Raw genomic sequence first — 72,089 nt, forward strand, 5'->3', positions numbered from 1 at the left:
AACATGAATGACACGTGTCTGTTTCTCGTGTCCTACTTTGACTCATGTAACCCAAATTTCTAAAGCATGAGTATTATCATTCATTAAATGAGAAGTGTTTTCTTTATCGTTTAAAAGCCAACTTGCAATTAATTTTCAAGAGGGTTAAGTTTTTTCTAATCCTAAAGAGTAAGGACTTTACCGGTTACCATAATCTAATTAGTTAGAGCAAAACCTATTTTGAAATTGTTGTCCATTGTGAGTCTTTTTTTTTTTTCTTGAAAGAGTAACAATGAAGCAAAAGAAAACTAGCTAGAAATCAAACGATAGAAATAAAACTCCAATAATCATAACACATGAAAAAATGCTAGAAACATAAGTTCATGCCATTTAAAACTAGGCTTTTGACTAAAGGTCAAATTTCTGAAAGCTACGAAACGTTTTTGCTGTTAAATTGCCTAATTGTTTCGCTAAATATGGCTTTCTTCGCTAATTATCTGATTTTACCGGAAATATTAAGGGGCGGAGCTAGAGCGTTGTGTGCGGGTTTGGCCGAACCCAGTAATTTTGATTCGAACTTTATATTTTTCTTAAAAAATTTATTGATTATTTATAAATTATTAATTTAGAATCAAGTAATTTAAAACGATTAAAATTTCGAACTCATAAGTTTGAAATCTCCTGACTCCACCCCTGGTAATATCCCCATTAGGATTTTATCGGTAACATCCTAATGATCGAAAAATAACGAAACATACGCTTTAGTAAAAAGGATGGTGGTTGCTTTTTTCAAATTTACGATTTCCTTAAAATTATGGAATTTGTTAAGAAGATGCTCTTTTTTTTGGTCGCTTCCTTAATCTTACTCATGTATACTGTAACACTTGTTTTTTAGCTAGCTTTTTGTAGATTGCCACGAAGTATAATATTAAGAAAGGATTGAGAGGAAATAAACCATCTTGGACAACTTCGGTATTATTTTTCCATTTTATCATATTATTCGTTCAGGTACTGAGCACTATTTTGTGGGACCAAAGCAATATAATTCTCTTCACATAATAGATAAATAAAATCGCTAAATTAGATCAGCCTATACTTATTTTTAACTAGTTTAGTAGCGAAACCAGGAATTCATCCTAGGGTGCTCATATTTAAAAGAAATAAAAAAAGTTTATCGACAAAGGGTGTTTAATATATGTTATATTTCTCATTAACCTAATATTTTACCTATATGTATAATATAATTTTTTGATGACGGGTCGTTAATTGACCACCCTTAGTACAACATATCGCTTCCACGAAGAGAACCAGATTACGAATTCAAGTTGTTGAATAAGTCATTGATACTTGCGTTAGGATAAACTGCCTACATCAGTATACCCCATTGGATTATGATACTTTTCTAAAACTAGCGTGAATGTGAGATATTTTATGCGTCAGACTGCTTTCTTTTTTATTTTTAAATGTTTTTTTTTAATTTAGAAACCCAATAACGAAACGGGGGGGGGGGGGGGGGGGAGGGAGGGGGGAACATGGATGAAAATGGTGATTTCCCATGCGACTAATCCTCATATTTTGCTACTAACAGCCAGATTTTGAGTTCATCTCCTAACGGATCAGCTTTCAATTTAACTTTATTGGATCGGAAGATGAACTTATAATCCCATCAAACTTAAATTGTGTTTTTATGTTTCCAACTCATCAACTGGCATAATTAATTATGCATGTCTTAATTACAGGTTTCTTTTCTAACTAATTTTTGACAAAAGCACCGGTATTGATTTCCTTGTGTTTATTGCATGGTTTCGTTGTGATTACTGATTACCATGTATATTTGGATTGCTGCTATAATTGTTCGTGTCTTTTTTTAAAAAAATTTAGGATTTGGATTAAAACTATTCTTAATTTACAAGTATATTTCGTGAAGTAATGCTATTGAAATTGACATTGGTGACACTTGCAATTCAACATTGTACCAGAAAAGGCATACATATATATTTCGTTTCAAATTATACCACCACCTATTATTAGAAAAATATTTGGATGAGTTTATCACACAAGTCAAGAATTTATGTCAGATTGAACGTCTGATAGTCTTGTAAATATGATATATATCAAGCTAATTAGCTATTTCATATAACTGTATAAAATTTTAATAATCTCATGAATCAAACGACTTAGAAATACAAATGAAATAACTTACCATGTGTACGTACGTCTAAAGGTTTTCAATTAATTTCAAAAATTTAAACTAATGATCTTTTCCTTTTCATTATAATCATCTTGCTAGTGTCTAGAAACCACTCATCCGACCAATTCAGATTAATATCGAATATTATTTAAGGAGAAAGCACTTCCTACAATTAGAGACGGACTTATGTATAGACAAGAGGGGTTATCGAACAATATCAACATCAACAAAAATTCTGAATATATATGTATACATATGTTAAAACGATCATGTAACCCTTAACATTAAAAGTCTGATGGATCACCGGTTGAGCAGTCCGCTCACGTAACTCTATCACATTCAAATTCTCGATTCGCCTGTGCATACAAAAGTAAACTCCGGGAATTAACAATTTAAAAATTATAAAGTAAACTTAGTCATGGTTGCCAGTTGGAAGAAAAATAGGTAATATTAGTACTAATTAAATTGGGAGGTAGACAAGGAAGGGCAATCTTGGAAGGGAAACCTACTAATTAACACAAGAATTCATGAATTGAAAATATTGAGGAGAATGGGTGGGAGAAAACGCCGGGAAAGTGCTCGTGTCGCCTCGAAATGGAGCATATATTTTCATGGCTGCAACCCACTGTTTCCTAACATTTTCAATTTAAAAAAAATGTTAAGAATTGTAGGGTTATAGGTCTAGGGTTTTGGTATAATAAGGTTTAGGGTTGTTTTCTTGGGATATATAAGAAGGTTTTTCAACGAAATCTTGTTGTCCTACGAGAATTCCTTGTGGTAGAACATAATGTGATTCCCAGGCTACATTGTGGTGTAAAATGAGCGGCTTGGATTATATTTGGACGGGTTAAAACGAGTCGGTTGATAAATCATTTGGGTTATAACTAGCCCGAAAATTACTTGGTCAAAGATGACAATGAGTCGCAATCCAGTCTGTCCTGGGTTAGAAAGGTAGTTTACGTGGTGTGAGCTCCTTCACATGCGGTGAGGGATCGAATCCCATATATTCTTCCTCACCTCCTACTCGTAATGGTAAAAAAAAGATTTGAAACATCTCATATGTCCAACACATAATTATTTTTATTTATTTGTTTATTCTCTTATAATTTATTTAATTACCAAAATAAACTAATAAAAGGTTTCTCTTTTATTTATTATGACTGTTTCAGACAAATCAAACAAAAGAAAACATGTATTTCTATATTTTAATAAGTTTTAGGGTTTTCTTGGGATGTATAAGAAAGTTTTTCAAGGAAACCAAATAGACAAAGAGGACACACCAAGTTTGTTAAGGCTAAGTGCTAGATGCCATTGACAAATGAATCAAGCTTATTTTACTCATAAATATAACGCGAAAAAATATTTGGTTTTATTGCATAAGATTGTTGTTTACTCTCCACAAAGAATTAGAGAATTCAAGACTTCAACTTGCAAATAAAATCTTGTAGGATTTTCATACGAGAAACAGCCGCAGATAACCATACATAATGATTTCAAAATCAACATATTTATTTAATTTTTTTCTTTATGCATTTGGTATTCGAAATTTACTTGCACGACTTATTTGGGTTTGCGATGCATAGCACCCAGTCTAGGGAAAGCACTCTCTCGGAATTTTTTTCAACTCAACGGGCTCGAACTTATAATTTTTTTGTTAAGGATCGAGAGATTTTATTCATTCTATTACATTTATTAATGGTAAAAATGGACATATTTATATATTGTAAGAGAATAAGAATTCTATATCTCGAGATTCAAACAACAGACGGTAATGGGAATGTGGTCTTGTGTTGTCAACTAAAATGGAAGCGCTCCCCCCCCCCCCCCCCCCCCCACAAAGATTATAGTATTCAAAAGATTATAATTATATCAACTGAAATGATCAATGACGATATTGTATTTGTGTGTGTGTTTTGGAGGGATAATATAGAATGATTCGTAATTATGAACAAGTAGCAAATCATCTGTTGATAACGTTTGTGATCAGATCAATGAAGCAAAATATTTGATCTTCCTCAAATCTAGTTGCACATGTATCGGAGAAATCAATGGAAACAAAATGAAAAAGAACTAGTAATTAAATGATTTAAATAAGTATAATGAAAGTGGGAAAAATAAATGTATATGTTTCAAATAGTTGTAGAATACTTGCAAATCATGTGCATGGCATTGTCTTGTTTTAAGGAATATATTTATCTATAAATTATCTGGTTATCCTTCCCTTTTCTTTTTTTTCTTCTTTTTTTTTGAATTTAACAATGTTTTGTGAGCTTTATTTATAATTGTAGCGATCTGGATCCAAGATTGGAGGTAGGAAAAGATCTATTCCATTTGACATTTTTATTGATTTGACATTGGTTCATATTTGTTCGTCTTGTTCGTTCTTGCACTCTAGCGTTTTGAAAGTTCTTTTAAACTTCATATTGTAAGTGCATTAGGTTTTTCAGATGAGTGAATCTTCATATTTTTATCTTAAAAAAATAGCTAAATTACACCAAGCATGCACAATTTCTATTATGAAATCGAATAGATCACTTGATTTCGGACCAAGTTGACGAAAAAGTAGGCACATAATCACCCGTGATTAAAAGAAAATGACATTGTATAGCAACTTTGAAAATAATAGCCGAAAAAATATATATTTTTATATATATACAAAAAATATACAAATTTTATACACTTTTTCGGCTATTGGATATAACTAGTTTCGGCAACAGGTTAAAAGTAATCTTTTGTCGTGATTAAAAAGTTGTCCCATATAAAAAGGGCAGCAGGGTGTACAAGCGAGCCATCTCATATTCATGCAGGGTCCGTGAAAGGGTCGCACCCATGGGTGTGATATAGACACCCTACCTAATGCAAGTATTAGTAGCTGCTTTCACGACTCGAACCTATGATCTTTAGGTCACACAGAAACAACTTTAGAGTTGCTCCAAGACTCCTTTTCAAAAGCTGGCCTATGTAAAATTCACAAATCACTTTCAACCTGGATGTTGAATGTTGAATGCTGGATTTTTTTAGTTTTTGTTCTACTTTCTGTTTAGTTAGATATTGATTATGAAATGTATTGAATTAGGTGTTGTTTATGAAATGAATTGGAATGCATGTTTAATTTGGTATTTGAATGCTTAATTGTATTTAGTCTTGTATTGTTGGTTGTACTTTCTGTTTGGCAGGTGGTGTAGTTCTAAAAACAGATTTGGCCATGAAAATAATTTTTCGATTTCCCACGGATTTCCCACCGACTCCGTGGGAATTTTGTGCATATTTGTTATTAATATTTCCCACTGCTTCCATGGGTAAAATAAAAAAATATCTAAATTATTTTTAATACTTGCCACAGATTCGGTGGAAAACTTAAGAAATTTAAATTATTATATTTTCTTACTTTTCTCATGACGTTCGTGGAAAAATATACTAGGTGACCCCACCAAATTCTCGTGAAACCCTCAATGGGAAACTCCCTGAGAATTACGCACGAATGTCCTGGGAAACTATTTTCCCATTGAGCGTCTCCCCTGGGAATGTCGTAGAAATATTGAAATTTCACACAGATTTTTCACCGATTCGTCCGTAGAAAAAGTCTGTATTTCTAGTAGTGGTCGTGGAGTTTCACCTTTAGAATTTAAAACTCCATAACATTGGCTATATTTAAAAATTATAGCCAAAAAGTGGCCAATAAATGTTATTTCTACCAACATACCACGATATATTCTACTTGCAGTCATAGGCTAGCCCATTAATTGTTAAGATGCTCTCTAGAAGTCCACTTTATTAAGATGTAGCCCAGTGAGATTAACAACTTGAAAGCATTGGGCTTTGATACGAAAAAGGCCTAGCCCGTGAAGTCATAGATCGTACAAAAGTGATTTTAAAAGATTTTTAGCTATTGATTTATTTTTCCGAAATCAATAGAGTCAAACTTCTCTATAACAATCTCATTTGTTTCGATATTTTTTGACTGTTATAATAAAATTTTGTTATAGAGAATGACTATTACAAAGAGGTTTGATTGTACTTACACTATACGCAAGCATCGATTAAAGATCCGATCTACTTTTCTTAATTTGCCTCACTAGTCCCCCAACACGATGTAAATTGGTTTTGTGGTCCATAAAACCATAATGTTAATATCCCCTTTTTAAGAGACCGGTAAAACATAATCATGGAAATTATTAAATAAAACACATGAAATTTTTATAGTATCATTTTCTTCTTGTCAAATCTATCCAAAGCTAGTCATAGGAGATTATTTCTAGGGATTAACAGTCCTAATTGGGGATTGAATGTTGCACCTTAATAGTCTCAACTTAAGCCATCAAAATGTATTTAGTATCCTTATTTTTTCTTATTGGATTTTCAAGCTCCGGTAAACTTGCAATAAGAACGTGCAAGTAGCTTGACCGCCTTACCCGTTATTGAAACACAAGCTGGAGGGGATAAGCTTCATCGTCGAGAAGGAAACAGCCCAAATCACCAGCTAAGGCTCCTAAATAGCCTCGTAATATATACTCTCTGTAGCTTGATCTGCAGCAGTGTAAATATCAGATAAATGCTACATACATGGATAGCCTTCAGAATCGAACTTTACAAGTATATGTGTGTGCGCACGCGCAACTAGGAAGAGTGATTAGGACATGATTCATGATGTTTTTATCAGTTACGTACTAACTCACGTGATTATAACACTTAATTTTGTACAAAAAATAAATAGTTTTAAAAGCTTAAGGGTGTAAAAAAGAGAAAGAATAGAAGAAGACGAATGATTTGGACTTCTATTACGATGAACAGTGGCGAAGCCATAAGTTTTCGCAAAGGTGTTCAAGTTTGAAAGATGTGAAAAAAAATTCCGACAAAGGGTATATTTAGTATATGTTATGCATTTCTAAAATATAATATTTTATCTATATACACAGTGTAATTTGTCGATGAAGAGTAGTCAATTGACCACCCTTTAAATAATGTGGCTTCGCCCCTGATGATGAACAAATAATAATATCATCTAATTAGTTATTGTAACAACTAAATTTTGTTCCTGAAAAATAATAATCAAGACAAGAAATATAGCGACAAATATTATATTCAATTTCAAGTGATGGGGTTACAATCTCTAGAATATCTCGAATCTAAAGAGATGTAGTCCAATGATTCTTCTTCTGACGAACGATGGTTCAAGAGCTTGATCTTGAACTTGATGGATTTCAGATTTGTGGTGCGTCACGAACAACTTGAAGGTCGTCACGAACCAGAATTTGTTGTTGGGTTATCACGAACGGAAGATTTCAAGCCGCCCGCTTATGATTTGCGTTCGCCTTTGGGATTTGACCACAAACGAAGATTGCAGATGTGGATGGAGACCTTGATGCTATTCTTCAGAGCTTCTTTAGCTTTTCCTTCTGCTTACTTCCTTCTTTTAGCCTTCTCCTTTGATCCCTTTATATAGGTGTGGGGTGGAGTAATCTCCGAGAAAACCCTAGTGGATCATTGGGCTTGAGGTTTATGGGCCGACCCATTTGATAGAAGACCAATTGACAGGCTAGCCCAATAATACATTGGACTTTTATTTAAATCAATTCATTTTAGATTTAAATAATCGACCCGATTATACTAGCCTATAGTATCATTTGGACTAATATATGTATTTAATATATGATAAAATTCAAATTACTTGTGGATTTAAATTTAATAAAATTTTATTTGTCTACAGTTATGTCATTTTACACGACTTCTGAATCAAGTAATACAAATTATAGCTTATTAATTACTTATAAGAATATTTAACTTCTCTTGCACGCACGGATAGTCATTTTTCTTTCTTTCTTTCTTTTTTTAATTTTTTTTTGCAATGATTTGACACACTTATAGTAAGTAATCTAATAATAACAGTAACAACAGAAAGCTGAAGAGGAGCCTATAAAGAAGAAAAAAGTGTGGTTGCCTTTCTTTTTCTTTCCATTAGTGCATTATATTTAGAGGACTGTAGCTATTTTACAGCCTTTTACTTTCTTTTATTCTCTCTTACTTCATAGTATTATATGTATCATTCATTCCGTATAATACTAGTGGAAGTATGCACATAATACAAATAAAATGCCCCCTGCTTCAAGGCTTGTCGGAATGTAGGCTTGCCGAAATAAATGGCGAGACTTGAAATACCGGTGATGACGACAATATTTCCCCCATCATTTTGTAAGATACCGCATTGACAATTGTTTACATGTTCTATTTCGGAAGAGTGACTTGACGTCATCAATGATTGAAATTGGCAACTCTTTTACTTCATTCAAAGTGAGCCAAAAATGACCCCTAATAGCAAGTTTGGCTCTTGTATTCTCCAGTGAGAAAACAAATTTGGTGGCCTTTCTTATGTAGTATAAACTTATTAAAGAATAACTAAGTTCATATTGAACTAAGTCAAACCCATTCACCCAGGACAAATTAAAATTTAAATCGCTAAATTTACGAGATACCTTTGGTTTATTCACTTGAATTCCGGTTCAAAAGATATGCTTTCCTAAGATGCGCTTGGAATATTTACTCATAGAAAACTCTCACAATATAGTGCTCTTCCAATTTAGCTGCTATAATAATATATTTTTCTTACTCGTTGTTTCCTCCTATGAATTGGAGAGACTCCAAATTAGCCAGCCTTAGTAACTTTTCTATGTCAAACATAGAAATTTAAAAAAAAAAAAAAAAGTATTCCCTACTTTCTCGTAAAAATACTTGGGCCAACAATAATTTTTCTTTTCTGCTTTGGTTTCCTAGTTTCAAACCTATTCATGTACAAATCGGACATGATATTTCCTTATTTGCACGTCAGTGGCTTGAATACCAAGAATTTTCTTAATTTCTTTCTTGTGGTTCCTATAAATTGGCCACTTTCTCCTTATATCGGTGCCATAGCAACAGTCCTCCACTTTTGATGAAAGCAGCAGTACCACCTTTTGGTTGGTCTTGGTAGGTACTCTTCAATAGTTGGCATTACGCAATCCCGTCGCTAGATTCTCCTGAGAGCAGTCTAACATTTTTTTTTGCTGCAACTGCTGCCGGGAATTATCAGCTTTGCGCGTCTATCGAAAAATATCATACTTCGTCGTAGGAGCTTCCAAAACTCAATTCGTTTGATCCTCCAAAAAGTAGACACTTAGACGCAAGACATGTTCAAAATTGAGGTTAAATTGGTTCCAAGTTGTGTCGTGTTCGATATTTCAGCTTTGCACGTCTTCACCAAAAAAATTATATCTTGGAGTAGGACCATCGAAATCATGAGCGATTTATGGTTACGAAACTAGACTTATGGAGCTACGACATAGGCAAAAATCATTATCAGAATATCCTGATATCCTCACAAATATTTTCTCAAATTTAGGCAATATATTATGACATGCTGCCCCTTTCAGTTTTGCTGGTTTTCATAGATTATTCCCTATTCTTTTCGCAAACTCTCGGAGCAACACATCGGACTGTGAATTCCATCAGTAAGGATGTATTTTATCGACCACGATATACCATATCCACACCTTGAAATTATTAGTGACAAGCAGAATCCGCGGACCCAAGTTCTCACTTTAAAAGTTCATCCTCCGGTGATAGGTGTTTTCCCGCTCGCTAGAAAGCCGCTTGACGCCTCCCTTGATCTTGCAGAATAGTCGACTAGAGAGACGAAGGATGCATTGGACAGATTTTCGGGCAAAGAAACCAACATGAAGGTCCTACTTTTGAAGTCTTCCACCCATCAGAAGATCGCGTCTGCTAGTCCTCCTCATCTTGATCAAGATGGACGTCTCACCACTTGGAGTGTTCCTCCTTCCGGCTTTGGTGAAGTTTGCTATACGTCCTAATATGGGGAGTAGGTAGAAGATATTCTTGCCCGCAATAAGTTGACTCTGGATGGCATCAAGGTCTATGACGCCATCTTTGCTTCGTTGTTCACATATGACTACAATGAGAATATCCTCCATGCCTTTTGCGAGTTTTAGCATCCATCTACCAACACAATTTCTACCTCTATTGGTGAACTCTCCATCTCTTTGTGGGTCTTGCGAGCAATCGGAGGCCTTCGGTGCATAGGGTCCTTCTACGACGAAGTTATCCCCTCGGCTAAGGAGTTGACACAAGCGGACGATCAAGGAAAACTTTTCCTCCCAAGAAATTGTCTGCACCTGTTCTCGGTATTTTACAAACTCATGAAGGATGATGTCCATGAGGTCTCCATTCGTGATTGGGTGAAGTTTTGGTTTCGAGGTCTGAGTAGGTATGCCAAGCCTCCAAAAAAGTCATCAAGGAATCAGACTACAAGGCCAAAGTTGAATCATAATCCTTTTGGAAATATTGACGTGAGCTTCCTACCACGAACCGACAAAGAGAATGCCCCCTTTGTTGAGCTTGGTGTGGAGGACTCACTTAGAGCTGAGACTTATTTGGCATTTTCCTTGCACGTTGGCTTTGTAAATTTGTGTTCCCCAACAAGAAGATCGACTACATTCGTGCTAGTGTCTTCAAAATTGCGAGTTTGATGGCTCATAGAGAGAAGTTTTCCTTGGCGGTTTCAGTCCCTGCAAGTATCTACCATGGCTTGAAGGAGATCTCCACTTCTCAAGATTTGGGCACCTGCAAATTACTCTTTCCTATTCATTACCTATATGGATGGATAGGACCATATTTTGACACCTACTATCGTGTTATGCGTCTACAACGAGATCCGCAAATGTGCAAGGTTTCTGGCGAGAAGATGGTCAAGCATTTTGACCTTAGTAATGCCCACGAGTTGTTCAAACAAGTTAGTATGCGACAACTTCACCATTTGGCTATGCTACAAGGGAGGGAATTGCATCTTACCGATCGTGACGAACAATCGAATTCTTGGAGTGAATTTTTTATAAGCCTTCGCTCAAGCTTCATCACCCTTAGGCATGACGAGAGTCATAATGTGGAATCTTATAGCCCCCATAGGTTTAGTCATCAATTTGGCTTGTGTCAAGACATTCCTGGCAATCTCATAGAGCGACCTTATGACGGCTCACTGAAAATGCTAGTGCAATTCTGGGACTCATGTGTTCGTCTTGGAGGTTCTTCAAAGGTTATTGTCCCTACGCATCCATCAGAAGAGGGGCCTCTAATGAAGCGTGAGTATACAGATTGGTGGTCAGCTCGTCGAGTGTACTCTTCCCGACAAAGTACTCACATCATTTTGAAAGTTTCAAGGAAAGATGATATTCCTTTATCGTCCAAAGATGATCAACATCAAAAGAACACTCACGAAGGGTCTTTCAAGTCCAAGTTAAGATCGAAAGATCCTTCGCAAAGCATCAAGGCCTTATTCAATTCTACCCCTTTGATGGACGGGGATGCCCGTGTGGACAAAGGAGCTAAACATATTTTGTTGACTTCCAAGACAACTGCTGCCACTGTGGAGGTGACGAACAATCCTTGCAAAAGGAAAGCGCCTCCTACTTCACCAAACAAAGATGTTACTAAGACAACCAATGTCGTGCCAACATACAAGGAAAGGACTCAACCTTTTGCTTTGCCCAATGAGATTGTGAATGTTAGTGCAACTTCCAATTCAAACGAGAGTGATGTTAGTCACGACATACATTGGAATCGTTCAAAGAAGAAAGTTAAGGACACGAGCCATAGTGAGTTTGCTGACTTGGACGCTCTTAGTATCGATACTGAATTTTTCGTAGAGGGTGACCCTAGTTTAACGATGCCGTTGTCTGAACTGGAGAAACGAGTAAATATTATTTCCTTCAAATTTACTCCCTTTTCCCCCTTTTTTGAACACTAAAGTTATTATTTATTTGTTTTTAAAAAAATTGATTCATTGGACTTTTGCAGTTGGGTGTCAATGAGTTGTATGATGATGTGCTTATTGACAACATGGTGGAAGACTGTGTTACAAGTCCAAATTTCCTCGGTGTGGCTGCAAAAAGTCCTCACACTTCATTTGATGGTGTTTAACATCATGCTGGAAACAACGCTCCGTTGATAGATTTGAGTCTACCCAAAGAGTTGCACCTCGTTCTTCTAGAAGATGTTATGCTTTTCAAGCAAGCCATAACAAGTAAGATGGAGGCTGCCGCAAGTCAAGAAAAACGTCAAAAAATCTTCGAGCCTACTTCATGGCCGTTTCATATTGATGCTCCAAACTTCAAACCACAAGAAACTATTTCTCGTATTAAACTTTCTTTTGTTAACATGATGTGGCATACCTTGTGTGAATGGATCGAAGAATTCTCTCTTGATTCTCTAGATAGCTTCACAAAGTTGGAGGAAAGTATCGTTTTGACTCTTGAGTAAATTAAGAAAGAAAATATTATTGATACTTCTACTTTAGAGGCTCTTGTTGAGGCTTTCTTCAAGACGTACGCAGATTACAATGCTTTAAGATCGTCCAAGATGACTAAAGAATTTCACCAAGAGTCACTTTTTGATGTACGACGATGCCTCGATGATGCAAAACAGGAATATGAAAAAGTGAATGAGTCTGTAGAGAAACTTCAAGCCAATCTAGCAGGTGTTGAACAACAGTTAGTTGCCTTGCGCTCTTGGATAAACAACAAGTGAAGTTGGCTAAAAGTCAAGAGAACATTGACATTACCGAAGGGGAGATTTATACCATTGAAGCCAATCATCCATTATCTGATGATGAAGTAGAGAAATTATCCCTCCTGAAAGGGGCAATTGAGATAAGCCGCCAACAAATCCTTAGCTTCAAACCTTTTCCATGATTTTAGAGTTTTTTTATTTTTGCTTAGGATTCTGGACTTATGATTTTTTTTATAACTAATATCATGTAATGGAATACTTATTTCTTAGAGCAATAAAAGTATCTTTATTTTTACTATGTGGTATCTTTCTTTGAGACCTGGATTTCCTCCTTTACTCCCAATTATTTCTTTCTTAAATTTTAGCACGTGTCTTGTGTGTTGGCTTTGTTGCTTCACGCGCTCTTGTTAAATAAAGTCATATCTTGAGCTAGTAGTGTCGGAATTGTAATCCGTCTGCACCGTTAGAAAGAAAACTCAGAAACCTGAAGTACCTATGAATTTCATGGCAGAACTCCTTTCGGGCTATCAACAGAAAATTCATGAGGTCAATTTAACGGCAGTGAACTTTCAGATTTGCATACCTTCAGCGAAAATAATTGTATCTTGAGCTAGGAGTATCGGAATTATAATCTATTTATGGTGTCAGAAAGTAGACTCGGAGATCTAAAGTTATATAAATTTTATAACAGAACTCCTTTTGGACTATCAACAGAAAATTCACGAAGTCGACTCAACTATAGTGAACTTTTAGATTTGCGTACTTTTGGCAAAAATAATTGTATATTGAGCTAGGAGTATCGGAATTATAATTCGTTTGCGGTGTCAGAAAGTAGACTCGGATTTCTAAAACTTATATAAATTTTATGATAGAACTCCTTTCTAACTGTCAACAAAAAATTTCCAAACTCGACCTAACTGCAGTAAACTTTTAGATTCGTGTACTTTCAGTGAAAAAAATTGTATCTTGAGCTTGGAGTGTCGGAATTGCAATCCGTTCATGCTGTTAGAAAGTAGACTCAGAGACCTAAAGTAGCTATGAATTTCATGGCAGAACTCTTTTCGTTCTACTAACAGAAAATTTGCGAAGTCGACCTAACTGCCGTGAACTTTCATATCCGCATGCATATAGAAGTCCTTGCGGCATAAGACCTTCTGGATTAGTCAAAGTTCCGGATCATATATTGCTTGATCCTTCGGAACCCAAATTAGAAATTTCACAGTTAGGCCACATGATGGGGGAACAACTCACATTGGATTCAACTACGCAAAGCTTTGTGGTAGCATCATGTTTTGAAGAAACGAAGCAAACCTGGAAAGGCATTCAAGACAAGATAGCGACAATCTTTCACGTGTCACGCCATATATATATATATATATATATATATATATATATATATATATATATATATATATTGTGGATTATGGGTTAAAGAGTTTTTTCAATTAAAGTGACAAACTTGAGTAGGGATTATTTTATTTAGAGAGTCGCCACTTGGAATTGATTTTTGGGTGTTCCAAGTTGCCTTTTATTTGAATCTCTAATCAAAGGAAGGTTTGACTCCATTATTATTGGTCTGCAAAAACAAAGTCCGAGTAAGGAATTCTGTTGACCAAAAAAAAGGTGTAAGGCATTCTCCGAGTCCCGTGGTTCTAGGACGGTCGCTTTATTGACTACAACTTGGCTTGAATAAATTTTGGATAACCTGTGTTTTATTGGTTCTCATGTTTTAACTATGTCCGCTTTTATTGCTTGATGTGATTTATAAAAGTTATCTTGAAATAAGTCACGCGTACATGTACTCATTTTCTTTGGTGTCAAAAACTATGTCACGCGTACGTGTACACAATTAATAACACTTTATTATTATCAAGATTGTTTGGTCAAAGTCGCGCGAACGCGTGCTTTGATTTATTTTGGAAATCGTAATCATATCACGCGAACGTGTACACAATCACAATAATTGATTTATTACAGCGCGCCTAAAGCACACTAGCGATTTGTGAGTTATTTATTTTCTAAGTCAAGATTATTGTGAGGCTCAAGAGTTATGGAAATATTTTATTTAGTACTGATTACAAATCAAGAGAGGATTATTAAAGGATTGATAAATTTTTTATAAAACATTTAAGACAACGTTAGAAATTAATTCGACCAAATGATAAAACTAATGCTAGGAACTAACTAAACTTGATTAAAATATTTGGATAGAGAAAACAAATTATACAATACCAAACCTTAGGACCAAATGCATTACTGTTACCATCACTTATCCTCATTTTTTCAAGTTTAATTTTTTCTGAAATTTTCCTTTTAGATTCTCACTCAACAATAAAGACCAATAAACTTAACGATAAGAATTAACAACTAAGAAAAATTATGATCCAAACAAGAGGCATATTAACATATATCATCTAAATGGAACAATAAACAGACAAAGCAAACAAGATAAAAATATTGGACCTCTATAGTTGCAAATATTCTCGAATTGTCAAGCAAATGAGAACCTCGAACAGGAAACCAAATGCCTTCTGGAATCTCAAAGAACCTCGACCAAACTGCCTCGAACTCGGCTCGTTTGTAGTGATTGACACAGTAGGAAGGAGTTGCTGGTTTTGGCTGAAGGACGACAGCTTTCGTGGTGGTTTTCAGACTGTTTTAAGATTGCTCTTGGTGATGTTTTGGGCTTCTTTTAGCTGGATTTCAGGACTGATTTTAGCTAAAGTTTTTGGGGTTGTTTTGGGACTGTTTTTGTCTTGTTTTAGGTGCTGATTTTGCTGTGTTTTGAGAGTGATTTCAGCTGCATTTTTGAATGATTTTGGGGCTGTTTTAGGTCAGTTTCGGATTGTGTTAGAGCTGGATTTTGGGGCTGTTCACAGCTGGTCTTTTGCTGTATTTTAGGAGGTTGTTTGAGGCTGTTTTGGAGTCGTTTTTGGACTGAGTAGAGGCCTGGGTATGTTTTGGAGGCTGATTTTTGGACATAACAAAATTGAACCATAATTAGAAAGATATTCATGGTCTCAGCTCATTTGAGCATTTTATCAAACACTAAGTGTGGATTAAGGTTTCAAGATCTTTTTATGGAGGATTCCATCGTCCCACAACCCAATCTTTACCATTTTTAGCTAGTGCTATTCTTTGTAAGTAATTTTTAATGTGCTTTGCATTCTTACATATTCGTGAGTGAAAATTGTGTATGACTTTAATTTGTGCTTCGATTGCCAATCATTTTTCTCCATTTATTGGAAAGAAATCGATTATGTTTAAAGCCTTCATTACTAATAAACTTAAAGTTGTGATTTTCGGAATATTCTACTTGTTGATAATTATGATGATGATCTATGAAGGGGAAGGAATGAAAGTGTGAAATATAAAATACGGCCATTGCGCCATGAATAAAGAATCATATGTATGGCCAAGAGAGCCAATGAAATAATAATGTCGTAAGTGGTTAAAAGTACGGATTAGGTGATATGTAATGTGAAAGGTTATGAGATGTACGTATTTGTACTTTTGTTTCCAATGTGTTATGAAACCCTATGGACGGTCTATGAAACGCATAGGTATATTATGTTATGAAATCCTGTGGACGGTCTATGAACGCATAGGTACATTGTGTTATGAAATCCTGTGGACGGTCTATGAAACGCATAGGTACATTGTGTTATCAAATTCTGTGGACGGTCTATGAACGCATAGATTACCGCAGAACCTGTTTCGGAGCTTCATTTTTGGGTTTTTAAAATCCGACCCTATTTCATTAAATACACTCTTTGGGTTATTTTTTAGGTATAATCTGATAATTGATTCTTCAATTCTTGCTCAAGTTTTGGAAGATTAAGAAGGAAAACTCACTAGGTCTTCATCCTAGAGGTAAGATTCTACACCCTAACCCTCAATTTCGAATTTTGTCTAAAAATGAGTAATAAGCAAGATAATTTCGGGCAAGAGGGTTGTTTATTTTATATACATATGTTATCAAAGGGTGTAGAAAGATTGTTGAGCTAAAAATGGTAAAGATTAGGTTGTGGGATGATGGAATCCTCCATAAAAGGACCTTGAACCTTAATCCACACTTAATGTTTGATAAAATGCTCAAATGAGCTGAGACCATGAATATCTTCCTAATTATGGTTCAATTTTGTTATGTCTCAAATAGATTGGGATTGCTAGAATTTTCGAAATGTTGTAGTAATTTAAGGAAAGCTCAATTGAGGTATGTTGGTTAAATTTTCTCTCTTGGAATTGAATTCCATAATGTTTCTGTGAGTTTCAAAGTATGGGTTGCGTATTAAAATGTGGTGGCTTGAATCGTATTTCAAACGAAAGCTAGTATGTCAAATTGTGTGAGAAAATCTCAATATTCTTAAGACTCTTAATTGTTCATATGTACACCTAAAGTCTTGATTGGGAATGTCTTATTGTTGATAACCTATAAAGATGGTTGGAAGTGAAATCAGTAAATTGGGAATATAAAGTGTGGCCAACGTGCCAATAGTGAAAGTTATACTTGTGACCAATGATGCCACTGAAATGAAATAATGTGAGAAAGATTATGAAATGAGCTTTGACTCAACTATTCCAAAATGGACTTCGACAATATAATTGACTAAAGGTTTATGAACTCAAGTGATGCCCATATGTGGCTGTTTTAGCTAATGCTAAGCTTTGTAAGTAATTTTCAATGTGTTTTGCGTTCTTACATATTCATGAGTGGAAATTGTGTATGATTTTAACTTGTACTTCGATTGTCAATCATCTTACTCCATTTATTGGAAGGAAATCGGTCATGTTTAAAGCCTTCATTACTAATGAATTTAAAGTTGTAATTTCCGAAATATTCTACTTGTTGATAATTATGATAATGATCTATGAAAGGGAAGAAATGAAAGTGTGGAATATGAAATACGGCCATTGCGCCATGAATAAAGAATCATATGTATGGCCAAGAGAGCCAATGAAATAATAATGTTGTAAGTGATTTAAAGTACGGATTAGGTGATATGTGGTGTGAAAGGTTATGAGATGTACGTATTTGTACTTTTGTTTCCAATGTGTTATGAAACCCTATGGACGGTCTATGAAACGCATAGATATATTATTTTATGAAACCCTATGGACGGTCTATGAAACACAGAGGTATATTGTGTTATGAAACCCTATGGACGGTCTATGAAACGCATAGGTATATTGTGTTATGAAACTCTATGGACGGTCTATGAAACGCATAGGTACATTGTGTTATGAAGTACATTGTGTTATGAAATCCTGTGGACAGTCTATGAAACGCATATGTACATTGTGTTATGAAATCTTGTGGACGGTCTATGAACGCATAGGTACATTGCGATATGAAATCCTGTGGACGGTCTATGAACGCATAGGTAAATTGTGTTATGAAACCCATTGTGATATGAAATCCTGTGGACGGTCTATGTAACGCATAGGTGCATTGTGTATAAGAGGTATAGATGTACGGTATGAATAAACACTATGGACGGTCTATGAAACACATAAGTGTATAATATGATATGTGAACACTATGGATGGTCTATGAAACGCATAAGTGTATAATGATATGTGAACACTAAGGACGGTTTAATGAGACACATTATTAATGCAAACAATAGGCGCCCCTTTTGTTGTCCTTGTTTGTACAGGTTGTTTCAATTACATTATATTATGTGTTCCACGTATAGATCATATGTGCATTCTATTTTGAAAGAGGATTTCTAGCTATACATACTAGTGCTATTCGACAGTACTAACGTCCCTTTTTCCGGGGGCACTGCATCTTTAATGGATTCAGGTGGTTCTACAGCATGTGACATTGATCAGTGATAGCAGTACACTCCTTACAGCCAATTTGGTGAGCCCCACTTCATTTCGGGGTCATGTATCTTTTGTTTCTCATGTACTTTGTGGCTGAGGTATAGCCGGGGCCTTGTTGCCGGTATTTTTATATTACTCTTCAGTTGTACTTAGAGGCTCCGTAGACAGGTTGTGGGTGGTATTTGATGTTGGGAATTGGATTAGAACTGTTGGTATTTGGCAACATATTTTTCATTAAATCTATAAACTCGTACTATTTTGGAAATATTGAGTGATGCTGTTAATGAGAATGAAATGAAAGCGGTTAATGAAATCTCTTCAGTATTTGATTAACGGAGTACATCTCCTCTTTATTCACGAATGAATTTGGGTAGAATGAATTCTAACAGGCTTGCTTAGTCGGGTTCACTCGGTTGAGCGCTGGTCGCGCTCCTCGATTTTGGGGCGTGACAGATTTCCAGCTCATTTTTTTTTACTGTTCTGGGTTTGTTTTGGAGGCTGATTTTTGGTATTTTTTGCAGCTAAAAAGCTGTTGGATTTTGCTGAAGTTTAGAGGGGATGTTTGATGGTTATTTCAAGCTCAGTTTAGAGTAATTTTAATGAATATTTGGGGCTGTTTCAGGGTGGATTTTTCAACTGGGTTTCAGGGGTTTGCAAAGCTCATTTTGGGTGAGCTTAGAGGCTGAGAAAGATGAGTGAAGAGGGAGGCACGAGCTGTGTTTTTTTTTTCTCTATCGTTCTTTGTCCTCTTTTTACTATCATTTTTCCGTGTTGTCCTCCTCCCCTTTTTGACGTTCCTCCTCCCTTTTTTTGATTTTCCTCCTCCCCTTTTTGGATTTTTGTTGTATGTGTTTATATTAGTAAGAGAGAGTGGAGTGTGAATTGTTAAAGAGTAAGGGTGGGGGAAGTGGAAAGTTAGGTATTGGTGAGATGAGTGGAAAATAATTCACGCATAGTCAAAAATTAGGTGTTCACAGCATGCCCCTCTTTGCTTCGAAACATGAAGAGTTTTCAGGCAAAGAAAAGATGAGCGATATGACTAATTTTTGGCTACACCATTATTCAAAAGGGAAAAGATAAGAAAAAAGAGTGCAATCGAGTCCTGATTTTGGACAGCCTACATATCCCAAGTTATAAGGGAATCAAGTCACATGTAGTTCAAGGAGAATGATGGACTGATGAGTTTGAGAGTCGAGTGAGGTTCTGTCGAGGCTCCGGTTCGTGGTCCTGTTATTACATCAAAATCAAAAGAAACTAAACAACAAGCCTATCATCTATGAGTTACAAGATTCATATCTATAAGTCTTCTAAAGCTTGATCTTGAGTCTTGAATGGAGAATCATGCAGACTTTTGATTTGAACCTTGATGCTTGCTAGCTGCAGGTGCTAATTCATTCTTCAGCGGCTTCTTCTGATAAAAACGGAAAATGCAATGCTCGTGACTTCAGTCATGTCTTGAGCAGTTCATATCTTTTCATTCACTTCTTCATTTTGATCCACTTCTTTTTCTTTTCTTTTCTTTTCTTTATTCTGGATTGAGATTTTTTCATTTCGTCATCTCGAACCATGTGCTTCGAGGTAAAACCTGCTCAGACACCAAAACAAGCAAACGAACGAAATTTTCTGCCCCAGTTTTTACTAGAAAAATTTCGTGAGTTATTGTAACAAAATTCTAAACTATTTTATTGAAAGCAATAAAAGGTCGAGAATGGTGTACCTTGAAAAGATCATGACGCTTTTTTTTGTTTTTTTTTTGGACGATGTTCCTTTATTGTCAAAAAAAATGTCTCAACAAAAGATTGGTGTACCTTATGTTGGGAAAATGTGGCCAGGGAATGGTATACCCTATATTGGAAATGATATTTGGGAGTGGTGTATCCTGCATTTAAGATCAAATCAACTAGGGAGTAGAGACCCTATGTTGGAAAAGAAAACTAGGGAATGGAGACCATATGTCTAAAATAAAATCAACTAGGGAGTGGAGACCCTATGTTAAAAAATAAGACTAGGGAGATCCTATGTCTAAATTAAAAATCAACTAGGGAGTGTGGACCCTATGTTGGAAAAGGAGACTAGGGAATTGTATACCATATGCTAAAACGAACCAAGAAGGATTTTTGGTGGGTTTTATTTTTTTGAGAAAAATCATTTTTATTTTTTCATTTTTTTAAAGAAAATTATTCTTTTAAACAAATTGCCCCAACACTTATTTTCTGAAGGCATGAACAAATGACCCTTTTTTTCTTCTTTTTTTTAGTTATCCTAGGAGAAAATTTATTAAACTAGATTTTTTATCTTAGGAGAAAGATTCATCAGACTAAGATATCTATCCTAGGAGAAAGTTCATCAGACTATGTTTTTTAATTTATTAATTTAGGAGAAAGATTCAACGGACTAAGATTTCTTATCCTAGGAGAAAATTCATCAGACTATGTTTTATTTATCTTAGGAGAAAAATTCATCAGACTAAGATTTCTTATCATAGTAGAAAATTCATCATACTAGGATTTATTTATCTTAGGAGAAAGATTCATCAGACTAAGATATTTTTTTTTTAATCTTAGGAGAAAGATTCATCAGACTAAGACGTTTATCCTAGGAGAAAGATTCATCAGGCTAGGTTTTTTTTGTTATCTTAGGAGAAAGATTCATCAGACTAAAATTTCTATCGTAGGAAAAAGATTCATCAGACGTTTTTTTTTGTTATCTTAGGAGAAATATTCATCACACTAAGATTTCTATCCTAGGAGAAAATTCATCATACTAGGTTTTTTTATCTTAGGAGAAAAATTCATCAGACTAAGACTTCGATCGTAGGAGAAAGTTCATCAGACTAGGTTTTCTTTTTGTTATATTATGAGAAAGATTCATCAGACTAAGACGTTTATCCTACGAGAAAGATTCATCAGACTAAGATTTTCTCTTGGGAGGAAAATCCATCAGACTAGGATGTATTACCCTATGAGGAAAGAACAAAAGGAAGAGTTGTGTTTTTCAATAACAAGCATTAATGATCATGACATGCATTTTGGACTTAACGGCCTGATCTATCAAACTGATCAAATCTTCCATTTTACTATTCTTATGACCTTTGAAGTCGGGCTTGTTCGTAACAATCATTTTCATTAATTTCACGACTCACTTTCGACTAGTGGTGCCCCGAGGGATTTTTACCAATAAGTCTTTCTCATTTATTTATCTCTACTTATCGTCGCCTTACAGTGCCCATGAGGGTTTTCACCAATAAGACTCTCCCATTTTCATTCATTATCTTGTTTTACTCTTCTTCTTTTTTTTTTTGCGAGCAACTTGACATTATTCTATGTCGTGTGACAATTGTTGCTTATTGTGTGCTTCCCTTGGTATTCTTAAATACTAATTGGGAGGTCTTTATTTGGAAGGCTTTTGGATAGGGTTAGAAAGAAAGGGTCACAATAAGGCTCAAAATAGACTCAAGATGATAGAGTTGTATTCTTATACAACTCTTGGAATAGACTCTTCATAAAAACATAAAAAATAAAATTATAAAAAATTCTGCCCCAGTTTTAGATACCGGGGAATTTTTATTTTTGATTTGGTTAGACTGAACCCTAGTGTAGAGCTGTCTACGTATCCTTTAAAAGAATCAAATCAAACGTAGTTCAAACGTGTGACCCAACTAATTTTTTATATCTCTCTTTCTTTTTCTTTTTCTTTTTCTTTTTTTTTTCTTTTTTTTTTCCCCAGCTTTTATTTTCTGGGGGAATGGATCTGTGACAGTTCTTTTCTTATTCTTTTTTTTTTCACTTGAACTTTCTAAGAGTTGCCCTAGTTTGTACTCTTAGGGCATGGATTTTTCTTTTCATTTTTTTTTGACTTTTGACTCTAAACTTAATTCCAAAAGAGGGTGGTCAAAGAAAATAACATAGGCTCAAAAGGGGTAACGAAGGGTATAAAGTGTTTGGATAGCAGAAAAACGGCCTCCCGGCCTCGAGAACGCCAAACATAGTATCTTTTCGTGATCACAACATTGATGAACATGTCTGTCTTCTTGGTGTGTCGTGGTCAAAAGACATTTTCCATCCATTAAAGTCAAATTTCCACCAAACTTCAATTAATTCTTCCTTAAACCCAATCTTCATAATGATTTGAAAGTAAAGATCGTTAACCCCACGGGTATGACTATTCTAGTTCCACATAAATTTGAACCGAGCTTAATTCCAAAGTGTTTGGACTATGTATTCATCCTCAAAAGTGTCTTGTTCTTAGTTAACAAGTTCAAGACTAAATCATTTTTCTAAGATCTGGCCAAAAATTCTACATGAATGTCATGTCACTAGAACTAGTAGCGAGAAAAAAACTAAGCATAGAATGACACAAAAGGACATATTATACTTCATTGAATAGAGGATGGAAGGTTTTGACGACAAAACAAACAACCTAAAATCCGAGTTACAAACTTGTAATAACCCAGATAATAAAAATAGCAACAGAACAAACAGACAAGACTCACATAAATAAAATAGAGGGATAGAAAGGTTTGACTCAATAAAACAAATAAAATCTGGATCACAACTCTGAAATAAACCAGATAATAGAAAAAACATCAAAACAAGCTACCGAGATTCTTCCCTAGTGATGAGGGAATGACTTTTCAATTGCTAAGCTTGACATTTAACCACAAACTTGCTCATCAGAATCACCAAGGCCTTCCCCAATTTCAATCTCATTAACTTTAGTCAACAAGTTCTTGACCTCTTTGATCAACTCGTCTTCAGCATTACCTGCCCGATCTAGGACTGATGACATATGGCATTTCATAGAAACTAACTTTTCAGAGGTCTCGAGAGGATTCTCATACTCCATGTCACCATGTACCATCCCCACAAAGTGTGCATCATCATGTGCAGGTAAAGGATTATGTATGATATTCGTGGCGTCAATGTCCTGGACCACAATTAGTTTTTCCTGTACCATCCTTTCTATTTCTCTTTTTAAATCCCGACAACTTTCAACAATATGCCCCTGGGCATTGGAATGGTATTCACACCTTTTAGAAGGGTCAAAGTTTCTTGAACATGGATCCACATAATTTGGAGGAATAGATGCAATCATGTCATAATGCTTTAATTTCTCAAACAAGTTTGTATAGGACTCCCCTATTGGTATAAAATTATCGTTTGTCCTCTGCTCCCCTGTGTATTTTTTCCTTGGAAGTGGGTCCTTGGACGCTTGAAAATTTTGTGGAGCCTGATGGGAATTTCGTGATGTCGGTGCTCGCCTTCTAGGGTGTCTTGGTGCCTGGGCATATGACTCTAGATTATGGACGACATGCTGAGGTGGATCAACAGAGTATTGTGGGTTATGAGGTGCAAAGTAGTGCTCGGGGGAATCATATGAAGTCTGATGAGGCTGCCCACATTTTTGAGATATTCCCCTAGGACCTCTTCTCGACTCTGATGTCGTCATGGTCTCTTCATCCTTCTCATCTGTGTCAGTAAAATTACCAGATCCAATCTGGACAGCCTGGGTTGTGGCTTTGAGAACTGCTTGACTTATAATTCTTCCTGTCTTGAGGCCATTCTCAACCATTTCACCAATCTCGATTGCTTCCGAGAAAGGTCTGCCCATTGCGGACATCATGTTTTGAAAATAGTCAGAATCTGAAGGAAGACAGTGATTAACTCATGGTCATCCATAGGTGGCTTAACTCTAGCTGCTTGCTCTCTCCATTTAATAGCATATTCCCTGAAACTTTCAGTTGGTTTCTTCTTCAGGTTTGAAAGGGAATTGCGGTCTGGGGCGATGTCGATGTTGTATTGGAATTGTCTGACAAAGGCCTGGGCTATGTCATCCCAGACATGCCAGCGAGAGGTGTCTTGATCAGTAAGCCATTCAAAGGCTACCCCTGTAAGGCCTTCCCCGAAATAAGCCATTAGTAATTCTTCATTTCCTCCCGCACCTCTTAGCTGATTGCAATACCTTTTTAGGTGAGCTATGGGGTCGCCATGTTCGTCTTACTTTTCAAACTTGGGGGTCTTAACACCAGGTGGCAAACGGACATCGGGAAATATACATAGATCCTTGAAGGCAATACTGTTTTGACCTGCTAACCCTTGTATGTTTTTTATTCGTTGTTCCAAGTTTTTCATTTTTTGGGTTATTTCTTCTTGTGCCATCTTTTGGGCAGGCTTCTTAATCTCCGCAGGAAGATCAAATAGGTATGAGTGGTACTCAGAAGAGTGGTACTGTTCTTGTTGGGTGGCAAATCGTGACCACTGTGGGCTCCGGGATGGTGTAGATAGGCTTAACAAAAGTAGATGCCTAATTGGTTCTCAATGACACACCTTGGGAGCGCACAACAGAAGCACCCGTTGTATCCATGCAGTTGGGATAAAGACTGACCCCAGGTGGATAGAATGGATCAGACAGTGAGACCTGAGTGGTATTAGTCGAAACAGGTGTGAACTCTGGGAACCCAGGAATTGACCAGGGCGGTTCTTGGCTATCAACCCATGCTCGACACATTTCAGCCATTTGTTGTTTCAGTATTCTATTTTCCTCAGCAGCAGTAGACTCTTGTTGAGCCCTCTGACCTTGAGTCCACTAAGCACTCGTAACAGCTTCGATGTCAATTGTCATTGGAATATTTTCCTTGGATCTTGTGTTTCCAGCTTACCACAAACCGACCACCTTAAACTTACTTAAGAATTCAAAACATAATTTCAAGAAGACTCAGAGGGGTGCGTGAGAAGACAGTTTATATGTACAGTTCAACGATATCAAAGCGATAAAAAGCGGACAAGTAGCACATTGGGCACATATAAATCACAATATATATAAAATTAATAAAGCAAAATAAAAGTCAACATGTACAAGCTCGAATTCTGGTTCTCCAGCGGAGTCGCAAGAGCTGTCACCCCTTTTTACCACCAAAAGATATATATGTTATGGATTGTAGGTTAAAGAGTTTTTCCAATTAAAGTGACAAACTTGAGTAGGAATTATTTTATTTACAGAGTCGCCACTTGAAATTGATTTTTGGGTTTTCCAAGTCTCCTTTTATTTAAATCCCTAGTCAAAGGAAGGTTTGACTCCATTATTATTGGTCTGCAAAAACAAAGTCCGGGTAAGGAATTTTGTTGACCGAGGAGAAGGTATAAGGCATTCCCTGAGTCCTGTGGTTCTAGGACGGTCGCTTTATTGACTACAACTTTGCTTGAATTAATTTTGGATAACCTATATTTTATTGGTTCTCATGTTTTAACTATGTCCGCTTTTATTGCTTGATTGGATTTATAAATATTATCTTGAAATAAGTCACGGGTACGTGTACTCATTTTGTTTGGTGTCAAAAACTATATCATGCGTACGTGTACACAATTAATAACATGTTATTATTATCAAGATTGTTTGGTCAAAGTCGCGCGAACGCGTACTTTGATTTATTTTGGAAATTGTAATCATGTCACGCGAATGTGTACACAATCACAATTGATTTATTACAGCGCGCCTAAAGTACACTAGCGATTTGTGAGATATTTATTTCTTAAGTCAAGATTATTGTGAGGCTCAAGAGTTATGGAAGTATTTTATTTAGTACTGATTACAAATCAAGAGAGGATTATTGAAGGATTGATAAAAATTTTATAAAACCGTTAAGACAACGTTAGAAATTAATTCGACCAAATGATAAAACTAGCGCTAGGAACTAACTAAAATTGATTAAAATATTTTGATAAAGAAAACAAATTATACAATACCAAACCTTAGGACTAAATGCAATATTGTTACCATCACTTATCCATATTTTTTCAAGTTTAATTTTTTCTGAAATTTTCCTTTTAGATTCTCACTCAACAACAAAGACCAATAAACTTAATGATAAGAATTAACAATTAAGAAATATTATGTGCTCAAAAAGAGAATAACATATCCAAGCAAGAGGCATATTAACACATATTATCTAAATGGAACAATAAACAGACAAAGCAAACAAGATAAAAAGATTAAACCTCTACAGTTGCAAATATTTGGAATCGTCAAGCAAATAAGAACTTCGAACAGGAAACCAAATGCCTTGCCGGAACCTCAAAGAACCTCGACCAAACCGCTTCGAACTCGGCTCGTTTATAGTGATTGATAGAGTAGGAAGGAGTTGCTAGTTTTGGCTGAAGGACAACAACTTTCGTGGTGGTTTTTGAACTATTTTAAGATTGCTCTTGGTGATGTTTTGGGCTGCTTTCAGCTGGATTTCGGGACTGATTTTAGCTGAAGTTTATGGGGTTGTTTTGGGACTATTTTTGTCCTATTTTAGGTGCTGATTTTGCTGTGTTTTGAGAGTGATTTCAGCTGTGTTTTTGAGTGATTTTGGGGCTGTTTTAGGTCAGTTTCGGATTGTATTAGAGCTGGATTTTGGGGCTATTCGTTTGCTGTATTTTAGGAGGTTGTTCGGGGTTGTTTTGGAGTCATTTTTGGACTGAGAAGAGGATAGTTTGGGGGTTGATTTCCAGCTCGTTTTTGGGCTGTTCTGGGTCTGTTTTGGAGACTGATTTTTGGTATTTTTTGCAGCTAAAAAGCTGCTGGATTTTGCTGGAGTTTAGAGGGGCTGTTTGGTGGTTGTTTCAAGCTGGGTTTAGAGTAGTTTTAATGGATATTTGGGGCTGTTTTGGGATGAATTTTTCCACTGGGTTTCAGGGGTTTGCAAAGCTCATTTTGGATGAGCTTAGAGGCTGAGGAAGATGAGTGAAGAGGGAGGCACGAGTTGTGTTTTTTTTTTCTCTATCGTTCTTTGCCCTCTTTTTACTTCCATTTTCCGTGTTGTCCCCCTCTTTCCTCCTCCCCTTTTTGACTTTTTGTTGTATGTGTTTATATTAGTAAGAGAGAGTGGAGTGTGAATTGTTAAAGAGTAAGAGTGGGGGAAGTGGGAAGTTAGGTATTTGTGAGATTAGTGGAAAAAAATTCACGCATAGTCAAAAATTAGCTGCTCACATCGCGTCAATTGCTTTTATGACTTAGATTCTTCGTATAGGACGAAGTATAAATATTTTCATCCTTTTATTCTCTTGACAATGATGTATCAGATCCTTGTAGTATTGAAGCAATGAAATATCCATTTTGGCTCGACACAAATTGCCTTCTTTCTTTCTGCAATATGCGCATATTTGAGTAATTAACGTGATGCCGCAGCTCGAATTTTGATGATCATGTCACGTTGAAATACTTTTAAAAAAAAAAACTTATGCGACTTAACTTAGAAAGAAACTCTAAGCCGCCTACGTACCTCGGTGATGAGGATCAAGTCATAACATAGTTCAAAATAAGTGACTTTTTTTTGTAATATCCTAACTTTTGCCTAGGCCGCCTCTTTCAAGGTTTTCAACCTAGCAGATTTTTTTTTCCTTTTAATTTTCCTAGGCCGCCTCTTTCAAGGTTTTCAACCTAGCAAATTTTTTGTATGTCCTTTGCCTAGGCCGCCTCTTTCGAGGTTTTTGACCTAGCGAACTCCTTTTTTTTGTGGGTGCCGTTCGCAATTTAGGCTCATGCGGGACAGGAGTATTGCAACATATAGTTTATGTTCATGCATTAAGGAGCGTGTCTTCTTCAAGGATAATACCTTATCAAAAAGTTTCCATTGATAGGGCTAATTCTCATGTCATCTGCATCAACTAACTTGTAAGCTCCACTTGAATAGGCTTCTTGTACAATGTATGGACCATCCCATTTTGAAGTGAATTTGCCCCCAAATTTGCGAGAGGTGATAATAGGTCTTCTTACTGCAAGAACTTGATCGCCAACTTGAAAGGACCTCAAGCAAACCTTTTTGTTGAAAGCACGAGAAAGACGAGCTTGATAACATTCAAGACTTTGTTAAGCTTCTAGCCTTTTTTCATCAAGCGACTCTAGTTCTTCAAGGTCCAGACGAGCGTTTTCTTCTTCAGTAAGACCTTCTTGGACAGGGAGTCGCAAGGATGGTATTTGACGCTCAAGAGGAAGAACTGCTTCAACTCCATAAATAAGAGAATAAGGAGTTGCTCGTGTCAGCGTGCGATGAGTCATCCAATATGCCCACAAAGCTTCTTCCATTCTGTCTTGCCAATCTCTTTTAGACTTGGAGATGACCTTTTTTAACAAATTGCAAAGTGTCTTGTTAAATGCTTCGGCTAGTTCATTTGCAGGAGCATAATACGTTGACGAATTACGTTGCTTGAAGCCAAAAAGGTCACAGATTTTGGTCATCAATTTGTTATCGAACAGCTTGCCATTATCTGTTATTATATAACTAGGTGTCACGACCCAAACCGATGGACTTTGACGAGTGCCCGAGTTCTACCTACCGAACATCCCTAAGCATACGTCTAATATATAAAAATGAAATAAGTGTAGGTCATGCATAACAACTGCCTTTAAACTGTTGAATCATGTGAATAATATAAGTGAGGAGACATACTCAAAAGACATATATACATATACATGAGGAATACCGTATGGCGAGCCGACAAGGCCACATACTATCCAACTATAGATGACTGTCTATAGACCTCTAATAGAGTGTAAAACTATATAAAGGACAGTACTGGGCCCCGTCATACCCTTATATGTATACAAAAGTATCGTACCAAAATCCAATAGCAGCTCCGGATCAAATAGAGCACACCAACTCTCGCTGAGCTAGGATCCTGGGGGGGAGGGGGACCGTCAGCCTGTCTATCTGTACCTGCGGGCATGAAACGCAGGCCCTTAGGCAATAGGGGCGTCAGTACGAATAATGTACCGAGTATGTAAAGCATAAAAATAAATATATAAAAGGCATGAAAGAAACATGTAGTAAAGAACTCAACCTGTAAGTCTGAATAGCTCTGTGAATCATGAAAATACTTATAATGTCATGCGTATGCATATAAATGTCATATCATGCATAGGTATATGCATACATAACATCATCAAGACTCTGAGGGCATCCCATCATATCATCTCGGCCTCTGTGGGCATAATCATGAACGTATACCAGCTGATCAGGTGGTGGTGCGTATATAACGCCATAACCTTTCCCCATACCCCATATAGATATAATATACGCGTATATAATGCCATCTGGTCATGGGTCATTGTACATGTATAAATGAATACAATGCATAATGAAGTAAGTCAATACAATCTCTCTGAATGTCATGAGACCCATGAACAGACGATATGATAATAGGACATATGGGGAATCAAGAGCATACGCAACCCTAGTACTTCTAAGAATAGAATCAATTGTAAAAGTGGCATGCTTGCTCGTTTCGTTGTATCATATGGATCATGCCAAAAGAAAATTAGGGATAGCCTTAACATACCTATATGATCTCTTCCTTATTACTCAACCAAGCTCAACACAACTTCTTGAATCTACAACAAGTGAAATGATATTGCCGTTATCAAATAATGTCGTACCATCGTATTTGGCTAGTCGTATGGCTTAAGGAAAATCGGCCAGCAACTCCCCTATTTTTAATACATACCAAAGACCATTAAGGGTCATCAACATCCCAACAATAATAACTATAACCAATAATAGCAACAACAATAATATAATCTAATATGAGTTTCTCCGATTATCTTAACAATCATATTGAGCGGCAAGCTCGTTTTTACTCATAACAAGATATAAATTGAATCCAACTCTTATTCCATAAATTAGTTTACAACCTTCACAACATCATACTTATATGTATTATATTATTTCTAGTTCAAAACATCCACAAAATGCCTTCCAAAATAGCCCAATACGTCTAGCACCTTAATTTTTATCGCTAATCACTTGTTTTTCATCTTTTCTTCTCCAATCAACTTAATTAACACCTAGAAAAACTTAACAACATCAGCCACAACATTATCAAATTATTTCTCACAATTTCAAGCCACCACAAACCATATATTTAGCCACAAAATAGTCCAACCAAAAAGACAACCATATCCCATGTTCTTTCAAGTGCTATCTTATGGGTTTTCACTCAAACAACATAACCAACACAAGATTAACCTTAGACACAAACAAGAAGATGTTATACATATCTTGGACAACAGCTACAACTCGAAATCCTATCTCAACTTAGCTCACAATATCCCTCAATCACACCACAATATCATAGAAGCATTCTCTTGTAGTCTTTAACACCTTTGATGATGATTTGAGTTGATTTCCCTTGAGTTTGGTTCGTGGGATCTTGGGATATGTTAGGGATGATTTTGGAGAGCTTTTGGACGAAATTTGGGTGAAGCATTACCCGAAATGAGGCTGAAACATCTTTTAAAAGACGTAAGGTCAGTGGTCGTCTCAAGTGGGTCCCAACCAAGCTGCTTGCGCAGTCTCGCAAAAATGCTGATATCTCTCTACTCCGATGTCATATTGATAAATGGTTTAATGCGTTGGAAACTAGACTCGTATATCTTCAATTTGATATATAATGTCTCCCAAAAATACCCCATATAGAACACTAAATGTATTGCTCAAAAGGCTCTATTACAAGGCAAATCCTTAGTCGGTTTTTCCGCAACTTTAATCCGATTTTTCCCAGACTTTATATTTTCTATCCAAACATCGTATATAGACATACTATGACTTTAAACTCATTTAAATCATGATTAACAAGTCTCATATTCTTTATATCACTTTGGGACGCACAGGGTATAACAATCTTTCCCCCTTAGGAACATTCGTCCTCGAATGTTAAACTCCCAGAAATCTATAGAAATTTTGGCAGAGTCTCCTCTGTAATGGTACTACTACCAACCTTTCACACATCAAACCCAAAAATACAAATCCACACAGGGCCACAATTATCAATAACACCAATGGCCTCACACGACCAATAACAATAACTAACATAAGAGTCAAGTATCATATACGTACCTAAAGGCTGTGATGTCTCAGTCCGATCCTCCTCCAGAAGCGGAAACAAGTGGGGATGCCTAGTCTTTATTTCTTCTTCGGTTTCCCAAGTCATCTCCTCCACATTATTGTTTCTCCAAAGTACTTTAACCGAAGCTATATCTTTAGTTCTCAATCTCCGAACTTGTCTATCTAGTATAGCAATGGGAGCTTCCTCATATGATAGCTGCTCTGTAACCTGAACATCATCAACTGGAATGACTTTAGAGGGATCTCCAATACACTTACGGAGCATAGACACATGAAAGACTAGATGTACTGTCACGGCCCGAAATTTCCACCTTCAGGACCGTGATGGCGCCTAACATTTCACTTGCTAGGAAAGCCAACGTTAAAATAATCTTAACCATTTTTAAGAAAATAAATTAAATAGAAGTCAATTACTGAAATAAAGTGCGGAAGACCATAAATACCGAATTATCAAAATACATACCCGAATCTGGTGTCACAAGTGCACGAGCTACTAGAATAATACAATTAAAGGTCTGAATAAAATTCAAGCTATTTGAAAGATAATAACAGCTAAGATAAGATAGAAGGGAACTTCAGAACTGCGAACGATGTGCAGTTATACCTCAAGTCTCCTCTGAGAAGCTGAATCCGAGCACGTCTATGGTACGCCGCTGGGACCAACTCCAAAATCTGCACAAGAAATCCAGAGTGTAGTATGAGTACAACCGACCCTATGTAGTTCGTAAGTGTCGAGCCTACCCTCGACGAAGTAGTGACGAGGCTATGACTGGACACGTACTTAAATAACCTGTACAAGTATATACAAATACGAAACAATAATAACACAATAAATAATAATTTATAAATTTGGGAGGGAACATGCGAAGAGGAGTGATATAGAAATTTTAGCAGGAGAAGTGTCACATAGCAACCAATTAATTCATCAACAATAAAATGAGCAACTGATAATATAAAAATGGCACGACACCACCCTTCGTGCTTTTACTCTCATTCCTCCCATAAACCGATAAATAAATAAATAATAATAATAATAATTGGCATGGCATCACCCTTCGTGCTTTAACTCTCTTTTGGCACGACATCACCCTTCATGCATTTACACTCTCTGAAATTGACACGGCATCACCCTTCGTGCTTTTACACTCACATATGGCACGGCAACACCCTTCGTGCTTTTACACTCTTCCTTACCATGAAAATAATAATATAAATTTGGAAGTGTATTTAAATGCGGGGATATACACTTATCAATCAATTCAATACCAGAATATCGACTTTACCTTCCAAAATATTCAACAATAATTAAATAAATAATAATTTCATGAATAATGATCAAATAATCAATAATAAACTTAAGCATGAATATCTTAATTAAATAGACAATTATTCTCGATAAACAAATTCCACCCGCATGCTTTGACTCAACCACAATGCATAAGTACTCGTCACCTCACATGTACGTTGTACCCTCACATTAAATCACGTAGCAAATAGACAAATAAGTCCTACTTCCTCAAGTCAAGGTTAACCACGATACTTACCTCGCTTTGCAACCAAATTCAAGATTCCAATAAACTTTTTCCTCGCGAATTCGTGTCCGAAATCCACAAATCTGAATATAAGAGTTTTTCGATTACTTATGTTCGGAAGTTATTACAAGCAAATCTGGCGCCGGAATTCAAATGTCCAGCAGCAAACAAGCAAGACAACAATAAAAATGTATTCGTAACCACGAACTTGAACCTCATGAGCGATCAACGGATCTCAGCTAATCTCCATGTTTTCGCAACCCAAAAATCAGAGAGGAAACTTGAAAATATTTGTGTATTTTCGAATTTGGAATCAAATTGAAACTAAGAAGAATTGAAATCTTTTTTTTTGTTTTATCTATGAATGAACAACCCAAAATCAGAAAAGGAAAATTTTCCCATATATATATATATACCCAATACTATAGTTCTTTATCCCTATGTTTATCCAAAAATCCTCCCAATTTTCTGCCCAAAAGTTTTCCTTTTTTTTTCTATTGTCCCCCACTCCCTCTTTTTTTTTAATGTATGAGTGAATCTATATTTCCGCCAAAGTGATTATCTTGGAGAAGAAGCAAGAAAAATACAAAAAATATGGACCCCAAATTGATGGTGAGTGAAGAGTAAAAATCTGTTTTGAGAGGAATTGATGCGCACATGTATTGTGAAAAAATTAGAGAATCGGTGCATGTGTCCCCGCACTTCCAAAAGTACCAGAACAACATCAGAGTACCGAAACATATTAAATGAATCCGGAATGATTTTAAATTTGGCACACAAGTCATAAATGACATAACAGAGTTATTCCAATTTTCAAAATCTCAATCCGAGTCCGATATCAGTAAAGTCAACTCCGCGGTCAAATTTTGGAAACCTTTAGCCTTAAGATTTCTAGTTTCCATTAAATGGCTATAACTTGAGCTAGGGACCTCCGAATTCGATTCCGGTCATACGCCCATGTTTCAAATCACGATTCGGACCTACCGGAACCGTCAAAATACTGGTCTGGATCTATTTACTTAAAATGTTGACCGAAATCAACTAAGTTGAGTTTTAAAGCTCTATTACGCATTTTAATCAATTTTCATATAAAAACTTTCCGAAAAATTATACTAACTGCACACGCAAGTCGAGGAATGATGAATAGTACTTTTCGAGGTCACCGATTACTGAAATGAATGTTTAAATTAAATATGACATTCAGGGTCATCACATTCTCCATCTTTAAAACAAACGTTCGTCCTCGAACGGAATTAGAAAAGTACCTAAGCTGGTAAAAAGGCATGGTTATTTACTCTGCATGTCTGACTCGGACTCCCAGGTAGTTGCCTCAATCGGCTGACCTCTCCATTGCACCCGAATTAAAGGATAACTCTTAGATCTCAAATGTCGGACTTGCCGGTATAGAATAGCTACTAGCTCCTCTTCATAAGTCAAATCTTTGTCAAATTGGACTGAACTGAAATCTAATACATGGGACGGATCACCATGATATTTCTGAAGCATAGACACATGGAACACCGGATGAACTTTTGATAAACTAGGTGGTAATGCAAGCGTGTAGGCTACTTCGCCCACCCTTTCAAGAACTTCTAAGGGTCCTATATACCTAGGGCTCAACTTGTCCTTCTTTCCGAACTTCATTACACCTTTCATAGGTGAAACCCGGAGCAATACTCTTTCTCCAACTGAGCTGTGCGAAGTCGATCCTGAATAATTTTGACCTTATCCAAGGCATCATGTACCAAATCGGTACCCAAAAGCCGAGCCTCTCCCGGTTCAAACCAGCCAACTGGCGAATGACATTGCCTCCCATACAATGCTTTATATGGAGCCATCTGAATACATGACTAGTAGCTATTATTATAGGCAAACTCCGCAATTGGCAATAATTGATCCCAAGAACCTCCAAAGTCTATAACACAAGCGCGAAGCATATCTTCCAATATCTGAATAGTGCGTTCTGACTGTCCGTTTGTCTGTGGATGAAATATTGTACTCAACTCAACCCGCGTGCCTAACTCATGCTGTACAGCCCTCCAGAAGTGTGAAGTGAACTGCGTACCTCGATCAGAAATGATAGACACGGGCACACCGTGAAGGCGGACAATCTCACACTTCTGGAGGTACGTAGTTCACTTCACACTTCTGGAGGGCTGTACGCGGACAATCTCACGAATGTAAATTTCAGCTAACCGCTCTGAAGAATAGGTAGCTGCCACTGGAATGAAATGTGCTGACTTGGTCAACCTGTCCACAATGACCCAAACTGCGTCGAATTTTCTCTGAGTCCGTGGGAGCCCAACAACAAAATCCATAGTGATACGCTCCCACTTCCACTCAGGAATTTCTAACTTCTAAAGCAAACCACCAGATCTCTCATGCTCGTACTTAACTTGCTGACAATTCAGACACCGAGCTACATATGCAACAATATCCTTCTTCATTCTCCTCTACCAATAATGTTGACGCAAATCTTGATACATTTTGGCGGCACCTGGATGAATAGAATACCTGGAACTATGGGCCTCTTCCAGAATTAATTCACGAAGCCCATCCATATTAGGCACACAAATACAACCCTGTATTCGTAGAACTCCATCTTCCCCCACCATAACCTATTTGGCATCACCGTGCCGCACTTTGTCCTTAAGGACAAGTAAATGAGGATCATCATGTTGCCGTTCTCTGATGCGCTCATATGAAGAAGACCAAGCAACTGTGCAAGCTAGAACCCGACTAGGTTCTGAAACATCTAACCTCACGAACTGATTAGCCAAAGTCTGAACATCTGCTGCTAATGGTCTCTTACCAACAGGAATATACGCAAGACTGCCCATACTCACAGCCTTTCTACTCAAAGCATTGACCATCACATTGGCCTTTTTGGGGTGATACAAAATAGTGATATCATAGTCCTTCAACAGTTCCAACCGTCTTCTCTGCCTCAAATTGAGATCATTTTGTTTGAACAGATATTATAAGCTATGATGATCGGTAAATACCTCACACGAGACACCGTAAAGGTAATACCTCTAAATCTTCAGCGCATGAACAATGGCTGTCAATTCTAAGTCATGAACAGGATAATTCTTCTCGTGAACTTTCAACTGTCGTGACGCATATGCAATCACCCATCCATCTTGCATCAATACTGCACCAAGCCCAACGCGAGATGCATCACAATACACCGTATAAGATCCGGAACCTGTGGGTAATACCAACATTGGTGTCGTAGTCAAAGCAGTCTTGAGCTTCTGAAAGCTCAACTCACACTCGTCTGACCATACGAATGGAACACCTTTCTGGGTCAGTCTGGTCAATGGGCTTGCTATAGATGAAAACCCCTCCACGGACTGACGATAATAACCTCTCAAACCCAGGAAACTCCGGATCTCTATAACTGAAGTAGGTCTAGACCAATTCTGAAAAGCCTCAATTTACTTAGAATCCACTTTTATGCCTTCTGCCGATACAACATGCCCCAAAAAGGTAACTAAGTCTAACAAAAATTCACATTTTGAAAATTTGGCATATAACTGATTATTCTTCAAAGTCTGAAGCACACTCCGAAGATGTTGCTCATGCTCCTCTTGATTGCTGGAGTAAATCAAGATATCATCAATGAATACAACCACAAAAGAATCCAAATAGGACTTGAACACCCGATTCATCAAATCCATAAATGTTGCTGGGGCATTTGTTAGCCCAAATGACATCAGTAGGAATTCGCAATGCCCATACCGAGTCCGAAAAGCTATCTTAGGTACATCAGATGCCCTAATCTTCAACTGATGGTAACCAGACCTCAAGTCGATCTTTGAAAACACCTTGGCACCCTGAATCTCATCGAATAAGTCATCAATTCTTGGCAGTGGATACTTGTTCGTGATAGTAGCCTTTTTCAACTGCCGATAATCTATACACATTCGCATTGAACCATCTTTATTCTTTACAAATAACACTGGTGCACCCCAGGGAGAGACACTAGGCCTAATAAATCCCTGATCAAGCAAGTCTTGTAACTGCTCCTTCAGTTCTTTCAATTCCGGCGGGGGCCATACAGTATGGTGGAATAGAAATGGGCTAAGTGTCCGGAGCCAGATCAATACAGAAGTCTATATCTCTGTCGGGTGGCATCCCCGGCAAATCTGCAGGAAATACTTCTGGAAATTCACAAACAACTGATACTGAGTCCATAGAAGGAAAATCCGCACTGGAATCGCGAATATAAGCCAAATAGGCTAGACACCCTTTTTCGACCATACGTCGAGCCTTCATATAAGAAATAACCCTGCTTGTAGAATTACCACGAATTCTTTTCCACTCTAATCGAGATAACCCCGGCATGACTAGGGTAACCATGTTGGCATGACAATCCAATATAGCACGATAAGGTGACAGCCAATCCACACCTAAGATGACATCAAAATCTACCATATCAAGAAGTAGAAGATCCACACTAGTCTCAAGACTCCCAATAGTAACCACACACAAAAGATAGACATGATCTACCATGATAGAATCTCCCACAGGAGTGGACACACACACAGGAGCACTCAGAGAATCACGAGGCATCACCAGATATGAAGCAAAATAAGAGGACACATAGGAATAAGTAGATCCTGGATCAAATAGAACTGAAGCATCTCTATGGCAAACTGGAACAATACATGTAATCACAACATCGGATGATTCGGCCTCAGGCCTAGCTGGAAAAGCATAAAATCGGGGCTGGGCCCTACCACTCTGAACGGCGTCCCTAGGACGGCCGCTAATTGGCTGGCCTCCACCTCTAACGGCCTGACCTCCACCTCTAGTTGTCTGACCCCTGCCCCTAGCTGGCTGGGCGGGTGGTGGAACAACTGGTGTTGGAATCATAGAACGAGAACCCTACTGTTGTGAACTGCTAGATGCTCGAGGACAAAATTTAGCAATATGTCTAGGATCACCACAAGTATAACAGGTCCTCGACTGTTGTGACTGCTGACCCTGGAACTGGCCATGTCGACCTGGATAACCACTCTGATGACTCCGGATCGGAGGTGCATTAATAGGAGCTGGTGGTGCACTGTAAGCTAGCTGGTCGGAAAGAGACACGTGATGGCTGTGACCACCTGAAGCACTGTGGGATGCCTGGGAGGATGGCCTTTACCAAAATTACCCCTGCCTCCAGACGAGGCACCACTGAACTCGCCGAACTGATGAGGCCTCTTATCAGACCCCTGCCCTCTATCTTGTGTAAGAACCATCTCGATCCTCCTCGCAACATTAGCAGCCGCCTGAAAGGAAATCTCACTTCTGGTCTCCTTGGCCATCTGAAGCCTGATAGGGTGAGTGAGTCCCTCAATGAACCTCCTCACTCTCTATCCCTCCGTAGGTAGTAAAAAGAGAGCATGACGGGCTAAATCCACAAAATAGGTCTCGTACTGAGTAACAGTCATAATGCCCTACTGTAGACGCTCAAATTACTTGTAGTAATCCTCTCTCAATGTGATAGGGAGGAACTTCTCTAGAAATAGCCGTGAGAACTGCTCCCAGGTCAATACAGGTGATCCAACTGGTGTGGTCAATGTATAATCTCTCCACCACCTCTTGGCGGAACCCATCATCTGAGATACAACAAAATCGACCCCATTGGTCTCAACTATACCCATGTTCCACAATACCTCATGGCAGTGGTCAAGAAAATCATGTGGGTCCTCAGAAGGTGTACCACTGAAGTGAACTAGAAAGAGCTTATTAAACTTATCCAGTCTCAATAAGGCCTCAAAAGACATGGCGGGCCTATCACCAGCCAGTGCCGCAATAACTGGCTGAACTACCCCAACTAACGGGGCTGCTGGAGCCTGATACTGGGGAGCCATCTGCTCCAGAGTGGGAGTAGTGGGAGTTTGTGCTCCTCCCCCAGCCTATGAGATGGCTGGTGCCACTGGAAACGTACCATTTTGGGCCACGCCCTCCAAAAGACTCACCAAACGGACTAGACCATCCTGAAGCACTAGAGTAGCTATGAATCCTTCCGGGACCTGGACTGGTCCAACTGGTACAGTCTGAACTGGAACCTTCTCCTGAAGATCCACCTGAGGTTCTACAACAGGTGCTGCTGCTCAAGCTCTAGACTGAGCTCTACATCTGCCTCGGCCTCTAGCACGAACTCGGCATCGACCTCTACCCCTAGTCATAGTTGCCACCGGGGCTCTGGTCTCTGTCCGTTGGTAGAGGTATTACGTGTTCTCGCAATCTGTGAGAGAATAAGAATAGAATGATTCAATCATCGATGATAGAATAAAATCGCACGACAAAATAAGAAAGAAGTGATATTGTTCCTAAACTTCATATCCTCTGAAAGATAAGTACAAACGTCTCCGTACTGATCCTCCAGACTCTACTAAGCTTGCTCGTGACTCGTGAGACCTAAGTCACCTAGTGCTTTGATACCAACTGTCACGCCCCAAAATTTCCACCTTCAGGACCGTAATGGCGCCTAACATTTCACTTGCTAGGCAAGCCAACGTTAAAATAATCTTAACCATTTTTAAGAAAATAAATTAAATAGAAGTCAATTACTGAAATAAAGTGTGGAAGACCATAAATACCGAATTATCAAAATACATACCCGAATCTGGTGTCACAAGTGCACGAGCTACTAGAATAATACAATTAAAGGTCTGAATAAAATTCAAGCTGTTTGAAAGATAATAACAGCTAAGATAAGATAGAAGGGGACTTCAGAACTGCGAACGATGTGCAGTTATACCTCAAGTCTCCTCTGAGAAGCTGAATCCGAGCACGTCTATGGTACGCCGCTAGGACCAACTCCAAAATCTGCACAAGAAGTCCAGAGTGTAGTATGAGTACAACCGACCCCATGTAGTTCGTAAGTGTCGAGCCTAACCTCGACGAAATAGTGACGAGGCTATGATTGGACACGTACTTAAATAACCTGTACAAGTATATACAAATACGAAACAATAATAACACAATAAATAATAATTTATAAATTTGGGAGGGAATATGCGAAGGGGAGTGATATAGAAATTTTATTAGGAGAAGTGTCACATAGCAGCCAATTAATTCATCAACAATAAAATGAGCAACTGATAATATAAAAATGGCACGGCACCACCCTTCGTGCTTTTACTCTCATTCCTCCCATAAACTGACAAATAAATAATAATAATTGGCATGGCATCACCCTTCGTGCTTTAACTCTCTTTTGGCACGGCATCACCCTTCGTGCTTTTACACTCTCTGAAATTGACACGACATCGCCCTTCGTGCTTTTACACTCTTCCTTACCATGAAAATAATAATATAAATTCGGAAGAGTATTTAAATGCGGGGATATATACTTATCAATCAATTCAATACCAGAATACTGACTTCACCTTCTAAAATATTCAACAATAATTAAATAAATAATAATTTCATGAATAATGATCAAATAATCAATAATAAACTTAAGCATGAATATCTTAATTAAATAGGCAATTATTCTCGATAAACAAATTCCACCTGCATGCTTTGACTCAACCACAACGCATAAGTACTCGTCACCTCACATATACGTTGTACCCGCACATTAAATCACGTAGCAAATAGACAAATAAGTCCTACTCCCTCAAGTCAAGGTTAACCACGACACTTACCTCGCTTTGCAACCAAATTCAATATTCCAATAAACCTTTGACTCGTGAATTCGTGTCCGAAATCCACAAATCTAAATATAAGAGTTTTTCGATTACTTCTATTCGGAAGCTATTACAAGCAAATCTGGCGCCGAAATTCGAATGTCCAGCAACAAACAAGCAAGACAGCAATAAAAATGGATTCGGAATCACGAACTTGAACCTCATGAGTAGTCAACGGACCTCAGCTAATCTCCATGTTTTCGGAACCCAAAAATCAGAGAGGAAACCTAAAAATATTTGTGTATTTTCGAATTTGGAATCAAATTGAAACTAAGAAGAATAGAAATCTTTTTTTTGTTTTATCTATGAATGAAAAACCCAAAATCAGAAAAGGAAAATATCCACATATATATATATATATCCAATACTGTAGTTCTTTGTCCCTATGTTTATCCGAAAATCCTCCCAATTTTCTGCCCAAAAGTTCCCCCCTTTTTTTCTATTGTCCCCTACTCCCTCTCTCTCTTCCCAAAAATCCTCTCCTCCCCTCAAAGTCTTGTCCCCACTCCTCTCTCTCTCTCTCTCTCTCTCTCTCTCTCTCTCTCTCTCTCTCTCTCTCTCTTTTTTTTTTATGTATGAGTGAATCTATATTTCTGCCAAAGTGATTAGTCCCCACTCTCTCTCTCTCTCTCTCTCTCTCTCTCTCTCTCTCTCTCTCTCTCTCTCTCTCTCTTTTATGTATGAGTGAATCTATATTTCCACCAAAGTGATTATCTTGGAGAAGAAGCGAGAAAAATCCAAAACATGTGGACCCCAAATTGATGGTGAGTGGAGAGTAAAAATCGGTTTGAGAGGAATTGATGCGCACATGTAATGTAAAAAAATTAGAGAATCAGTGCATGTGTCCCCGCACTTCCAAAAGTTCCAAAACAACCTCAGAGTGCCGAAATATATTAAATGAATCTGGAATGATTTCAAATTTAGCACACAAGTCATAAATAACATAACATAGTTGTTCCAATTTTTGAAATCTTAATCCGAGTCCGATATCAATAAAGTCAACTCCGCTGTCAAACTTTGGAAACCTTTAGCATTAAGATTTCTAGTTTCCGTTAAATGGCTATAACTTGAGCTAGGGACCTCCGAATTTGATTCCGGGCATATTTCCAAGTCCCAAATCATGATACAGACCTACCGAACTGTCAAAATACTGGTCCAGATCCGTTTGCTCAAAATATTGACCGAAGTCAACTCAGTTGAGTTTTAAAGCTCTATTATGCATTTTAATCAATTTTTATATAAAAACTTTCCGAAAAATTATAGGGACTGCGCACGTAAGTCGAGGAATGATGAATAGTGCTTTTCGAGGCCATCGAACACTGAAATGAATGTTTAAATTGAATATGACATTCTGGGTCATCACATATATAGACTCCAAGTTGGAAGGCAAGTCTAACTCATATGTTTCTTGGCCTACTCTGCATATAATCTTATAAGGTCCAATGTACCGAGGGCTAAGCTTTTCTTTCTTACCGAATCTCATAACGCCTTTCATCGGTGATACCTTTAGGAATACCCAGTCATCTACCTGAAACTCTAAGTCTCGTCGATTATCTGCATAGGACTTATGACGACTCTGAGATGCTAATAGCCTTTCCCTTATAAGCTTAATCTTCTCAACTACCTCCTGTACCAACTCTGGTCCTACTAACTTAGTTTCCCCAATCTCGAACCATCTGATAGGAGACCTACACTTCCGTCCCTAAAGAGCTTCGTATGGAGCCATCTGAATGCTGGAATGATAACTATTATTATATGTGAACTCAATAAGTGGAAGATGATCATCCCAGCTAGCATATCCTCTAGTGTATGAATAGTACGCTCAGCCTGACCGCCTGTCTGGGGATTAAATGTTGTACTAAGACTTACCTGAGTCCCCAATACTTTTTCGAAGGACCTCCAGAAATTAGTTGTAAACTGAGCACCTCTATCTGAGATAATATATATATGGACACCATGAAGTCATACTATCTCCTTAATGTAAAGTCTTGCATAATCCTCTGCTGAATACGTAGTCCTGACATGCACAAAATGGGCTGATTTTGTAAGTCTATAAACAATAACCCATATAGAATCGAACTTATGCTGGGTACAAGGTAAGCCTATAATGAAATCCATATTAATCACTTCCTATTTCCAAGTTGGAATCTATATAGCCTGCAATAATCCACCGGTTTTCTGATGCTCAATCTTAACCCACTGACAATTAGGGCACTGAGCAACAAACTCTGTTATATCCTTCTTCATTCCGTCCCACCAGTTTATTCCCCTAATATCATGATACATCTTTGTCTCTCCTGGATGAATAAAATAGCGAGAATAGTGAGCTTCTCCCATAACCTGCTGGCGCAACCCTGCCACACTAGGAACACATAATCGACCTCAATATCTGAGGACTCCATCTCTTGTAATCTTAAGTGGTGTCTTCTCCTTTTGAAGGGATGTATCTCTGTAGTGAGCTAGCATAGGATCTTTATACTGGCGTTCCTTCACTTCAGTTACTAGAGAGGATGTTGCCGTGTCCTGAATAGTAACTCTGGTACCACCTGAATCTAGTAATCGAACTCCAAGATTAGCTAGCTGATGAATCTCACGAGCTATCTACTCTTCTCTAGCTATAAATATGATAGGCTACCCATAGATCTATGACTGAGGGCGTCGGCTACTACATTCGCCTTCCCTGGATGGTATAAAATATCAACATCGTAGTCTTTCAGTAGCTCCAACCATCACCCCTGACGTAAATTCAATTCCTTTTGCTTGAATATATGCTGAAGGCTCTTATGGTTCGTATAGATATCAACATGAATGCCATACAAATAGTGCCTCCGCATCTTTAGTGCATGAATCACTGCGGCTAACTCTAAATCGTAGGTCAGATAATTCTTCTCGTGGTTTCTTAGTTGTCTAGAAGCATAAGCGACAACCTTACCATGCTATATCAATACACAACCCAATCTAATGCCTGAAGCGTCATAATATATAGCATAACCATCGGTCCCTTCTGGAAGTGTCAGAACTGGTGCTGAAGTCAATCTGTCCTTCAATGCCTGGAAACCCCGCTCACAAGCATCAGTCCACTGAAACTTTGTTGCCTTCTGATTCAACTTTGCCAATGGTGCTAAAAGAGAAGAAAAACCCTCTACAAATCTCCTGTAATAACCTGCCAAACCCAGGAAGCTACGAACCTCCGTCGGTGTCGTGGGTCTAGGCCAAGTCTTCACTGTCTCAATCTTCTGTGTATCAACCTGGATACCCTCACCTGAAATAATATGACCAAGGAAGGGTACAGAATTCAACCAGAATTGACATTTAGAGAATTTTGCATACAACTTCCTTTCTTGTAGAACTCTGAGTACAGTACATAAATGATCTGCATGCTCAGCCTCTGAACGGGAGTAAACCAAAATATCATCTATAAATACAATCACGAACTGATCTAGAAAGAGTCTGAACACACGGTTCATCAAGTCCATGAATATTGCTGGGGCATTGGTCAACCCGAACGACATAACTCAAAACTCAAAGTGCCCGTATCTGGTCCTAAATGTTATCTTCGAAATATCTTTCTCTTTAACCCTTACCTGATGGTACCCAGACCTCAAGTCTATCTTTGAGAAACACCTAGCACACTGTAACTGATCAAATAAATCATTAATCCTCGGGAGCGGGTACTTATTCTTGATCGTCGCCTTATTCAACTGCATGTAATCAATACACATCCGCAAGGAACCATCTTTCTTTCTTACAAATAACACAGGTGCTCCCCACGGTGATGTACTGGGTCTGATAAAGCCTTTTTCAAGCAAATCCCTCAGTTGTTGTTTCAACTTTCTCAGCTCTGCAGGTGCCATTCTATAAGGAGAAATAGATATCGGCTGAGTATATGGTAATGTGTCAATAGAAAACTCAATCTCCTGCTATGGCGGAAGGCCTGGAATTCATCGGAAAAAACATCAGGAATCTCATTAACCACCGGGATAGACTGAAGGGTCGGTGACTCTACTTTCACATCCTGTACCCGAACTAAGTGATAAATATAGCCCTTTCTAATCATCTTCCTTGCCTTGAGATAGGAAATAAACCTACCTCTTGGAGATACAGTATTACCTTTCCACTCCAGAATTGGCTCCCCTGGAAACTGGAACCGAACTATCTTTGATCTATAATCAATGTTAGCATAACAAGAAGCCAACCAATCCATACCCATTATAACATCAAATTTCACCATATCTAGCTCAATCAGGTCTGCTACTGTAGAACGACTAAGAACTGCTACTATACAGTCTTTATATACCCGTCTAACTATTACTGGATCCCCAACAGGTGTAGACACCTCAAAAGGTTCAATCAACTCAGGTTCTATCCCAAACTTACTAGCAACCAACGGAGTGACTGATAATATACCTGTAACAACATCAGGTGATTACTCCTGATCTTGTCGACCCGCTAATGCATAAATACGATCCTCAAATGCTCCACTCCTGCCACTACCACGACCAGCTGGTGCTTGTGAACCTTGCCCGGGGGGGCGTACTGATGATGACGAACTGGCTACAGATCTCGCTGACTGAAATATACCTGCACCACCTCTCATCAGACATTCTCTCATAACGTGTTCTGGATAAGCACAACTATAACAAACACCCAACCCTACAAGGCACTTCCCAGCATGCTGCTTACCACACTGAGCACATAGTGGCAAGGGTGGCCTCATCTGACTTGACTCACCCCTATACTAAGAACTAGAGGCCTTGGAACTCTGACTGGGCCCCGAATATGTGGAATGATCAAATCTCCTACCGGCATACTGAGGGGGTTCGCTAGCCGATGGCTGGGCTTGATACCTCGGGTACTGTTATCGCTGACCACCTCAAAACTCACTAGAAGGACCTAAAGATCTCGCTCTCTTACTCTGGCCCCTATCACGCTCACGATCGGCCCTCTGCTTCTGCTTCTTCTTACGCTCCTCTATACCCTGAGCATATGCCTGAATACGAGAAATATCTATGCATGGCTGAAGTGAGACCGACATATAGTCATTAAGCAGGTACGGCTCTAACCCCATCACGAACAGTGAACCCGATCCTCCATCTTAGCTACAATAGTGGGAGCATACCGAACCAAAGAATCAAATTGAAGGTTGTACTCCGGAACACTCATATTACCCTGCCAAAGGGTCAAGAACCTATCAAATCTGGCCCGTCTAAGCTCTGGTGGCAAATAATGACGAAGAAAAGCCTTTGTAAACTCTTGCCATACTGCTGGAGGGGAATCCTCACCTCTAGACAACTCCCAAAACTCGTACCAATTAACTGCAATATCCGAAGTCTATAGGAAGCTAGCTCAACTGACTCAGTTGCAGTGGCCTTCATTACCCTCAAAGTTCTTTGCATCCTATCAATAAATACCTGAGGGTCCTTATTTGGATCTGCTCCAATGAATACGGGAGGGTCCAAATTAATGCAATCACGAATCCTTGCACTGATGGCCCTATCTGCATAATCGATACCTACCTCCTGGCGTCGATCCTGTTGATAAGTGAGAATTTTGATTACTTATTAGCGCCTTTTAGCTTTCGTTTTAGTCCAAAAGTGTCTAATTGTATTCCCGAAAACGGATGAAATATGCTTACATGCAGGAGTATTGAAAAATGAGCCACTACGATGAAATCCAACTCAAGGAGGAGTGATCAGAACAAGGACAAAAATCAGGCACAGAAGCTCAAGTGCGAACCGCAGATATCTATCTGCAGCCACAGAATGTGAAGGAAAATCAACAGAGCCCCAGTGCAAAGTGCGAACCGCACAATTATTGTGCGGACGCAGAAGCTACGTAAGGGACAAAGTTCAGAGAGTTTCATTTCAAGCTCAAGAAGAAATGCGGACCGCAGAATAATTGTGCAGCCGCACTCAGGAAATGTGCGGTCCGCAGAAGAGCCCAGTGAGGCCGCACCCAGAATTGTGCGGACCGCAGAACATGAGAGATGCGGCCGCAATCTAGAATTTTGCGGCCGCAGAATTAACTCCTGTCAAGATATGAAGAGAAGTGCGAACCACACATATAATTGTGCGGCCGTAGAAACTCCGAAAGGGCAATTTTGTCCGAAAATTCCAGCTTTGTATAAATAGACTACTTTCACGAAATTAGGTCAAGTTTTGAATATTGAAAGTCCTCTAGCCATTTTTATTTAACCCTTTAGGCAACTTTAGCTTACTTTGGTGATTTAACATTGGATTTTTATCTTTTAATGTTGCAATATGAGTTTTATCATCCGTTCTTCTCTATTTTGCTCTATACCCATTATGAGTAGCTAGATTTTTATCTAGGGTTGTGACTCATTCCCTAGTGTGTGAACCTAATGGGTGTTTGATTTATGAAAAGTTTATAATTGGGTGTTTATTATTTATCCTTGTTCTTGCCTTTAATTGTAGAATTAATTGTTGGAAATATTAGTTTATGCCTATTTGACTTGGTCTCTACTTAAGAAAGAGAGACTTAGTCTAGAAAAACTTGGCTAACTAGAATTTGGGATAAAATCAAGAGATTGATAGTCCCAATTAAAGGGTTGAACCTAAAGATAGTAAAACCTGACTTGAGCATTTTATCAACTATTTTATTCAATACCCATTTGGACTTGAGAAAGCCAAATTGGGCAAAATCACTCTCTTACCGAGAGGTATTGAGTGGGTATTTGAGTGTTGATTGCTATAATACACCCCGACCAACAAAACAAGCTTTAAAGTTTACAACCCGTTAGGCAAACACCTAGGTGAAGGTCATACCCCTAGGACCTTTTATATATTTGAAAACCATCCAAAAATAATACTCTCTAGTTTTATATCTTTAGAATTGTAATCCTTAACGTAATTTTAGAAGTAAAAATAAAACCATCTTTGTGGAAGTGCAACCAAGATACTTCACGTGGTTTATCCAAATATATACCACTAATCCCATCTCAGCTCCCTGTGGATTCAATCCCGACTCCTTGTTGGGTATTATTATTGCAATCGACCATTTTACAACCCCGAATAAATGTGTGACTTGAACGAGATCAATTTTTGGCGCCGTTACCGGGGAGCATATAAACGGATTTAGCTATATATTTGGTTGTGTATGAATTATCTTATTTTTCTTCCGTGTTACTAATCTTTTTAGTGAAACAATTGTAGGTGAAACTATGGCTCTCAACAACAATGATCGAGGGCTCCCCTCCTCCTGAAAGTCCTCCCACAGATCAACTCCATTCGTCTTAGTAGCGCGCATAACCCGAAGAGTCTTATGCATCTCATCAATGAAGTCCTGTGGGTCTGCTTCGGGATTAGCACCCGTGAATACCGGAGGATCCAACTGAAGAAACTTGTTCACCCTAGAACCAATAGAATCCCCTTGTTGGCTAGAAGAAGTGGGTGCAACATTTGATCTCTGGGCCTGAGAAGCCATTATCTATGTCAGCATCTGGATAGCTCCCCTAAGATCCCTGTCGAAAATACCATAATCGGAAGCTGGGGTTGGAGGTAGAACCGGAATATCAGTTGGAGGAACCGATGCACCCTCAGTAGGTGCAGGAACTGGCGTGGCCTGGTCAGGTGTAGTGGAATCAGGTAGTGTAGCAATCAGGGGATTATCCTCACCCCTCGGGTATCCACCCACATCACCAAAAAAGGGTTAACTATCACTCCTGAGGCGGCATTGGCTCCTTGGCCAGTTCTTGTTCTCTTCTTAGTTGCCATGTACTGAAAGTTGAAGGAATGCACGAATTAGAGGAGGAACAGTTTCACAATCAGTTTCATCGCACGATCCAGAATATCAAAGAAGGGTATTATTCCTAAATGTCCAAGTAGCCTCCAACTTATAGATGTGGTCGACAACACATCGATAAGGAGGACTCTACTATACACGGCTCCGAGACATCCTAGGACACTTTAAAACCTTAGGCTCTGATACCAAGTTTGTCACACCCCAACATCGAGGAGCGCGATCGGTGCTTAACCGAGTGAACTCGGTCGAGCAAGCCTATTAGATACTTTCTACCCAACTCACCATGATCAAGAGAAGACATGATTTCAGTAATTAGACAGTAGGAAGATCATATATATAATACTAAATCGTCTAATTGGTTACATCATTTTTATGTTTCAAGATACACACATTCTTATGATTCGAGTGGAACAAGAGATCAAAACACAACATAAGCTGTTTGACTTTTCTAGCACCCATGTACAACCCATATAGTGTCTACGGAGCTTCTAAAAGATACAAAATAGAGTTATGATAGTGCCGGCAATAAGGCACCGGCTATACCTCAAAACGTGATAATAATATGAACAAAAAATATAATACATGACCCCGTAATGAAGTGGGGCTCACCAAGTCTGTTGGGAAGAGGATGTACAACTATCGCTGATCAACACTGCCTGCTATAGAACCACCCGCATCCATTTAAAGATGCAGCACCCCCGGCAAAAGGGGCGTTAGTACTGTCGAATAGTACTAGTATGTAAAACTAAACACCATCTCAATAGAATGAATAATAATACAAGGAGGAAACAGTTATGAGTTCAATAAGAGCTCCAAACAATACCAAAACATCAAGTAAGGATCACATAAGTTCTCAAGTCAATTTCCATGTTATTAGGGTGGGTGATCTTTAGAGCCGATATATCATAATTCACAATTCCTCTGTATTCTTACACGGAGTCCATCTCGATCCGATCGGCTAGGTCGTCTCATTTGAGACATCAACCATAACCACAATTTCATTATAATTTCCAGCACAGTTACCACCATGTGTGCGGCATGGCATCCGATCACGACCCGATCGGCTAGATCATCTCACCCTAGACATTACCTTTTTAATCAACCATCTCACTTCATACTTCTTTCACATCTTTTCAATTCATTGGCACGAGTGGCCTCAATTAGTAAGTCATTTTTTTGGCACTTGGTCGTATTTCATAATTCCAGTTTACCCTTTCCACATTCAAACATCATTATTATCATCAACAACAATAAGGCTTACCATTTAAGGCATTAGTACATATATGAGCAATTTGAGAATCCTAAGCACATAGAGGCTTTTCATACAATTTGACATAACAACCTTTATTCGATCTTGACATGAAGTCTTAATATTTCTAACACATATTCCAAATTTTGAACACATCCTCAAATGGCAAGATGACATGATAAAACATTTAGAATAAATATTGAACATACACCCATCAACACAAACACATTAGGAATAGCCAATTCTATAATGATCAATTTGGGACTTACACCAATTACATGAACATCGTGGGATTCGATTCTAAGAAGAAGGGGGTTTAGCCAACTTACCTCAATTGAGCTTCCTTTAAACTTTAAAACGTTCCGAAATTCTTAGCACTTCGATCTATTTTAGAAATATAACAAGTTGGACCAAAATTAGGAAGATGATCATGGTTCTAGCTCATTTGAGCATTTTATCGAACACTAGGTGCGCATTAATGTTTTTAAGGCTCTTTTGTGAAAGATTCCAACATTCCCAAACCCGTTCTCTACCATTTTTAGCTCACAACCTCCCCACATTCTTTGATAACACATGCATGCAAGATAACAACTCCCATGCCCAAAACTTATCTTACTAACTACCCAATTCTAGACAAAATTCGAAATTATGGGTTAGGGTGTAGAATCTTACCTTTAGGATGAAGACTTTCCTTTATAATCTTCAAGGATTGAGCAAGAATTGTTGGATATTAGGTTGAAGGTTACTTCCCCACTCTAAGAACTCTTTCTCACTCTAAAAATATCAGAAATATGCTAAAAATGGACTATGGCATATGTTTTAATGAAATAGGGTCGGGTTTAAAAATCCAAAAAAGAAGCTCCAGAACAGGGTATGCGGTCGCATATGCGACCGCAGAATGGATATGTGGTCCTCATATTGGCCGCACAATTTGGTGTCAAAAACTGGAAAAAATCTGCCTGGGTCTGTGGTAGTTATGCAGCTCGCAGACCTGTTTTACGGTCACATAATGCGCCGCAGAACCTCCCTCCGTAAAATATCCTAAGGATGATTGTGCGACAAAAGTGCGGCCCGCGAAATGGTTATGCGGCCGTATAATTGGCCGCGAAATTGACATAAAAAATGGCCCAAGTAGCTGCTTCACTCTGCGGCCATTCTGCGGCCTGCAGAGTGATTATGCGACTGCATAATGGGCTGCAGAAATGCCTATTTCTGCAAAATATTTTCCTTCAACTCCCCAGCGCACTGTTCAATCTAAAAAGTCCTAACCGCTACTATTATTAACCTCTACGCCTACCCTGGCATCACGAAACCTTGATGTTTAGGAAATGTTTCACGGGGTCTTACAATAGGTATATGCGTACATAACATCATCAAGCCTTTGAGGACATCCCATCATATCATCTCGGCCTCTGTGGGAGAAATCATGAACGTATACCAGCTTATCAAGTGGTGGTGCATATATAATGCCATAACTTTTTCCCATACCCCATATACATATAATATGCGCGTATATAATGCCATCTGGTCATGGGTCAATATACATGTATAAATGAATGCAATGCATAATGAAGTATGTCAATATGATCTATCGGAATGACATGAGACCCATGAACAGACGATATGATAATAGGACATATGGGGAATCAAGAGCATAGGCAACCCTAGTACTTCTAAGAATAGAATCAGTTGTGAAAGTGGCATGCTTGCTCGTTTCGTTGTATCATATGGATCATGCCAAAAGAAAAGTAGGGATAGCCTTAACATACCTGTATGATCTCTTCCTTATTACTCAACCAAGCTCAACACAACTTCTTGCATCTACAACAAGTGAAATGATATTGTCGTTATCAAATAATGTCGTACCATCGTATTTGGCTAGTCGTATGGCTTAAGGAAAATCGGGCAGCAACTCCCCTATTTTTAATACATCCCAAAGACCACTAAGGGTCATCAACAGCCCAACAATAACAACTATAACCAACAATAGCAACAACAACAATATAATCTAATATGAGTTTCTCCGATTATCTTAACAATCATATTGAGCGGCAAGCTCGTTTTTACTCATAACAACATATAAATTGAATCCAACTCTTATTACATAAATTAGTTTACAACCTTCATAACATCATACTTATATGTATTATATTATTTCTAGTTCAAAACATCCACAAAATGCCTTCCAAAACAGCCTTACACGTCTAGCACCTTAATTTTTATCGTCAATCACTTATTTTTCATCTTTTCTTCTTCAATCAACTTAATTAACACCTAGAAAAACTTAAAAATATCAGCCACAACATTATCAAATTATTTTTCACAATTTCCGGCCACCACAAATCATATATTTAGCCACAAAACAGTCCAACCAAAAAGACAACCATATCACATGTTCTTTCAAGTGCTATCTTATGATTTTTCACTCAAACAACACAACCAACACAAGATTAACCTTAGGCACAATAAAGAAGATGTTATACATACCTTGAACAGCAGCTACAACTCGAAACCCTATCTTAACTTAGCTCATAATAGCCCACAATCACACCACAACATCATAGAAGCATTCTCTTGTAGTCTTTAATACCTTTGATGATGATTTGAGTTGATTTCCCTTGAGTTTGATTCTTGGGATCTTGGGATATGTTAGGGAGGGTGAGAAAATTGGGTGAGAAATGAGGCTGAAACAACTTTTAAAAGACGTAAGGTCGATGGTCGTCTCAAGTGGGTCCCAACCAAGCTGCTTGCGCAGTCTCGCGAAAATACTGATATCTCTTTACTCCCATATTGTATCGATGAACGGTTCATTGCGTTTGAAACTAGACTCGTATATCTTCAATTTGATATGACCCCATATAGCACACTAAATGTATTGCTCAAAAAGCTCCATTACAAGACAAATCCTTAGTCGGTTTTTCAGCAACTTTAATCTGATTTTTCCAAACTTTATATTTTCTATCCAAACATAGTATATAGCCATATTATGACTTTAAACTCATTTAAATCATAATTAACAAGCCTTATTTTCATTACGTCACATTGGGACGCACAGGGTGTAACACTAGGAACGCTGAAACGATAGATAATGTTCACACGAATGAAGTTTGCAACATTCTCCTTCTTCATTTCCTTGAGAGCGACGGCCTCAGCCCATTTCGAGAAGTAATCAGTTGCAGCCAAGATGTATAGATGTCCTCCAGAATATTTTGGAAGTGGTCCAATGACATCTAATCCCAAGCGTCAAATGGCCAAGATGCAACAGTAGGGTGTAACATTTCAGGTGTTTAGTGTATAAAGTTTGCGTGAAGCTAGCAAGCCTTGCATCTTCGAGCATAATCTAAGAAATCTTTTACCATTATCGGCCAGTAGTAACCCATCCTCTTAATGTGGAAGTGGAGCTTCGACCCAGATTGATATGATCTACAAACTCCAGAGTGTGCCTCTTGCATAGCTTGAGTTGCTTCATCTTCCCCTAAACAACGCAAGAGAACTGCCTCAAATGATCTTCGATACAAAATGTCTTTGTAGTAAAGGAAGCGAGGGGCACGCCGATGAATTTCGGTCTTTCTCCTTGGATCTTCGGGAAGTATCCCATAACATAAATAGTCGATCATGGTTTGTCGCCAATCAACTTTCTCAGCTTCAACGATGGCTACCAAACGCTCGAGCTTGCTTTCTTCATACTCGTTCTCATCTGGTGGTACTATCCATTTTTGGCAGATAGTGATCTGTGTCTGGCCGGGCAGAGTCAATGTCGAAGCTAGAGCAGCTAAGGCGTCAGCTTTCTTGTTTTCCTTCCTCGGCACATGCTGAAGAGTTACATTGCCAAGCCATCCAATCAATTTCTATGCATAATCATGATAAGGACGCAATTATGGCTTTTTGACCTTGTAGCTACCGAGCAATTGATTGATCACTAACTCAGAGTCTCCAAAAATATGTAATTGGAGGTTTCTCATATCAACGGCTATCTCGAGCCCAAGTATGAGTGCTTGATATTCTGCAACGTTATTGGAGAAATGTTGTGTTAAGGTGAAGGAATATGGCAAGACCTCTCCTTGAGAAGTAACAATCTCGAATTGTTGAAATTGGATGATCTGCCAGGAAATCTGCCAAAGCTTGTCCTTTCACAGCCTTTTGTGGGATGTACACAATCTCGAATTATTGAAAATGGAGGTACCACCTTGCTAATCGATCATTGAGGATGGATTTTGACATAACAAACTTGATCGGGTTCGCCTTTGAGACGAGACAGATGACATGAGCTTGAAAGTAGTGCTTCACCTTTTGATTTGCGAAAACCAATGCCAGGCACAACTTTTCGATCGGAGAATACTTCAGCTCATTTGGGGTCATCATCCTACTCAAGTAGTAGAGGAAATTTTCTTTACTTTCACCATTTTCTTGGGCCAAAAGGGCTCCAAGTGATGTTTCGTGGGCCGCAATATATGGAATCAATGGCTTTCCTGGTATAGGGGCTGCCAGAACCGGAGGTTTCATCAAGTAAGATTTGATGCTTTGGAATGCGTTGCTACAAGCTTGGTCCCATTCAAAAGGTACACCCTTCTTCATGAGATGGCTAAAAGGTTGGCACTTCCCTGCTATATTTGAGATGAATCTTCTAAGATACACCAATTTTCCTTGTAAACATTTCAATTCATGTATATTTCTATGCTCGGGCATCTTCAAGATTGCATCAACTTTGGCTTGATCTATCTCAATCGCTCAATGTTGAACAATGAAGCCAAGGAATTTTCCAGAAGTAACTCCAAAGGCATATTTCAACGGGTTCATTCTAAGTTGATATCTCCGAAGTCGTTCGAACACCATTCTTAGGTCTTGCAAGTGGTCTCCTCCCTTTCTTGATTTCACCACTAAATCATCTACATAGCATTCCACAATCTTGTGGAGGATGTCATCAAAGATATTCTGCATTGCCCTTTGATATGTGGCGTCGGCATTCTTCAAGCCAAAAGACATTACTTTGTACCAATAAATGCTTTTAGGAGTGCGAAATGCAGTAAGCTCTTCATTTTTCGGTGCCATACATATTTAATTATAGCCAGATGATCCATCTATGAAAGACATTGCCTTGTATCCTGTGGTGGCATCAATCATAAGCTCTAGGATGGGGAGCGGAAATTCGTCCTTAGGGAATGCATTATTGAGTTCTCTAAAATCGACACAAACTCAAATTTGGCCATTCTTCTTCTTCACAGGCACAATGCTTGAAATCCATGTAGGATATTTAACCTCCCGAATGAAACCAGCTTCGATGAGTTTATTGACCTCGGCTTCTATTGATGGGATCAATTCTGGCCTGAAGCGTCTTTGGGCTTGCTTAACAGGACGAGCTCCTTTCTTGACCGCGAGATGATGAACTGCTACTTTTGGATCTAAACCAGGCATCTCTTTGTAGCTCCAAGTAAAGACATCTATATATTCTTTGAGTAGCTCTACATAAGTGCTTTCTTCATCTGCGGTTAGTAGGGCACTTACATAGGTGGGCCTGGAGTCTTTTGCAGTGCCAAGGTTCACTTCTTTCAATGCATCAACTGTCATTTTAATTCCTTTTTCTAGTTCTGGAGGAGCGTCCTCGGCATTTTCATCTTCTTGGGGATCACCATCATTAAAAGATATATGGCCACACCAAGAGGCGTCTCCCAAATTTTCATCAACCTTCCTTAGAAATGAAGTGTATTGCTCCTCATTAGCAGTAATGTGATATGAAGATCCTACACTTTCTTCATCTTCGTCACGCTCTCTAGTGTGGACCACTGTGCGAGTGTTCACTTTGAGTACCTCTCCGCATGAAATCAAAAGTTCTGATTGTCGCCTCATTCTGGAAGGGATCAGGCTTTGACACTCTTTGGAGATACTTTGGACTCTAGATGGCACAGGTCTTCTTATTTTTCCATCATTTATTTGGGATTTTTTCTTCTTCCTTTTCAATGGCCCCAACCTCTCAAATACATAAGTTCTTGTAATTGGTTCTCCAAGTCGATCAAAGACAGAAGGCCTTTAGGATCAGGGGGTTCATCTTCCATCGTTATATAGTTAGTACTTGCTCTTCTAGTAGAGATGCGAACTGGCGGGGGTTGTTTGTAACCCAGGCCCTCACATGATTGCTTCATCGCATGCTCCTTATCCTTCATCATGTTTGCTTTCCTAGTAGCTTCAGGTGGGAGTTTCCCTAGATTAGATGGTTCGTTGGGATCATATCCCGCCTTTGCGAATAACCTGTAAGCATTCAGATCAAAACCTTCATTTGTGCGCTTTTTGGGCATGTTAGGGGCCACAAACGTTTCCAATATCTTTGAAGACAACTTTATGGTATCAATCTGCTTTATAGGAAGGGTTAATTCCCTTAGCGCGTCTTTTTTGGGCTTGATGATGCTCCTTCATCTTTCTTCACTTTTGGGACGTAATGAAATAAAGGAACTATTTTCTTGCATGCAGTTGCAATATTATTTTTGTGAGCTTTTGAAACTTGGTATGATTCTGTTGTAACTTTATCTTCACTAGAAGCTACTTCAGCCCTTTTGGACACGATATATCACTTTTGGCCTTAGTGATGTCATCAACTTTTACTCTCTTTACGATGTAGTTCTTCAGGTAGAAATTTGCATCAGCGAAGTATGCCTCGCCTTCAGCGAACGGCTTGTCATCAACAACTATCTTCTTTTTGACTCCATCTTTATTATACTTCAAACATCGGTAGTAAGTTGATGGGATAACTTTGTTCTCGTATATCCACGGTCTTCCAAGCAACAAATTGTATGAAGTCTTTGCATCAATCACATGCATCCATGCAGTTGATTGCATATCTCCCATGGTGATTTCCAGTTTGATAGCCCCTATGGCCCTTTGTCCCCCTTGATTGAATCCTTGAATCATCAAGCGGCTTTCAGAAAGTTCTTCAGATGAGATACCGAGTTCTTTCATTGTGCGAATGGGAAAAATGTTAACTGCAAATCTGTCATCTATCAAGATTCTGTTTATCCTACGCTCGAGCACATAACCCACCATAAACAAAGGGTGATTGTGTGGTGTCTCACCAAGTAGGAGATCGTCTTCAGTGAAGGTGATTTTTGTATTACAGACATCTGCTTCTTGGAAGGAGGACTCAACAAGACTATTAGACGGTGATGGATACGGTATTGTTATGACTTCATTCTTTTCCTCTTCTTCTTTATCAGCATTACAACACAAGGCCTTGTCATCATCGTCAGAAATCCTCATGCGAAACCAACTCGGCAAGAATTCTCCTAAAGTCACCGGGTGGCGTGACTTTTGGTGATGGTGTGTCTCTATCTTCACCTTCTTTGGGCTCTTAACCATTTGTTGCTTCTTCGGTCTTCTCACCATCTTATTCCCTATAGGTTGCTCCGTTGATCCTTTTTGCGAACTCAATTTACGGCGTCTTCGATGAGTCACCAGGGTCCAACCTTCTTCATCAGGTTGATCAACCCGGACTTTGTCATCCTCCAATAATTTATCATCTTCATTCCCTTCACAGGTCCATATCTCAATTGGATCAAATGAGCCAAAGGAAATAGACACATGGTTTGTGCTTGCCTTTTCGTCTTCAAGCTCGATCTTCTTTTGACGAGCCAAATCCATAACTTTATCCTTGAAGACAAAGCACTTCTCAAGAGGGTGACCTACAAGCTGATGGTATTTGCAGTAATTCGGGTCATTACTTTTTCCATCTTCATCTGGCCACTTCATCTCTAGCAGCTCAATAAGCTTTAGCTCGATGAGTTCTTCAAATATCGCAGGCACGTTAGAATCTAGAAATGGGTACTCATTTCCTTGCATCTCTTTGAGGGTCAACTTCCGATTTTTATTGACTTGAGAGAAAGTTGTTTTCATACTCTGTTTCTTGCTCACTTTGGTAGTAAACTTCACAAGAGAGGCATTGATGTTCATGGATTCTTTGCTTTTATTCTTTGGTACGAACTTGCTCCATTTCTTGACTTCTTGCTTATCTCTTCCCTTGCGAGGTTCGTAGACAGGCAGCCCTTCATTTCCCGCAGAAGCCATGCTCAACTCCATATCATGAGCACGGGTGGAAAGTTCTTCAAATGTCCTAGGCTTAATTCCTTGCAAGATGTAACGAAGTCCCCAATGCATTCCTTGGATACACATCTCTATGCCAGAAGCTTCGCATAACCTATCTTTTGCAGTTGAGGCTTGCATTCCTCTATCGATTGATAAAGTCAATAACTGGTTCATCTTTTCGTTAGCGAGTGTTCGTAAGTTCCACCATGCTCACAGTACGCCTTGTGCTATAAAAGCGATTGAGAAACTCTTACTCCAATTGATCCCAACTATCAATGGATCCAGCCTTGAGGTCGGTGTACTAATCAAAAGCATTCCCCTTTAGTGAGCGGATGAATTGCTTGACAAGGTAATCTTCATAAGTCCATGCATTGTTGCATGTCTCATCAAAGTGCACGGCATGTTGCTTTAGATTTCCCTTACCATCGAACTGCTGAAATTTGGGATGTTGATAACCAGCAAGCATCTTCAAGCTATCGATTCTTGTAGTATACGACTTTGCGTACGTGAGAGAAGACTTTGAAGCGACCTCATACTTATCTTTGATAGTTCCCACAATGAATTCCTTCAATTGTTCAATAAGAATTGATCATTCGGATGAGACATGAAGTTCTTTGGCGGATGATACTTGTTTTGTTGGAGGATCAGCCTTCTCGTGGACTTCAGGGAGCTTTCCGGGTGCATGACTTGATTCTCCATCCATCATGCTTACAATTATGCCTGTCAATTATGCGATACAGACATCTTGATCTTGAGCATACTTTGTTAAGCCATTAATCGCCTTTGTCAGATTTGCGAGTTGCTCCTCCATTGTCGAAGTGTTAGTCATCATTTCCTCCATGATTATTGCAGATGATGAAGAATAATCGAGACTTTCCCATGGATTGAACTCAGTTTGGAACATGTCATGTGGCGAGATTGGCGTAGATCCAACACTTAAAACTTCATCATCAGGTTAGGTAAGCTGACTCTTGGTATTGTATAAAGTTAGTTGAGGATACTTTCAACGTCAGAAGAAAACTTGGAGTCAGATCCTTTTGAGTCGATCTACTTTGAAGCCATCTTAGTAATCTTGAATGTTGAGAGTTGAGAAGAGATGAGAGGTAGAGATGGTCCCACTGGGCGTGCCAAAATTTATAACAACTAAATTTCGTTTCTGAAAAATAATAATCAGACAAGAAATATAGCGACAAATATTATATTCAATTTCAAGTGATTAAGTTACAATCTCTAGAATATCTCGAATCTAAAGAGATGTAGTCCTCTGATTCTTCTCCTCACGAACGATGGTTCAAGAGCTTGATCTTGAATTTGACGGATTTCAGATTTGTGGTGCGTCACGAACAACTTGAAGGTCGTCACGAATCAGGATTTGTTGTTGGGTTATCACGAACGGAAGATTTGAAGCCGTCCGCTTATGATTTGCGTTCACCTTTGGGATTTGACCACAGACGAAGATTGCATATGTGGATGGAGACCTTGATGCTATTCTTCAGAGCTTCTTTAGCCTTTCCTTCTGCTTACTTCCTTCTTTTAGTCTTCTCCTTTGATCCCTTTATATAGGTGTGAGGTGGAGTAATCTCCAAGAAACCCCTAGTGGATCATTGGGCTTGAGGCTTATGGGCCAACCCATTTGATAGAAGACCAATTGACGGGCAAGACCAATAATACATTGGACTTTTATTTAAATCAATTCATTTTAGATTTAAATAATCGACCCGATTATACTAGCCCATAGTATCATTTGGACTAATATGTATTTAATATATGATGAAATCCAAATTACTTGTGGATTTAAATTTAATAAAATTTTATTTGTCTACAGTTAGGTCATTTTACACGACTTCTGAATCAAGTAATACAAATTATAGCTTATTAATTACTTATAAGAATATTTAACTTCTCTTGCACGCACGGATAGTCATTTTTCTTTCTTTCTTTCTTTTTTTAAAATTATTTTTGCAATGATTTGACATAAGACTTGTAGTAAGTAATCTAATAATAACAGTAACAACAGAAAGCTGAAGAGGAGCCTATAAAGAAGAAAAAAGTGTGGTTGCTTTTCGTTTTCTTTCCATTAGTGCATTATACTTAGTGGACTGTAGCTATTTTACAGCCTTTTACTTTCTTTTATTCTCTCTACTTCATAGTATTATGTATCATTCATTCCGTATGATACACTATGCACATAATACGAATAGAGTCGGACCCAGGAATTAAAGATAGCGGGGCATATGAGCGAACTACTCAAATAATGCCTCCGTTGTACTTTTAAACCGTAAGGGTTCCACGCAAAATATATGATCGTTTTCAACATATATAAACTTATAAATTCAGAATTTTTAAAGTTAATGGGATCTGATAACCCCCTTTTTTCCAAGAATAGGTCCGCCTCTGGATACGAACATGGTAACCCGCATATAACAGATTCATTGTTTATTTTTTCTAGCTGATACATACAAATTATATATTGATTATACATAATTATACAAATATTATACACGAATTATATATATTATACATTCACTAATTATTTTTGATTTAAGCAGTTGGATGGACAACTATTAGGTTAATTCTTTCATATATTTAATTTATTTTTAACTTCTAATTTTGGGGCACATATGACTTTTTATATATACACTAATGGTGTTGGGTAAATTTATGTGCACTTTAATTATTTTATTGAATATATATAATCTCCTACAAGTATAGTCATTAGGCCACTTTGCAAACGGAAATTATAATCTGTTTTTTTTTTTTCAAACTACAATTATCTACTACAATAAAGACAAAAATGTGGTAAATTCATACAATAAGGAGTAAATAATCTTATAGCATAATAAAAGACATTATATTTCACATAATGGCCCATGAATCATTGTCCATATATAGAAGGGTCATTTTTGCATCCATTTTCTACTAAAAGTATATCCCAAAGTATTGCAATGATATCAATCTTCATATATATAGAGAAATTTTAGAACAACTAATGCACCCAAAAATGCAAGAAACATTATTAATACAAAGTGTCTCACGTTTATAGGTTCCACTCGTGCACCCAATATGTGCACTATAATGCTATTGCAAAATAATCCTTGTTTCCCACTCAACTCCTTATTTTTTCTCATTGCAAAAAGTTTAAAGTAATAAGATTTAATAAAATTAAACAATAAATTTAGTAAATATTTTAGCATATTTTCTTGCTCATTCGTACTACGTGGAAAATAATTTTGTCTTATCATTTGAAAATGTCCAAGAATTTTTCATCTTAATGCTTTTTTTTGACATGGACTAATTGTGTGTGCTTACATGAGCAAACAAGAGGTTGTTTCACATTTCTTTCTCAAAGGAAAAAACAAAGTTAATATTCTCACGTATCACTCTTAGAAGGTCAATTTTCAATTTCTATTCTATATAAGTCCAAAACATTATATATAACTATTTAAATTTAAAATTATTCAATGAACAATCAAAGAAACCTGTCATCAAATTTTCACTTTTAACACTTTAATCTCTGCATTTGTCATTAAAAAGTAAAAAGATCACTAAATATATTACCAATTGAGCAAATGCTGTGTGACTAGATTTGAACATACTAATTTTTTATACTATCTCTTGACTCTAAAATTCCGTTAACTAAAAATATTACCAATAAATAAAAAGAGAAAACAGAACAAAAAACAACACTACGTGATCCCAACACCAATCTTTAGCCCTTGAAGAAAGCCAAAAGTCTCAATTCGAAGGTATTTGTCCCATTTAATTAAATAACTTTAAATTTCTAAACCTTAAGAAATGTTAATGGCACTTTTGAAAAGTTTTTAGTAAGCTTTTTATTTTTGTTGATACTTTAAGCTTAAAAGGTATGTGAATAAAACATCTAAATATGTGGACATATGTTTCTCTAAAATGAACCAAATATAACAATTAATCATGAGATTAGACTAAATTAACTTGGTACTTTTTCACATTGGTAAATCATGGCCGACAAGGCATCATCATAGTGTTTTTGACTCTTTTTCTTTTCTTTTCTTTTTTGCTTTAGAGTACTTAAGTTCTTTGACACTTTTAGGGTGGGCAAGAATATAATTATTACTACTTGTTTTTTTTATTTATTTAGTTTTTCTCTTTTACGCCTAGAATTGTTTATATGGTTATTTTTTTCTAAAAACGTATATTTATATTATACTCATATATATTATCAAAAAAAAAGTAGCGGATTAACGCTACTTATAGGTGATTTTTTTTGGGGGGGGGGGGGGGGGGGGGGGGCTTTTTTATAAATTTAATGATCGAGTGTTCGAAATTCATTGATCCAACAAATTTGCATTTGCATTTGCAATATAACTTATAACTAGGAAGCTGACTATAGGGGAGTTTTCACGTTCTTAAGATTTAAACATGATTAATTTGATTAAAGGGGGAGAAACTGTATTATTTCACCGAAGGAGAGCCTCGCAGCAATGGTAAAATTATCTCCGTATAAATTATAGGTCACGAGTTTAAGTTGTTGAAGTAGCCACTAATACTTGCACTAGAGTATGTTGTCTATATCGCACCCCTAAAAATATGGCCATTCCACAAATACGAAATATTTTATGCATCAGACTGCATTATTTCACTGAAGGGGAATCTCGCAGCAATAGTATAGTTGTCTTCGTTTGAACTATAGGTCACGTGTCCGAGCTGTGAAAGTAGCCGCTAATACTAGTATTAATGTAGGCTATCTATATCATAACCCTAGAGGTACGATCATTTCTCGAACTCTGCGTGAATACAGAATACTTTGTGGATCGAATTTCTTTTTAAACCACATTATTTCACTATACTTCTTGGTGGTTCTTGGCTTAGCTTTTGCTTAGGTGGAAGCTTGCATTTTCTTCCATCAAAATGATGGCCGACAGCAACACAAAATTACTTGAAAAGTATATTTAAGGGTTCATGGTAGGGCAAATATGTCAAGTAGCCTCTAAAGATAAGCCCAAAAAGAAAAGAAATTGGTACATATTGAAGATTTGGTGTCACCTAAAGTGAGATAACAAGGGATTTTAGGTGGAAGGATCCTTTTCCAAAGATGTCATTCTTTACTATGTGGAGATGGATATATTAGATGCCAATATATGCGTAGACTATTATAAACTTTATTTTAGTTTTATGACATTCATTTCTAATTTATACATGTAAAATTTGCTTTTATATACAAGAGATCTAAAAAATATACTTAAATTTCAATATTATAAAAAGTCATAAATGCCTACTTCCTCCGTCACAATGGCCCTTGCCAAAGTATTAAAGTTGCTCATCGCTCAACTATAAAATAAGAGAGTTTTATACACTAACAATATAAATAAATTTATGCACAATAATTTATAGAGTAATTGCAAATTAATTTTTTGTAAATATTATTTATTATATAGTAAAAATAACAAATGACTTTCTATCCCATGTTAAATTATAGTGATAGTGACTATCAATGTATATAGCTTAAATTCATATGATAAATACTAATAAATATTTACTAAATATTAATTGGTAAATATATAAAGATCGAGGAAGCATGGAGCAACGGTAAAGTTGTCTCCGTGCGACCTATAGCTCACAGGTTCGAGCCGTGAAGTAGTCTTTAATACTTGCATTAGGGTAGACTGTCAACATTACATCCCTTAGGGTGCGACACTTCCCCGAACACTGCGTGAACACGAAATACCTTATGAACCGGGCTGCTCTTTTTTTATTTTTTATAGATAAAATCAATATAACTAACTTGTTAGAATACGTTAAGCTATATTAATATGTAAAATATATTTAAATTAAATGCATATAACTTAAATTTTTTTTCTGTTTCTCAAACTCAATTACCCTAGAAATAACATGACAAAAAGAGAAAATCTTAATGGCCTGCTATTTGATCAACTAATGAACTAATTTAGTTGGCTAGAATTATGCATATCAAGAGTGGCTCAATCATCAACCAAACAGTTGACTAATAGAAATTATGAAGGGCTAATGTGGTGGTTTATTGACCTTTAGAATGGTTGAGGAAACTTATATAATGGGTTATTAGGCTTCCATTAATTATACCAAAGATGTCTAACTGGATTCTGTTAGAACACTATCTGCTAAACTAAAAGTAATCTTATAAAGATTATTTAATTTAATTGAATCAAATTTCAGATCACCTACTGCCTCTTATTTATTACTACTCCCTCCGTTCACTTTTAGTTGTCACGACCCTTGAGAAACAATAAATAAAATATGTATTTTATAATTTTACCCATAATAATGCTAGCATTTTCAAAAGTCTTGAGAAATGATTTGGGCAATGAGTAGTTAATGATAAGGGTAAAACAGAAATAAAAAAAAAAGAAAAAGATTGTCTTTCTTTTGATTTAGTATAGTGGACAAGTATAAGTGAAAATATATTTTTAGTATAATTGACAGGTAAAAGTGAACGGAGTGAGTACTAATTAATTCCAAAAAAAATGAAACAAAAGAATTGATACTTTGATTATGAACATATTGATTCATGTAAAAAACAAAATATCACAGCTAGCAAATTCTCTTTCTCAGACTCCTTTGTGGGATTTTTACACAAATAATCAGAAAAATTTTATTACTATTTATTTTTTATAGTCAATAAACATAAATTATATACTTATGATATACAAGTATATACATATTAAACATAAATTATACTATATGTACATATATATATATATATATATATATATATATATATATATATATATATTATACATACATCAACTATTTTTAATTTTATCAGTTAGATGAACGATTATTTAGGTTAATTATTCTTTCTTTCTTTTTTTTGGGTCAATGAGGTTATTAAAAGCTCTTCGGTGAAAATTCCAAAGCTACCACATCAAAGTAATTCAAACCGTCGATATCCTAATGAACTGATTATTTTATGGAAATTATATTGGTAGAAATAATCACTTTTCAAAGATCTGTTGGACCAAATAAGAATTTCATAGATTTTTGTGAGGTTTCTTACCTTATTAAAAATCATATTTTGACCAAAAGAGAATTAACTAACGAATGCTTTACTTATTGGATTCTCTAACAAATATAATTGAATTGACCGACTACTGTACAAATCTAAATGACCATGATTAAAGCATCTAATCAAGACTTGTGAGATATAAACTCTCACAAGTCTTTTATACAGTTGATTAAGTGTAATTACAAAAAAAAGTGTAATAAAACAAAAACGAGAAATTAAGAAGGTGGGAATAATATCATCTTATTAATATACAATTATTTATAGAATTTAAAAAGAATCATTTATAAGCTACATGATTGGTGTATGAGATAAGAACAAGAATGGTATTGAATTTATCTTCTTTTTTTCTTATACTATGATCTCATTTCAATAATGCAATAGTGATTCATGACACTAAGAAATAGGCTTTATTTGAAGGAAGCTTAGGTTTATAGGATAAGAACAAATCCAAATTAAAGATTGATGTAATATGCTATAGCCTATAGTTGTAGCTAGGCTTTGAGATGCTTTAAGCAAATTAAAAACCATTAGCTAACTGGATTTTATTTGACTTAATTGATTCTTGAAAAAAGTGGGTGATTATCCTCGAACCTTTTATTATTTTAACATGGATTATGGCCTTAAGCAACTTAGATTAATGTTACCATTTTCTTGAAGAAATTTGGAAATAACAACATCAACAAATATAATCCCATAAGTTAGTACGTAGCTTTACCCCTACCTTGTGCAGGTAAAAAGACTGTTTTCGATAGATCTTTAATTCCAACCAAGCATGCAAAATCACAACAATATTATATATATATATATATATATATATATATATATATATATATATATATATATATATATATAACGAGTATTATGACTTCATCCGAAAAAAAGCTTGCATTCTCAAATGAGGGCCTTTTTTTATACATAAATTTCCAACCCAAATGCTCTCCTGTCCTTTGATTTTGGTTCTTAAAATGTTATTCCAGCAAAATAATTGGATTTACAGGGGGGAAATTAACAAATTTGGTCGTCAGAATACCAACAATTTTTTTTTTGAGCTTTCACCGGACAAATTGAGCATCACTTTTAGGCCATCTCCAAACTCTTGCCTCCATTTTCTCCTCCAAAATGGAGTAAACTCTGGAGTAAATTTACTCTATTTTTTACTCCAAAAAAAATATTTTATTTTATATTCTTTTCTCTCTTGAATATTATATTATTATCGTTTATTTAATTTTTATTTTCTTATTTCTATTAAAGAAATTCTATCTTTTTTTTTTACATATTCATCATATATAATTTAATATAAAATTATTTTATATCATAAATTTTTAAATAATATAATTTATAAGCAAATATTATAGATTATATATTAACGAATAATTCAAATAAAAGTGAAATCATTGAGATACAAAATAATTAAATATATATTATATTATGGTAAAATTCAGATTAAATATTACATAAATATTCAACTTCCACCTCTAGTATGCTCCCATAAATAAAATTAATTTACATAAAAATAACTTATAATAAAATTAACTTACAATTTTACATAAAAATAATAAATGCACGAAAATTAATTTATCAAAATTATACGCCAAAGTTAAGATAAAATTAATATTATAAAGATATTACATAAACATAATTAGGTATATATAAAGAGATAAATTAAAAGAGTTAAATAATAAAAATAATAATAATGTAAGGATGAATAATAATGAAGGAGATGAATAGTGTCACTCCAAATTTGGAGTAATACTACTCATTCCCCATTTTGGGGGCAAACATGGGAGAGCGTTGGAGCCATATTTTGACAAAAAATGACTGCATTTTGAAGAAATGGGAAGGGTTGATGCCCTTAAACTTATATGAGAAGTATCCCATTTTCATAATTCTTAACATATTGTTTGTAGGGGTGGATCTACCATATAATTTATCATGTAAACTCAATAGTTTTTGTTTAAACTCTCTTTCTTTTTTTATATAACTAATATATATTTAAAGTTTCTCCAAATATACCGTTAGATGTGTTGTATATTACTTGAGATTGCTATAAGAATTCATTAACTTTAAATCATAGATTTACCTCTAATAATTTATAGTAAGACAAATTTATAGAACTGTTGCTACAGAAAAATACTAATCGACAGCGCCACAAGTTGGTAGGACAGTGCTGTTTCATCTATGTCCTGTGGTTCTTATTGGTGCTTTTAATCTTTCTGCAATGCAGCACGTGATTTAATTTTTTTTTTCCTTTCTTTTTTTCATTATGGCATTAGTTATTTTATATTATATAATATTTTTTTATTATTTTATGACATATATATATATATATATATATATATATATATATATATATATATATATATGTGTGTGTGTGTGCGCGCGCGCGCGCGTGTGTATGTTTAACTACGAGAGGCAAAGAGTTCACCAAGTGAGAGTAAGCCGTGTCATTCGATACCGCTTTGCCAAAAAAAATATATTAAATGTTTATATTGATATTCTGCAAAAAATGAAGCTATATATATATATATATATATATATATATATATATATATATATATATATATATATATATAATAACACCGCTTCTTGGCAAAGAGTATTTTTTGGTCCACTAGTCAAACTCATATTTGGCCTCGTAAGGGTTATTGGTTCGAGGTTGGACCTACACATTCTATGTTTTGGACTTTATGAGCGAGCATTTTTGTTAAAAATTTGAAGTCATAGAGAATTGAGCCTACACCTCAATAACATTCACTAAACAATTGCTTTTCAATTTGTGGGAAAATAATATTAAATAATATTTATTTACTTTTTTATTAATGTAAGTATGACATTGCTTATGAAAAGTTTTGCTTACCCATGCCAAATTGAGTTATCGAGTATATATGGGATCATTGGATTTTTTTATATATATGATAGGTAATTTGTGACATGCATGTTATAGGGTGAAGTTATGTGCGGTTATGAGAAAAAATTTACGAAAATTTCCATTAAATGATCAGGCTTGCTAGGAACATGTATGACCCTATGGGTTGGTCATGACCTATTTTTAGATTATGACATTTGTAAATTTTCAAACTTAAATCGCATTGGTATTTTAATTAGTTGTCAAACACATAAAATTCAAGTTGAAGCAATTAGAGATATCTTCACCTTCTGCCATTATATTGGAAGTATTTCAAGAAAAGTAAAATCAAGTAGTTGTAGTGTACTTTCCAAGATTTGATGTACATCCAAATATATGGGGCCTCTCTTTCTAACTAATCTTTAGCAAGTTGAAAAACTTCTTTTTAATTTCTTGCAGAAAAAGGGAATTAAAGGCCAATGATAAATTCCATAAGTATATGAGAATTAAGTAGATTCAAGCTCAAGAATCCACACATTATTTACATATATACCTTTTTTATCTCTTCAGGTTGGCTATATATTACCAATAACCATGATGGAATTATAAGTATTCTCTTATTCTTAACTAGAGGTATTGGGTTTAGGAACAATTATGTCGTCTTTATTAGGGAGCGGTTGTAGAACTTTCCGCCGCAAATTCAAATATAGCCGAGGTCCAATGCAGATACCGAATATAGAGCAGAAAACCAAAAAAAGAGGATACATTATCATGAGTTTGAGCTTCCAACACTACCTAATATTGTGGCAATAACCAAGAAAAATCATTTAACAATAAGATGAAAATTATATGGGGATTTGCATTTATACTCAATTTTTGGATCACAATTTAACTTATAGCCGCTTTGCAAAAAAAAAATTGCAAGTATACCCACTTTTCGGGTAACTTCAGACATACGGGGCCTGAAGTACCAAGAATTTATGTCTAAAGTTTGAAGTTCAAAATTTTTTGCCTAAAGTGTGACCTTATCAAAGCAAAACTTCAGATATTTTCGTCTGAAATTTGGCTTGACTTGCAAAAGCAATCAAAAAAACCTCAGTTCGTAGTGCAAACTTCAGACAAATTAGTCTTAAGTTATTCAGTTTGTAGTGCAAACTTTAGACAAATTAATATGAAGTTCTTCAGTTTATAGTGCAAACTTCACACAAAATCAGCTTGTTATATTCGAACTTCAGATAAATTTTCCTCGCATGATAGTTGCAAACTTCAGACAAAATTTAACTTGGTAATGTCTGAAGTTTGGTCCTGCAGTCCCAAACATCAGTTGATCCTTCTTCGAGTTTTGACAATAAACTCTTGTTTTATTATTTATGTACTTTGTCTTGGGGTGCAAATTTCAGACAAATTAGTCTGAAGTTCTTCAGTTTGTAGTGCAAACTTCAGACAAACTAGTCTGAAGTTCTTCAGTTTGTAGTGCAAACTTCAGACAAAATCAGCTTGTTATATTTGAACTTCAGATAAATTTTTCTCACATGATAGTTGCAAACTTCCGACAAATTTAACCTGGTAATGTCTGAAGTTTGTCCCTGCAGTCCCAAACTTTAGTTGATGCTTCTTCGAATTTTGACAATAAACTCTTGTTTTATTATTTACGTACTTTGTGTTAGGATGTATTAATGTTTGAGAGGCAGTGACGAATCTTTTTTTCTTCTTGATTTGTCGCTTTGTCCAATTTTCAGAAATGATAACATGTGTAACTTATAGGATAACATGTTTGAGAGAAAAAAGAAGAAGGAGAGGAAAAGAAGAGGAGGAAGAAAGGAGAGCATAGGTCGCACGATATGAAGTTGTCAAAATTAGGGTATATGTTAAATAATTTTAAAAATATGGGTATAGGTTAAATGGGGAAGACAAATAGGGCGCCCATGTAATTTTTACAAATTATATGGTATGAGGAAGTTATCACATGCACTTTGATTATTGATCAAACTAATCCTACTTTATTTGAATCTCTCTTACCACTTTCAAATGATAGCTTTACTAATAATTATAATACTGTAATAAGGATGTTTCCTTGATAGTTATATAATCATGGCCAATTAATTACCTATTTAGGGCAGTGAAAATACCTTTTAATATCTAATTATAGTTTTTGTAAAAGAAAAAATAATAGTAGGGCAGTGAAGCTTGTCCGATATATTGGTTAGGTGAAGGCTAAGATTTCCTTACGCAATGCAATAATTTTTGGACTAATAATTCTCAATTTTTAATATGTATTTTTTCTATAGCCATGGGTGCAACACACATGCTGGCATTAAATATTGATTTAATTATCTCAATGCTTTAATTAACATAACAATAATTAAGCAATTCTTATAACTATTAAAATAATTATAAAAATTAAAAGCAAACAATTTCCCAACAAGTCCCTAAAATTTATCCACAAAGCCACGTTTGTAGTCCCCTTAGATTATGGTTGCCCCATGTGATAACCGTACAACCAATTTTTTGTCCCTTCCCCCAGCGCAAAAAGAAAATGAAAAGAAAAAGGGTCTAATGGGAATAAATTAGTGAATATTTAACCAAGGCAATAATGTACTTGACATCTTTCTCTCATGATAATACACGGGGGAAATGGTTAAATTTGCTCTTGTATTATACGAAATTGAACAACTTAACTTGTTGTTTAGCTTTTGGTTTAGCATAGGAGTGACAAAATGGTTAAAGAACAATAGTTATTCACTCATATTATCCATTAAAAATACATTGGATAATGAACTTTTTAGAAACGAGTCAAATATAGATAAGAACCATATTATTAATTTAAAAAATGGATAACCAATTGATAAATATGAGTTTAACTTTTACATTTGTTAAGTCTCACGTTGGAGTTCTTTAAGTTTGAGAGATTAGGAATTCTCCCAAAAGTCATGGATAATATGGATATCTATATTATTCCTCGGTTAACCCATTTTTTATCCGTATGAAATATGGGTCGAGTCGAATAATTTATCCGCTTTCGACCCATCCTATTGACCCGACCCGCCCGTTTGCCACCCCTATCTGAGAGTAATTTTAAATCATAAATCAAAACTTAAGGATTTAGATTTATTTTTTCCCAATAATTTAGACACGTGGAGTATATCCATTTTACGTTGGAGCTCTTCTATCATATAATATTTTGTACTATTTATGTTCACATCATTTCATTACCTTATCAACCATCATATACTGCATTATAGGCCGACACACACAATAGGTTAAAAGAATCATTGGCATCCGAAAATTTTAGTCAAAACTTTTATGTATACTTGTAAATATCTTCGACAAATAGTCGGATCCGACAATCGAATCCTGCCTCCGAACTGCATGTACTATTACAACAATCTCTCCAACTGATATATTTTAGAAAGAGCCTCCCCAAATTTCAGTTTCCAAAGCTTTAGTTCCCCTCTCAATAATTTTTCCTTTCCTTTGTTCTCTTTTCTCTTTGGTAAAGCCCTTACACGTGTGTTCTTCTTTCATGTCTTGTAGAAAAAACATACGTACCTCAAGCCAACGCATGATACTAAATACCCTAACATGGGGTTGGAATCTAATTATCCTTATTGAAATGCAATTTGAAGATTAAAAAAAAAAAATGAAAGAAAAAGGACTATATACATATATACACATACGTGCATAGATATTTAAAAATTGTTGTAGCAGCTGTATATATTAATTGCTAACAGATCATGAGACCCAACATCACCAATTAAAAAATTTGATTGATTTTGTATTTAAAAATCACACAGTCAGTGAGTCAGATGAATGATTTATGAAAAATATAATTTATGGTATATATTATATTTAAACTACATAAGTAAGTTTTTTTTAATTATTGCAGGAACTTTCTTAGAATGTGTATAACATCATGAGAATTAATTTCCTACCGTTAAATTTATCGCCTTCATTTTTATTATGTGCATTTCATATTTTCAAGTCAAATACTAAAATATTATACGCAAATTTATGCACGACTATACTATGAAGTATGAACATACTTCAAAATTGAATGAAGTCTATAATTAGTTACGGAATTGCTCATTGTCCTACATAATTTAGATTATACATCCTATTGCAAATACGAAACTCCACTTATCCAAATTTAATATTGTATCTTTAAATATAATTACCAAAAACAGCAATTAACTCATAGTTCTAACTAGAGTTTAAGGTAATACAACATCAATGTAAGGATTTTCTAAATCGTCAAATTATATTTATGTGTTTGTAGCAAATAATTTATGTCTTAAGATTACAAATTTTATATTTAAAATAGCTTTGCATATTTAATTTTTTGGGTGACTTGATAGCGCACAATCTTTTTTACACTAACAAGATACTCCATTTGTTTAAGAAAGAATGAATGTGATGACCCAAAATGTCATCTTTAAATTTAATAAGTAATTATGTGTTCTAAGACCTCAAAAATTATC

At 36.7% G+C, this 72,089-nt stretch overlaps 2 protein-coding genes and 1 long non-coding RNA gene across 3 annotated transcripts; all 3 read right to left on the minus strand.

Annotated features, from left to right (window-relative positions):
- Window positions 1-28,405: 28,405 nt before the first annotated feature.
- On the minus strand, window positions 28,406-28,774 carry LOC138902112 (uncharacterized). The gene has a single exon (XM_070189925.1). The coding sequence runs from the start codon at window positions 28,772-28,774 to the stop codon at window positions 28,406-28,408; it is 369 nt and encodes a 122-aa protein (XP_070046026.1).
- A 604-nt stretch (window positions 28,775-29,378) lies between these two features.
- Window positions 29,379-33,337, minus strand: LOC138900909 (uncharacterized). Its single transcript, XR_011412251.1, has 4 exons — window positions 32,984-33,337; window positions 32,044-32,111; window positions 31,431-31,647; window positions 29,379-29,926 (listed from the first exon to the last, which is right to left on the minus strand). It is a non-coding gene; the product is annotated as an uncharacterized lncRNA (long non-coding RNA).
- A 9,710-nt stretch (window positions 33,338-43,047) lies between these two features.
- LOC138902113 (uncharacterized) lies at window positions 43,048-45,382 on the minus strand. Its single transcript, XM_070189926.1, has 4 exons — window positions 45,247-45,382; window positions 44,755-45,072; window positions 43,631-43,786; window positions 43,048-43,217 (listed from the first exon to the last, which is right to left on the minus strand). Exons 1-4 carry the CDS (start codon window positions 45,380-45,382, stop codon window positions 43,048-43,050), a joined length of 780 nt encoding a protein of 259 aa, XP_070046027.1.
- Window positions 45,383-72,089: the final 26,707 nt, after the last annotated feature.

Source organism: Nicotiana tomentosiformis, chromosome 11, assembly GCF_000390325.3.
Source record: "Nicotiana tomentosiformis chromosome 11, ASM39032v3, whole genome shotgun sequence".
Taxonomy (NCBI): Eukaryota; Viridiplantae; Streptophyta; class Magnoliopsida; order Solanales; family Solanaceae; genus Nicotiana; species Nicotiana tomentosiformis.

Excerpts from the sequence above, each read along its gene's own strand:
- LOC138902112 (XM_070189925.1), bottom strand. The coding sequence starts at position 28,774 with ATGACCAAAATCTGTGACCTTTTTGGCTTCAAGCAACGTAATTCGTCA.
- LOC138902113 (XM_070189926.1), bottom strand. The coding sequence starts at position 45,382 with ATGAGGCCACCCTTGCCACTATGTGCTCAGTGTGGTAAGCAGCATGCT. Across the intron at positions 45,073-45,246 it reads TCTGATGAGAGGTGGTGCAG|GTATATTATCAGTCACTCCG; the intron begins GTATATTTCAGT and ends ATGTTGTTACAG. Across the intron at positions 43,218-43,630 it reads TATATATTATGACGCTTCAG|ATTCAGGTGGTACCAGAGTT; the intron begins GCATTAGATTGG and ends TTCGATTACTAG.